Here is a 72,089-nt window from a genome sequence, read left to right as displayed (position 1 = left end):
AGCTGTAGCAATTTTGTTTTTTGTTGTAATTATTTTATATTCTTAGTTAGTGGATGAATATGGGAAATTAGCTCGAGAGTCCAAAAGAGTTAGCAGCTGTACATAGTTATATTTGATTGAATAAATTTTTGTTCAACCAAAAAACAAAGTAGAATGGAATAAAAAAGTACTATCTTCACACCACAACTTTTTGTTTGATTACTTTTCAAAAGTCAGACCAAACTTCTTAACAGAAAATATGATATAAATTTTTATCTCGTTTTCCGAAAATTATGAACTCTTTGCATTGTACTTTTGTGATCTCAATTATTAATCTTTTTAGCAAATTAAATTTATTAAAAATATTTAATATTTTAAAAGAATAAGTTATTTCCTACTACATTATATTTTATATTTACACTTCTTGCACCTATTTTTTTTAGGTAATTAATATTTTTATTAATCACCAATAAGTTTTACAATTCATAGCCTGCTTTATAACTCAGCAGCAATATCTATAAGAAACAATCTCAAACCTACATACTCTGTCTAATGAAACATAAATTGTTGAACTAAACTACTAATTCCCTTGGTAGCTCTCACATTACATATGTAGGCTATTTCTCTAGCTATACTATCAACACTTCTGCTTCTGTTTTGAAATAGTCTCATATTCCTTACAATCCAAACACTATGTGTAACCTCTGCATACAACATTCGGTACAATTGAGCTCTATAAGATCTGCCTTTAGCACTTTGTATCATCCATTATTGATGTTGCACCTGTTTGACTCAAAAAATATCGAAACCTTTTTGAACAAATCAATCAAAGAAGAAGAAGGGGTAAATCTTAGTCAGACATAATTAATTCCAGATCAAAGAGCTAATAGTATGGATCGCATATAGGATAAAAGAGATATAAATAATCTTATTAAAATTCAATATTGTGTCTCCCATCGATCAATGGAGAGATAGCTTTACATATTCTTCTATAGATTACTTCTTTCCTATCAAGAATACAAGAAGAGAGCTTCGGAGAGAGAAAGGAGGAAGCAACCCCCCTTAGTTGAAGGTTTTCCCTTACTATATATAATCAAGTCACCCTTATCCTTTACTTGGGTCGACGCCCTCTTGCCTCCAATATGTCTCGGTCGTAACGGTCAGATTTTGACCAATACATCACCCAGTTATCTCGAACTACATCCTATCTTTGCATCCAGTGTAAGACCTTCTGCCACACTGCCGTAGTAAAGAGGTAGTCCACAAACAGATGGTCTCTAGTTTCATCGTGAAGCTGGCATAGAGAAAATTTTAAATCCACAGTTACCCCCATTTGATCAATCTATCTGCAGTTAAAAGCCTCCCATGCAATTGTAGCCATATTGTGAATATGACTTTAGGTCTAGCTTTGTTTTGAAACATCATACACTTCCATGCATCATACCTTTGAAATAATTCTTGCACCTATTAGTGTATTGTTAATTCAATGTAATATTTGTGAACACCTAATTTTTTACCATATTTGAATTCTTTTCCCACTTATCTCACAAATACCTCACTTTTCACCCATCTTCCCGTTCCCATTTCACACGCGCATTCCCATACCCATATTCTTGTGTCCCCCACGCCTGTTCCCCATCTCACTCTCCTTTGTCCCTACCTCACTCCCCTTTGTTCCCCACTCTTTGTCCCCCATTTGTTCCCCACACCTTGTCCCCCACTTGTCCACCACTCACAACCCTTATCCCCTCCATAACACACACACACACACACGGATGAATACAGAGGAGGAAGGAGCAAGGAAGCCAGGAGACTCTTCCATTTCCATCTCATCTTCGTCGTCCACCTTCTAATATAACAAAATCGCCCCCCCTCCCCTACAAATGAGCTTAAAACCAGAAAAAGACCAGCAAAATTTTTAGTCCGGAAACCATCAAAAACACCTTGAACTAGTCCCATTTTTCACATGAAATAACAACAAAAACTAACATGTTTTGAATCGAGATTGTTGAGGCCACTATTCGAGTTTACCGGAAGTAGATTTTAGCTTCTGTTTTCGTTTTCGGCCCAGTTTGCTGATGTCAAATTTGTTTGTACAAAGTTGTTGAAAGCTTAAGAAAGGTCCATTCTATCCACCCTAGTTTGTTTTAAATACTTTGCTTGCGTGTATCTAGTATGCCGTACGTATTTTGTGAGAATGAAATTTTCTCTTATGGCTGATTGTTTGGTTTATTTGATTGATAAGCTTTTCTTAGTTTAATAAATAAAATTGATAGAACATAATTTTTAAGTGTTAGTTTCTTAAGGAAGAATTCATGTTCACTTTCTTTATTAAAAATTTTGACATGGCAGAATTGGTATGGATTTAAGTTATTAATATTTAGCAAAGTCATGGAAATAATTGGATCGTATCCTACTGTTTGTATGTTTAGGTTACACATATCTTATATTAGTACGTACTAGTTTTGTCTACTTTATTAGTTACTTATTTGATTTTATTATAAGTCCTTGATTGATAGTGATAGCCAGTAGAAGAAATCAAAGGGGCCATAGATTGTGATAAGTAAAATTAGCAAGCTGGCCCATATTAAATAGTGCAGCCTTTTAAGACAAATAATTTAAGTACTAAAATTGCACGCGTTAGTTTATTTTTAGACATATCTCCACAGATTCATTCCAGGCCTTACAATAATCTTAAATTAGTTTTTTTTAGAAAAATAATTCAAGGGCGCTTAAATAATTAAATATCATGGCTATGTATATGGTCTCCGTGGCATAATTGTGATATGTAACAAAATAAATATTCGTAAGCGTGACTTATTTCAAGATAACTTTTCATAATTTTAATCAAGCAATAAAAGCGGACATGAGTAAAAGATAAGAACCAATAAAACACAATTTATCCAAAAATAATATAAGCCAAATGTAGTTAATAAAGCGACCGTGCTAGAACCACGGGACTCGGGGATGCCTTACACCTTCTCCCCGATTAACAGAATTCCTTACCCGAACTTTATTTTTGCAGACCAATAATAATAGAGTCAAACCTTCCTTTGAATAGGGATTCAAATAAAAGGTGACTTGGAACACAGGCAAAATTAATTCCAAGTGGCGACTCTGTAAATAAATAATACATATTTCAAATTTGTCACTTTAATTGGAAAAGTTCTTTAACCTACAATCCATAACAACACATTATCTTTTGGAGGGGTAAAAAAGGGGTGTGACAGCTCTGACGATTCTGCTGGGGACTATTAATAAGAATTCGAGCTTTGTATATTGATTTTTGTTTGGCTTTTATCATGTCTTGGATATTATTGTGTTTGGGAGCATAATGTGCTATTTGTTGCTTATTTGCCGCTTTAATATTTATTTGAATTGTGATATAAATTGTATCCTCTCTCGCACCCCTATGAGTCTTCTGATAGGTAGTTATGTTGTGTTTACCTACCAGCATCACAAAATTTCTTTCTTGAGATAAAGCCAGTTAGCCTACCAGCTTCAGGTGAAGGATTTAATTACACATGTTTAGGCGGGAGAGCCGTTAGCTAGCCAGTGTTGTTCTACTACTGGTGATGTTTGACGCTCCTTGGCTCGGGTTGTCCACCCGGGTAAGCCAGGTCTAGATACCATCTCCTTTAGGATTTAAAAAAACCTAGAAGAACAAGCCACATACCTGATTATCCCTAGTAGGATCGTTTTTGTTTTGCATCATTCGACTTAGCGAAGCTCGACATAGGAGTCGGGTCCGTATAAGACAGATTTCCTCTTTGAGACTAGCATGTCCACTTATGTGCTACTTGCTACATCATTTGGAAGGCTTGTTTGCATTGTTGACTGGCTTTAGAAAATTAGCTTAGCATAATTTGAAAAAAAAAACAGTCTCCTAATTTGGTACAAATATCCCCTTTTTTACTGAAATCTTGCAGTGGTCTGGCGTAAAGATTAATTTTTCTATAAAAAAACAAAAAGAATAAAATAGGTAGTTAGCCGAACTACGCGAATCTGATTCTCACCGGATGTGAGATACATAGGCAAACCTCATCGGTTTCGACCCTTAATTTTAAAAATAAAATAAAAAAATATTTTCTTTTACTTACTTCTTTAGAAAAAATTTTCTTAAAGACCCCAATTTTCAAGAAAATCAAAAAATTTAAAAATATTTTCTTCTTTTTTCTTTTAGAAGTCTTTCTTCCACATAAAAAAAAATTAAAAAAAAATCTTTCGAAAATCACAAAATTAAATAAATGAAAAAAACCAAGAAAAAAAATATACAAAAAAAATGTTGAATTACAAAATCTTTTTTTTCTCTACTTTAGAAGATTTTCTGAAAATCCCAATTTTTTTTTAAAAAAAGGTCTTTCTTTCAACAATTCCAAAACAAAAAAATCAAAATTAAAAAAAAAGCATATATATTTATTTCTTCTTTAGAAGTCTTTCTTTAAATCATTCAAAAACAAAAAAAGTTATTAAAATAAAAAAAAATCCAAAAATTCTTTCTTCTTTGAAGTCTTTCTTTCTACCAAACAAAAAAAACAAAAGTATTTTCCTTGTTTGGAGCTTTCGTAGAGTTATTTGTATACAAGTAAAGAGAAAAAAAAAGAATTAGTTTATTTACTTTATTCGTGATTATCCTGAACTATGTAATGATCTGATTCATGCGGCGTCATGATACGTAGGCAATCCCCATCAGATTCGATCATAGACATAAACACACTGAGTGAAAAATAAACAAAAAAAAAAAAAGAAAAAGAAAAAAAATAGTGACAAAAACAGGAGAGAAGAGAGAGCCATGATAACTTCTAGCTCAAGGGGGTCGCAGGTCATTCAACCAATCATACATGCTTCCTAAGGTCCCACAACACCATTATCCCCATCAAGATGTTGCTCATGCCGTGGCACCGCCTCCCTATGAGGTGTTGAACGCGCAACGTTACACGTAGCCACAACATTATACACAAAACCGAGCTCGACCTCCTAGAAATGTCCATCCTTGCCAAGCTCAATATAATCTCCAACCAGATGTTCCCCAGTACAATTCTCGCCCAAGAGCGCCTTTTAGAAAGAATCAGTTCACCCCTATTGGTGAATTGTAATCAAGCTTGTTCCAAAAGCTAATCAGGCTAGATCTATTGCAGTCAGTGGCCCCGAGCCGGACGAACCCCTAGTCCCCCTCGTACCGAGCTGATGCTAGATGTGAATACCACTCTAGAGCAGTAGGACACAGTACAGAGGACTGTTGGACCCTCAAAAGGGCAGTTGAAGATTTAATTGAAACTGAGAGAATTGTTTTTCAGGATGAATAAGCTCTTGATGTGATGAACAATCCGTTGCCTACCCACAACATCGGGCCAATAGTTGGAATGATTTGTGAAGATAAGGAATTTGATCCAGCACTGAAGGTTGTTGCAGCCATTGCCGAGACAGAAGAAAAGCCAAAAAATGGTCGCCAAACCTGAAAGTTCCCCATCAGACGGGAGTATCGGTAGCCAGTCTTGCTGTCCTTTCTGCATCTGGATTATCTCAGGGTGTGATCCGGATGTTTTACTTTATTGTCTTACTTTCTGACGTAAACCCTTCTATCTTTAAAATTAAAAAAAATCAAATGAAATTAATATTTCATTGTCTAGGAATGTCTCTTTCTTAATCTTGTCACTTTTCTTATTTTCTTTTGAGTTCTAATAATGCAAATTTTAATGACATGACATGCTTGCGGACTTCATGCCCAGATCCTAAAATGATGTCAGACAATTATGAAGCAGAATGTATTAAAGATAAGTCTTGTAATGAAATATACAGAGAATTGGAATAGTAAGCCTAAACAAAGTCCAAATGAAACCGCCCTTACATGATTGGTTTATGACATTGAAGCCATGATACCATCAGGAGCTGAAATTTCCTCTTTTTGGATCTTTGTTGAAACCGAGATCAAGGATCAAGATTGTGTCAAAATCCGGTTAAAATGGTTGACTTTGACTGGCTAAAAAATAGTTAGTTTCGGTTTGCCGCAAGCAGTTGTACCAACAAAGAATGGCTCATGCCTATAACAAGAAGGTGTGTTTCAAAAAATTTGAAGTAGGACAACTCATGCTGAGATGTATCCTCCTGTATCATGAAGAAGCTGAAGAAATGTTTGCTCTAAAATTGGAAAGGGTCCATATATTATAACAAAAGTCTTGCCAAAATGAGCGTTATATTTAGGATACATCGAAGAAAATGTCCTCGATACAACTGCCAATGCGGATGCAAGCAAAAAGTATTATGTTTAACTCCCTATGCAACATTAATATTCTCTAATTGGGATGACGAATGCTTTCATTCTCACTACCCAAACACCATCAACCCTTTTTGCCAACCCTTTGAGCCGGTTACCTTTGTTTGATTACCCTCGTTGGAACCTAAAGGTGTTATTGAAAAAAAAAACACAAAAAACGAAAAAAATGAAATGAAAAATGAAAAAAAAAGAAAAAAAATCAAAACAAGTCAAAGTCGATTGAACTACGTTTGACTTGATTCCAAAAAGGATACGTAGGCAGCCTCTCTCTGGGGTTCAGTCACACCAAAACAAAAATTCACATTCCCCAAAAATGAAAACTAGGGCAGATGTTACAATAGTTCGGCGATGTTTCGCCTGAAAGGTTCCAAAGTTGTAATTTAACCCAAATTCTTTTTACCCAAATCCTTTTCAAGTCCTTCCGATCAATCAGCAAGAATGTTCAAAATTGGAGGATACAATTACTTGGATCTGGTGCAACCAATATGAGAGAAATAAAATGAGAAAGTCTTATTGGTGAAAACCCTCATGGGCATCGTAAGGCGATATTGAGTAAAGAAACTAAAATGAGAGTCTTGTTAGTGAAAACTCGCAAAGGGCACTTTAAGACGCTGGTGAGAAGAGAAATGAGATATGTCAGTTGGTGAAAACCCGCAAAGGGCACCACTGATCGAAAAGAGGATCCTCACAGCCATTGGCATCGATACAGCCCTGGACAAGGTTTATCGATTTTGAGGCAAAAGTTGTGATAAATTTCTGAGAGTCGGACAGTTTACACAGATCAGACATCCAGTCCAAAAGGCATGTCATATTCTTTGAAGTCTGCATGTACTCTAGATAAGTCCTTTCCTTTCCCCGAAAGGATACCTCTTCCCTAAATTCATTATTTATTTCATTGTTTGTTTTTCTTTGAATCCCTTTCGATCTAACGCTGTTTCAAAACTAAGGCATAGAAGGGATATCAAGACTGATTTATAGGGCTCTTGTTTGAAGCAAAGAGAAAGATTGAAAAGGGCACCCAGCCTCGGTAAGGACATCAAGGCCACAAACTGGCCATCACTTTGAAAACTTACAATTTTTCTTTGTTTGAAGCAGGAACAAAGTAGTGCAGAATGGCAATTCCTAAAGGACGAATGTCATCAAAGGTAAGTTTCCTCAAAATCTTCACTTTCCTTTGTTTCTAGCATAAATCACTGTAGTGTATACCTCGCATCTTCACAGCTTAACTCAGGTAGAATCCTTTCGCTTAGGGGGATCCAGCTTATATTTCCGGGTAGAAGTACTCTTCGCTCAAGGTGTTTTACGCAGCTTAACTCAAGTAGAATCCTTTCGCCTAGGGGGATCCAACTCATAGTTTCGGGTAGAACTACTCTTCGCTCAGGTTGTTTTACATAGCTTAACCCAGGTAGAACCTTTTCGCCTACGGGGATCCATCTCATAGTTCCGGGTAGAAGTACTATTCACCCAGGCTTGCCTTTTGTAGTTTAACCCAGGTAGAACTTTATCACCCAGAGAGATTCAACATTTTTGTCAGTAGTACAGGGTGCCAACCCCTGGTTACATTTTTTTTCCAGTAATACATGGCACTAACCCCTAGTTACATTTCCTTTACCAGTATAGGGTACGCCAATCCCTGGCTTTGTTTTCCAACATAAGGTACCTCAATCCTTAGTTGAGACATCATTTAGACAATTAGGGTACACCATTCCCAAAGAATCATATTTTTCTATGGTTCACCAATCCTAACACTATAGTGCTTTTAATAAAGAAATAGTTTAGATTTTTGTTACGAATAACTCACGAAATTTTCCTAGTGAAAACTGGGGCAGAAAATTTCGTTTGTTTGTTTGTTTTAGTGCCTGAACAGGTTTTTACCTTAAGGAACAAGTTTCGAAGCGACCAAAAGAAGAAGTCTCGATTCAAATAAAAGAAAAGAAAAACAAGGAAAAGAAGTGAATCCAAAGTGCAGAAACAGAGAAAAGATGTGGATTGCTCAAGACATAGTGGAAGTCACAAGCTCTACATGTCCCGTCTTGATCCGAAAAGCTGAAGAAGAATAAACCAGTGATTGCAGCTAACGAGCATCAAGATTCAGATCACAGTCTATAGGAAGAATCATCCAAGACTCAAGATCAAGTTTCAGAAGACTCATAGATAGGAATCTTGTAACTCATAGCTGATAGGCTTGTTTAGTTCTTTTTTTATGTAATAACAGGGCCACGGACCGGAGCCTCGACGGAACCTTGCTCAACTCTCGAGCTCATCATTCCATCATTTTTCCTGAACTACACGCGACCTGATTCCCTTATAGCATGAGATATGTAGGTTGTCCAAAACCAGGACTCGATTGCACTCTCTTGTCTCTCTCCTTTTGAAAAATGGTACAACAACAACAACAACGACCCAGTATAATTCCACAAATGGGGTCTGGGGAGGGTAATATGTACGCAAACCTTACCCCTACCCCGAAGGGTTGAGAGGCTGTTTCCAGGAGACCCTCGGCTCCTGGAAAAATGGTATGGCCAAAAATTAGTCATATTGCTCATCTTTTCTTTGCTTGAAAACTCTTCATGCTTCCAAGCAAAAAGGGGCATGCTGTGAACACCTAGTTTTTGACCGTGTTTGAATTCTTTTCCCACTTATCTCACAAATACCTCACTTCTCACCCATCTTCCCGTTCCCATTTCACACGCGCATTCCCATACCCATATTCCTGTGTCCCCCACGCCTGTTCCCTACCCCACTCCCCTTTTCTCCCCACTCTTTGTCCCCCATTTGTTCCCCACACCTTATCCTCCACTTGTCCACCACTCACAACCCCTATCCCCCCCATAAAACACATACACACGGATGAATACAGAGGAGGAAGGAGCAAGGCATCCAGAAGACTCTTCCATTTCCATCTCATCTTCGTCGTCCACCTTCTAATATAACAAAATCGCCCCTCCCCCCCCCACAAATGAGCTTAAAACCAGAAAAAGGCCAGCAAAAATTCCAGTTCGGAAACCATCAAAACACCTTGAACCAGTCCCATTTTTCACATAAAACAATAACAAAAACTAACCCATTTTGAGTCGAGATTGTTGAGGCCACTGTTCGAGTTTACCAGAAGTAGATTTTAGCTTCTGTTTTCGTTTTCGGCCCAGTTTGCCGATGCCAGATTTGTTTGTACAAAGTTGTTGAAAGCTTAAGAAAGGTCCATTCTATCCACCCTGTGAGCACGTGATTTTTGCCTCACGAAAACTACTCCAAAATAAATCAAAAATAAAATAAATTTCTTTTACTGTGCAATTTTTGAATTCGCGTGGTGTTTGTTAAATATTTGTCTTATATCCGTAAATGTTTACTTTGTCATAACAAAATGAAAATTAAAATAAAAATATATGTTTCATGCATATCTAGGATTTAATTATGCATTTAATAATTGATTCAAAATAAAATCACAAAATATGCATTTGTTCTATTTTAAATATTTCACTGTGTAATTAATGTTTGGTCTATGTGTTAAATAATTGTTAAAAGGTTATTAATATCTTTGGAAGGGTAATTTTTGTTTTTATAATTTTAATTAAGATTTTAATGATTAATAATAAAATTAGAAAATAAAAAATACAAGTTGTAAACTGAAAATCGGACCTGGATTAAAATCCAGGCCCAAATACAGTTACCCCCCCACAGCCCAGGTCCGGTCCAATTCAAACGAGTCAAAACGACAGCGTTTGGTCGTAGTTTATCAGGGACCGTTGGATCAAATCCAACCAACGGTCGAGATCTCATCACCCTAACCCATAATCTTTACCCGACCCTTTGACCCGATCCAACCTGACCCCCGAATTTCAACCAAACGACAACGTTTGGTTAAGTGGATTGATCTCAACCGTGCATCTTAATTGATCCGACGGATGAGATCAATCCACCCCACCCCTATATAAGGCCCAAACCCCTACCCCGGCCCCTAACTGAACACCCCCCTCCTCTCTACTGTTCATCATCCCTTCCTAAACCAAACCCCTAACCCTAGCCGCCCTTATTCCCCACCGCCTGAAACCCGGTGGCATCAACGCCGCCGGTCACCACCTTAACACCCCAGAACCCCCTGAACACCCTCTATCCGAATATGTTATCCGCTTGGCTCGAATCTCCCTGAAGGTTCTCGAATCTTCATTTGAAGATTCGAGCCAAACTCAGATCTAAACCAAACAGCCCCTACTTAACACCAAATCACCCCTAGGCTTCCCTCACCCTTGTGTCGTCTTTGTTTCCCTTCGAATCTACCCGGAAATGTTCGAATTTAAAATCGAAGATCTGAAACCCTAAATTTCCAATCTTGGAATCTTTTTCAATACAAATGAAGGATTGAGGTTTAATCGACCTTAGTCAAAGTATTTTCAGTTGAAAATACTTCGACTAAGGTCTGTTTGATTTCAAACAGACAAAAGTCAAGTGGAATTCTAGTCTGAATAAATTTGAAGGATTCAGAGGTATTTTTTCTGTGTATTCTACGTGTATTTTTGTTTGTTTTAATAACCTGTTAATTTTTCATATTTTTTGTTTGATTAATTCTGTCTTTGTCTCATACCCGTATGTCTGATCAAATAAATGAATTGTTTCTGTTGGTTATGTTTGTTCACAATGTGTGTAATCGACTCGATTAAATTCGTCGATTAGTTACATTATGAATTCCCGTTTGTGATAATACTGATTGAAATAATCTGTTTCTATAGACTGTTTGTTGACAATTGTTGAAGATAATCAGTTTGATTAATACTCATCAGATTAAATCATCCTCGATTATATTTCAATAAGTCTGTCAAAAGAATGCTGCGTGTATGTTGAATTTTAAACTAGTTGGTTCCAGGGCATTGTCAGTATATTGACAATGCTCCTGTATTTGTTTGCTTTTTAGTTCAGTTTTGAATTTCAGTTGAAATAATCCTGCATGTTCTGTGTAATGTTAGTGTGTTTTATTTAGGTTCAGTATTCAATTGAGAATCCTCTGTTTAAATTCAATTCTTGTGAATAAATGTGATATACTGTCTCAAATCATAGGATTGGTTATAGCTGTGAGAACAGATTGTAGAATCTGTTCTGATTTTTTCGTATAAAGACAGTAAAAAACAGTAGGTCAGGGGTATTTCTGGGAATGAAACAGTAAAAACAGTGTGTTAATGCTAGCGTATTATAATGAAATGTTAGTGGCTATAGTTTAAGATAATAATGGGGAACAAGGGATAATGGGGCTGCTTAAAATCAGGATAAGATCATTTAAAGTTTTCAAAAGCAGTTTTTAATGGAACTTTCTGATTTTAAAAGAAGAAGGGGGTCCAAGAAGCACTAAAAGGAAATAGGACAGACCTGTATAAGTAGAGGGACTGGAAATTTGAAAAGGGCAGATTTTAAGAGGGAGTTTGAGAGAGAGAAAATCAGTTTTCAGATAGGGATTTTAGAGATCAGTTTTCAGACAGGGATTTTAGAGATCAGTTTTCAGAGAGATTTAAGGAGATTTAGATCAGATTTTGAGAGAGATTTTAAGAAAAAATACACCTAGAGTGAGAAAAAAAGAAAGAGAATCAAGCAGAAAATAAGAAATGAAAATATGAAGAGGAAGAAGAAACAGAAAAGAAACCAAAAGAGAACAGTCACACACACACCCACAATCTGACACAGATACAACAACAGAAACAGAAAAATCAGAAATAGGAATTTGAAACAGAAAAGAAACTGAAATCTGAAATATTATTCTTTCGTTGAATCTGTTCAGATTTATTTGATTCCATTGTTCAGTTAAAATCTGAAGTTTCTTTAAAAATACTGTTACTGTGCATCTGGGTTCCTCGGGTCTTATTATTGCTCAAATCTGTGGAATTACTGATATTCTGCCAGTATTTTGTTACTGCTGCAACTGCTGAAATTTACTTCGTCTACCTTCATTTCCAGGTACTTATCTTTTAAATTCTATGTTGGAAAGAGATTCAGCATGACAAATCAATGAAGCTTGAATTGCAATTCTATTTTTCCATTTATCTAAGTTTGTTATTATAAATTTCAGTTTTGTTTCATTTTGTTTAATATAGTAGTATGCTTGACATGTTAATTATCAGCTGATCATTCTCTTTTAAAATTCATATAAGTGTTGTAATAATATTATCTATTCTAAAATTTCATTAAAGTATAGTTATGATTGAATTGTCAAGATAGGGAATATGACATGAAGTTGGCTATTAATTAAGTTTTACGACATTGTTAGGAGGTATAAAGTATTCTGGGAATATCAAGAAAATGCGTGGTTAGTGTATTTCGATTATTTGGTTGTGGATTAAGGCTAGATGATGATTGGTTGCATTTTATCCATATATGGCGTAATAGTGATTATGGTTAACATCAATAGTCGAAAGTGGCATTAGTATATTCCGCTATGTTTGCAAACGTCAAAATATGACGAATAATGTTGTATGCAATATCATCTTATTAAGTCAATTATGTAGATTTGTTCTCTCTCTTAATAACAAATGGCCTGGGAATTTTACAATGCGAATGTTAGTGTTTAGCAATGATTCACATAAATTGAGAATCAAATCGGTTAGATTATATATATACCTTACGTTCATCCATAAGCAGAATTAACAAAATAATTAGGCCTATTAGATTAAAAGCAAGTATATGAGAATAAGATGAGATGTACAAGCACAAATTGCAACACTTTATATCAATGGTAATTAGAAATAGAATTTGCACTAAATAAATAATGAAAAATTGTTCAAAAATACTTCTTCCCTTCATAAATCATTTTTGTTAGTTTCATATACAATTCATTCTTTGGCATATATATATGTTGTATTTGCTAAAAATCATATTTTTATTCTTTTCTTTGAATTTGAATAGTTGGGATGAATATAATTTATACTCAAAAATTATAATCGATGGGTAACATTTAATAAATTGTGAATTCTTTTAAAAGAATTTAAAGGCATCCCTTAAATGTGAATTTCTCAGGAATTTCATATAAAATGTATAGATATAATAAACAATTCGTGGAAAACCCATAATACCATTAAGAATATTTGGTGTAATTAGGGATACGTTCGCGTAACCTGATTATACTGATAAAAGCAATTCGAATTATGCGTACGCGCAATTTCGAGCGAATATTTAATAAAAGGGATTTCTTCGAGGATGTAAAAATAATTTCATATAACCCGGGATGTGCAGTTCACTGTTTAAATATAAGGGTGGTGACGTTCTTAATTTTATTTTAAATCACGAACATATGAATTTGTAATAAAGGATATAATATGATCAATTATATTGTGTACACGTATGCGTGACATGATCCCCGTAATTACGAAAGGTATATAATACGAATATACGTACGTATAATTCGTTTATATAATTGTAAACAATAAGTAAAAACGGTAGTAAAATCATGCAATAAAAACGTATTTAGTAAAAATCAAGATAATTAAGCCAATAATAAAAACAGTTGAGCGACCGTGCTAGAACCACGGAATTCGGAAATGCCTAACACCTTCTTCCGGATTAACAGAATTCCTTACTCAGGATTTCTGGTTCGCAGAATAATAAACAGAGTCATATTCTCCTCGATTCAGGGATTAAAACCGGTGACTTGGGACGCCTTAAAATTCCCAGGTGGCGACTCTGAAATAATTAAATAAATCCCGTTTCGACTGTCCTTCAATTGGAGAAAACTCCCCCACGCGCCCCGCGGGCGCGGTATAAAGGAGGTGCGACAGCTCTGGCGACTCTGCTGGGGACATAAAACCCAGAATCTCTGGTTCAGGGTTTAAAGAATTCAAGCTTAAAATAATTGTTATAGTTGGCTTTATTTATTATCTGATTTTTTTACATGATATATGCCCAATGTGCTAAATGACACTTTTACCGCTTTAATATTATTTGAATTATGAATATATACAACTGCTACGAAACCCCCTTCTTTCTGAGTCTTCTAAATTTATGGTGCACACGTGCGCGTGGCCCACCTTTCTGTTAAAGTCATACCAAATAAGACGAAGTTGGGACAAGTAACTAGGCCGGGTAGACTTTCGTGCTCCCGGTACGTTGCCCCCGCTTCGGCTCAAACTGTCCGTTTGGGTAAGCCAGGTTTAGAACAATCAACCTCAGGTTTTTCACCTAGAATAACTCAGCCATGTACCGGATCCCTAGTAGGAACGTCTATTTGCATCATGTACATTTGGCCTTGGAGACTCAACACAGGGGTTGGGTCTGTCTAGGACAGGTGAACCCGAAACAAAAAGACCATCCTGATGCATCCTACTTGCTACTTGTGCATTCATTTGCCTCGAACATGCTTGTTGACCAGCTTAAATGAAATCATGGTGAGAACCGAGGAATAAAATGGGTTGTTTTAAAAAATTTCAAAAAATAGTTTTAAATCTTGAAATAAAGGTATTTAATAAATAAAAAATTTTGAAAATGATTTTTTAGTGTATATTTTCAAAATCAGTCTTGACTTTATTAAATTAAATTTCAGATACAAAATGAGCACCACGCAAAACCCCCCATCCACGAATACAGAAGAGTTTCTATTTCAGCTTCAAATGTGGTGGTATGATTTAGGCGAAGATGGTCAAAAATGGGTCGTCAAGCATTTGGGAAATCTCACGGATATTATGAAAGTTAAACCCCGTGATGATCTGATTGCGGCGTTAGTAACTTTTTGGGACCCTGTTCACAATGTCTTTCGTTTCTCTGACTTCGAGCTTACTCCTACATTAGAGGAGATAGCTGGATATGCTGGTTTTGACGGAAGTCTAAGAAATCAAAGCCTGATATTCACAAAGGCTCCTTCTGTACATCGATTCTTCGGTCTTATAAACATCAGCAGTCAAATCAGGAAAAGCAATTTCATCAATGGATGTTGTTCCTTCAACTTTTTGTATTCAAGGTTCGGAAAGTCAGATGGGTTCGAAATTCATGAGAAAGGCCTTACTAACAAGCAAAACAAAGACACTTGGCAGATTCACCGTCGCTTTGCCTTCATGGTGGCTTTTCTAGGAATCATGATCTTCCCAAACAAAGAGCGAACAATTGATATTCGCACCGCGAAAGTTGTGCAAATCCTCACCACCAAAGAAAATCACACCCTTGTCCCCATCATTCTCTCAGACATTTATCGGGCTTTGACTTTATGTAAATCAGGAGCAAAAGTCTTCGAAGGATGCAAAATTTTGTTGCAAATGTGGGTGATTGAACATCTCCAACAACAGCCCAAGATCATACAGTATGGGTCAAACAATGATAATTGCATCGAGAGTTATGAGGAAAGAATAAAAAATTATCAGGCTCCAGAAGGGATAGAAGCATGGGTATCTCATCTAAAGGCTTTAACGGCAAATCAGATTGAATGGACTTTGGGATGGCTCCCGATGAGGGAAGTGATACACATGTCAACCTCAAATAGTTATCTGCTACTATTGGGATTGAGAAGCATCCAGCCGTATGCGCCACTAAGAGTCCTAAGACAACTAGGGAGATATCAAGTAGTTCCTGATGATGAAGATTTGAGTATGCAAGTAATCGAATTACACCCAGAAGCCACTATTTCCCGAGGCTCTACTTCAGCAGATGTGGAATGGATGTCGATACTTGAAAAGTGATACTCAAGTCCCAGACACTACAAAGGGTGAGATAAATCCTGGATATGCAAGGTGGTTTGAAAAACGGTCTCGCGTGGATGATGTACCAGAGCCTGAGCTAAGAAGGCCAACAAAAAGACCCCATGTTCAAAACTTCAATGATAAAATCCAAGAGCGGTTGATCTGGGGAGAAAAGGAAAAAGGGTACAAAGCAACTATCCATGCCCTAAAAGAAAATCTGAGAAGCCTCAGTTTGGAGAAAGATTTGCAAGCACAAGAAGCCGAAGGCGAGAAGAAGAGTCTAGCTTGTGAGAATGAAAATCTTCATGCTCGATTCCAAAAAATGAAAAGAGTTTCTGAGACACCAAAGAGGAGCTGGAAGGATCAAAAAACCATCGCCAATCTTTTTGAAAGAATGCAAGATTATGATTCCATTCTTGCGGAAAACGAAAGGGCGTTGAGCAAAGCAAAAGAAAGGATCCAACAATTAAACGAAGAGGCCAGATCTAATAAGGAACGCCAAGTAAGGCAATCCGAAGAAGACAGGGCACAATTCAAGAAGGAAAAAGACCATTGGATACGATCAGAAGATCAGCTTCGTGCACAACTAGAAGAGGCAAGAAGATGCAACAGAGAACATCAACAAGCAGACATCGACAGGGAAAGAGCGCATGTAAGATTAGAGCAGGCCAGACTCCGAGCTCTATTAGAGTCAGCTCTAGATCGTGAAAACCGTGTCAGAGATATAGCCACCACTCGCCAGCAGCAATTGCAGGACCAAGACCAACGTCTCCAAGATTTCAGGGCACAAATCCACGACCTGACGGTCTACACCTCTCAAAGTTACGTAAACTGCCAAGGAATGGATTATGAAAGGTTTACAGAGCATGCACCAATTTTTGCCCGTCATCTAGCAACGGAGTTGGAAAGGATGTATCGTACGCTGGGAGGTCATACAGGTCAAGCCCCACATTGAGCAAATAATCTATTAATTTACAACACAAGTGGAAAGTGGGGCACGTTGTGAGATGTTAAGAATTGTATCTTTTATTTTGATTTAAGTGTGTGTGTTTCAAGCCATTTTCTTACAAAGTTTTCAAATGTAATGTCTGTTCATCTTTGTATAATGAATAAAAGTGTTTGCCTCATGTCCGAACTACGCAAGGTCTGATTCATGCGGGGGCATGATACGTAGGCAATCTCTATAAGATTCGACCACCACAATAAAAGGAATATAATAAATAAAATAAAAGTGAGTAACAATAAAAATTTCAAGAAAGCTGGGACGACACAAGCAGCCGAGCAAATGCATAATAGAAAGGGATTATTTGTCTAGGAGCATTGCATCTCAACGTGTAATTATATATGTGTTAAACTCTCAAAACTAACAAGTTTGTTCATTTCCAGAATTCAAGCAGTTAGTTTCTCTAAAGAGTATACTGGCATATTATCATTATCACACGAGATCAAAAGGACCAATACCCGAAAGTATGTCTATCCCAGATGTTGACACAGGTATGGAGCTAGAGGAAATGGATGCCGGGAAAATGAAAGAAGAGATGTTTAAACTTAAGCAGCAAATGGCTGAGATGTACCAAGCCTGGTCTACAGGACAGTTACCCCCGTCTTACCCAACTAACCCTGCTCCATCAATGACCCAAACTCAGGATAATATTACCACTGAATTATCCCCAAATTTCCCCATTTACCAGCACTACCGAGGCACCACCTCTCAGACACCGCAGTCTCCACCTCCGAAACCAGTTCCATATTTTCCTCCACCTATGACTCCTGTTTTCGTAGCACCTCCCCCTGCTACATTCCACAAATCTCCTAGTGAGCCTACATTCCAGGCCCAGGACAACCAATATTACCCCCCGGAGCCCACCCTCAAAGCCTCCGAAATTCATTCAACCACTCCTCGTTTTGATCTCCCAACCGAAATTGACAAGCCAGCCAAAAATGCTGAACAAGAAGAGATGTTCAGGAAGGTCAAGAGTCTAGAACAATCGTTCAGAGACATGCGAGGATTAGGTGGGCAAGTCAGTGTAGCATACAAAGATTTGTGCTTATTCCCCAATGTACAATTACCAGTTGGCTTCAAGATGCCCAAATTTGACCTATACAACGGGCACGGCGACCCAGTAGCCCACTTAAGGGGTTTCTGTAGCAAGATGCGAGGAGCTGGGGGAAAGGATGAATTATTGATGGCTTACTTCAGTCAAAGTTTAAGCGGATCAGCTTTGGAGTGGTATACACGCCAGGACCATGGGAGATGGTACACCTGGGATGACCTGGCACAGGCATTCGCATACCATTTCCAATACAATCTGGAAATCATCCCAGATCGACTATCTTTGACAAAATTTGAGAAGAAACACAATGAAAGTTTCAGAGAGTATGGCTTCCGGTGGAGAGAACAGGCAGCAAGAGTGGATCCTCCTATGAAGGAGAGTGAAATGGTAGACTACTTCCTCCAAGCCTTGGAACCAACTTACTATGCCCATTTGGTTTCAGCGGTAGGGAAATCATTCAACGAGGTAGTGAAGATGGGAGGTATGGTGGAAGAAGGCCTCAAGACAAATAAAATTATGAGCTATTCAGCAATTAAGGCAGACTACTCAAGCTATTCAAGGTGGGGTAGGAGGAATCGGAAGAAAGAAGAGGGAAGAGGCAGCTGTAGTTGATTCAGGAATTTGGTCAGGACCCAAAGGTTCACCGCCTTACTATAATCAACAACGACCTCGCCAATCAACTTACCACCACGATTCATCCCAACACTACTATCACCCTTCGGAGCCTCATTTTTCCATTAACCATGCTCAAGCATACAATCAGCCACCTGTTCACGCCAATTGGCGTGCTCCTGCCATACCAAGTACTTACCCACGAGCCTATCCCGGACCAGGTTTCAGGCCTAGGCCAGCATACAGGGGAGAAAGGGAACAGAAAAAGAAAACTTACACTCCATTGGGAGAGTCTTACACTAGTCTATTCCACAGGCTGAGACAGCTAGACATGCTAAGACCAATACAATCCAAGCTACCCAATCCTCCTCCAAAGAGTCTGGATTACACCATTAGCTGTGAGTATTGCTTCGGTGCACCAGGCCATGATACGGAGAAATGCTGGCATTTGAAAAATGCAATACAAGAGCTGATTGATACTAATAAAATCGAGGTTCAAACCCCCGAAGCTCCCAATATCAATAGAAATCCAATGCCAGCCCATCAAGAGGCCAATATGATAGAAATCATACAAGCTGATGGGGAGACAAAGAAGCCGTCACAAACTGTCATGATGATCAAGTCTCATGAAGCCAAGCCAGATAAGCAGTTAACAGAGGAGAAGCCGGTACCTAAGCAGAACAGAAATGGTGATGAACCATCTATGATAGTCGAGGAGGGATCATCGAGCAAAGTTGCCACAAAACAAGAAAGGCCGAAAGTGATAGTACCAGGGGTTGCTAACAAACCCATTGTATTCGTGGAAGGAGCCCGTACAGATCGGGTTATTATCACACCTGTAACCCAGCTGCCAGTCATCAACAACAAAGCCATCCCATGGAACTATGAACGAGTGACTGTAATGTACAAGGGAAAAGAAGTCAAGGAAGAAGTCTGTGAGGTGCAAGGCTTGACTCGTTCGGGAAGATGTTTTACTCCCAAAGAGTTAAGAAAAACTAAAAATAATCCAACACCAACAAAGAAAGCTGTGACGGAAGAAGAAGCGGAAGAGTTTTTAAGAAAAATGAAGCTCCATGATTATTCTGTTGTGGATCAACTAAAAAAGACGCCCGCTTAAATTTCATTATTGTCATTACTGATCCATTCAGAGGAGCACCGTCTGGCTTTGATGAAAATCCTGAATGAGGCTCATGTTCCTGAAAAAATCTCTGTAAATCATTTGGGAAGAATAGCCAACAGAATCTTTGAGGCAAACAGAATTACATTTTCTGATGATGAATTGCCTGTGGAAGGTACCGAGCACAACAGAGCTCTTTACCTCACCGTGAAATGTGAAAACTCCGTAGTAACCCGAGTATTGGTTGACAACGGGTCAAGTGCAAACATTTTCCCTCTCTCCACTTTAAGCAAATTAAAAATTAAAGAGGAGGGGATCAAGAAGAATAGTATCTACGTACGGGGGTTTGACGGTGGAAGCAGAGATTCATTTGGCGACATAGTGTTGGAACTGACAATAGGGCCAGTTGAATTCACAATGGAGTTTCAAGTACTGGACATAACTGTTTCTTATAATTTGTTGTTGGGTCGACCATGGATCCATGCTGCTAAAGCAGTCCCGTCAACACTACACCAGGCGGTCAAGTTTGAATGGGATCATCAAGAAATAGTTGTGCATGGAGAAGAAAGTTTAAATGCTCACAGCAGGGTCATTGTACCGGTCGAGGGAACAGAAAATGACCAGGGACCATGGGTATACCAAGTGTCCGACACAGTGTCGGTAGAGAAAATTCCAGAGGGAAGTACCTTCCGAATCCAAAAATATCCTCTACATCAGTCATGGTAGCCTATGAAATGTTAAAAAATGGTTTTATACCCGGCAAAGGTCTAGGCTCATCGTTGCAAGGAATTACACAACCAGTATCTCTCCCCGAGAACTGGGGAACATTCGGTTTGGGGTTCATACCCACTGTCAACGACGTAAAAAAGGCCAGAAAGCTGAAACAAAAGGCATGGGTTCTGCCAAAACCAGTCCCACATCTATCAAAGTCTTTTGTCAAGACCGGTGCTAAAAATCGCCCGATAACAACAATTCCTAAATCCCGGGTCAATCCTGAGGAGGAATTAATTGAAAGATTCGAGAAATTGTTTAATGATGTGAATATGTTGGAAAGCGGAGAAGGGTGTAGCAACGCAGAAGTTCAATTCGTTGGGCCAGAAACAAAGCTTAATAATTGGAAAGCCACTCCTCTCCCCATTCGAAAGGAGTCTTGGTAGTTTATTTTGATTTTCTTTCAGTTTGTTTGGGTTACCTCAGGGTTGTAATCCCAATGCTTATCTTACAGTTTGTTTGAAGTGTGCAAACCTTGTTATCTTTCATCATCCAATAAAATACAGTTTCCTTTTTCATTATCATTCCTGATAGTTTTCTTTTCCTTTTCTTCTTTTTCTGTACAGTTCTTTTTACGCTGGCTCTAGTGATATGGCATGCATGAGGAATCCTCAGCCCAGTCTTAAAAATCAATCTGGTTCCGAAGTAATAATTCAAGAAATATATTGTGATTATGAATCAGAATATGATGAAGATGAGGTTTTTGAAGAGATTAGTAAAGAGTTAATTCACTTTGAGGAAAAAATCAAACCTAACTTGAGTGATACCGAGGACATCAATATAGGGGGACACGAGTAATATCCGGGAAACTAAAATAAGTGTCCATCTCGAACCAAAGATCCGAGAAGAGTTAATTAAAGCACTCATAGAATTCAAAGATGTTTTTGCATGGTCATATGACGACATGCCGGGCCTGAGCACTGATTTAGTGGTTCACAAATTGCCCACCGATCCAACGGTGCCTCCTGTCAAGCAGAGGCTGAGAAAATTCAAGCCTGATATGAGTGTGAGAATTAAGGAAGAAATCACCAAACAGTTGGAAGCAAAGGTCATTCGAGTCACTCGATATCCTGTTTGGTTAGCTAATATCGTTCCTGTGCCAAAGAAAGACGGCAAAATTAGAGTATGCGTCGACTACCGCAATCTCAACAAAGCCAGTCCGAAGGATAATTTCCCATTACCCAATATCCATATTTTGATCGATAATTGTGCCAAGCATGATATAGGATCTTTCGTGGATTGTTATGCTGGGTATCATCAAATTCTAATGGATGAAGAAGATGCAGAAAAGACGGCATTCATCACACCATGGGGAACTTATTGCTACCGGGTAATGCCATTCGGTTTGAAGAATGCCGGAGCAACCTACATGAGAGCAATGACCACAGTGTTTCATGATATGATACACAAGAAGATTGAGGTATACGTGGATGATGTAATCATAAAATCAAAGCATCAATTTGACCACGTTGGGGACTTAAGGAAATTCTTCTTAAGACTTCGCAGGTACAACCTCAAGCTTAACCCTGCCAAATGCGCATTTGGAGTTCCATCTGGAAAGTTACTGGGATTCATAGTCAGTCGGCGAGGAATCGAGCTAGACCCATCAAAAATCAAAGTCATACAAGAATTGCCACCTCCAAGGAACAAAACTGAAGTAATGAGTCTGTTGGGAAGGTTAAATTACATCAGCAGGTTTATTGCTCAGCTTACGTCAACCTGTGAGCCTATTTTCAAATTGTTGAAAAAGGATGTTGCGGTCGAATGGACCGATGAGTGTCAAGAGGCGTTTGATAAGATAAAAGGATACCTGTCAAACCCACCCGTATTGGTCCCGCCAGAGCCAGGAAGACCTTTGATTCTTTACTTGACGGTCTTGGAAAATTAATTTGGTTGTGTATTGGGGCAACATGACCTCACTGGCAGAAAAGAACAGGCCATCTACTACCTTAGCAAGAAATTCACAGCTTATGAGGTTAAGTATACTCATCTGGAGAAAACATGCTGCGCCCTGACTTGGGTAGCTCAAAAATTGAAACACTATTTGTCGTCCTACACCACTTACCTCATTTCGCGTCTGGATTCGTTGAAATATATTTTTCAAAAGCCTATGCCAACGGGAAGACTTGCAAAGTGGCAGATATTGCTCACAGAATTTGACATCATCTATGTGACTCGAACTGCAATAAAAGCCCAAGCATTGGCTGATCATTTAGCTGAAAACCCGGTCGACGAGGAGTACGAGCCGTTGAAAACCTATTTTCCTGATGAAGAAATAATGCATATCGACGAGATGGAGCAAATTGAAAAACCTGGTTGGAAACTTTTCTTCGATGGGGCTGCTAACATGAAAGGAGTCGGAATAGGAGCTGTAATCATTTCTGAAACAGGGCATCACTATCCTGTTACGGCACAACTACGATTTTATTGCACCAATAATATGGCTGAATATGAAGCTTGTATTATGGGGTTAAGGCTAGCCGCAGACATGGGTATCCAAGAAATCTTAGTCATGGGAGATTCGGATCTTCTGGTACATCAAATTCAAGGAGAATGGGAAACCCGAGACTTAAAGCTCATACCATACCGACAATGTCTACATGATCTTTGTCAGCGGTTTCAATCAGTGGAGTTTCGGCATATTCCAAGGATCCATAATGAGGTCGCCGATGCATTGGCTACTTTGGCATCAATGTTGCACCATCCAGACAAAGCTTATGTGGATCCACTACATATTCGAGTCCACGATCAGCACGCTTATTGCAATATGGTTGAAGAAGAATTTGATGGTGAACCATGGTTCCACGACATCAAGGAGTATATCAGGATGGGGATATATCCCGCACAAGCCACAGGAGATCAAAAAAGGACCATTAGGCGATTGGCAAATGGATTTTTATTAAGCGGAGGAGTTTTGTATAAAAGAACCCCAGATCTTGGATTATTAAGATGCATAGATGCCAGACAAGCTACGGTTGTCATGTCTGAAGTACATTCGGGAGTTTGCGGACCCCACATGAGCGGATATGTGCTGGCAAAGAAAATCCTCCGAGCTGGTTATTATTGGCTTACCATGGAGCGAGATTGTATCATTTTTGTGCGCAAGTGTCATCAATGCCAGATACACGGAGATTTGATTCATTCTCCACCATCCGAGTTGCACACAATGACGGCACCATGGCCCTTCGTTGCCTGGGGAATGGATGTGATAGGCCCAGTTGAGCCGGCAGCATCCAACGGGCACAGGTTCATTCTGGTAGCCATTGATTATTTTACCAAATGGGTTGAGGCCAAGACATTCAAATCAGTGACCAAGAAAGCTGTGGTCGATTTTGTCCACTCAAATATCATATGTCGATTCGGAATCCCAAAGGTGATCATCACAGATAACGGTGCTAATCTTAACAGCAACTTAATGAAGGAAGTATGTCAACAGTTTAAGATTACACATCGCAACTCTACCCCATATCGGCCCAAGGCGAATGGAGCAGTCGAGGCAGCCAACAAAAACATAAAGAAGATACTTCGGAAAATGGTAGAAGGTTCAAGACAATGGCACGAAAAACTACCATTTGCGTTATTGGGATATCGCACTACTGTTCGCACTTCAGTAGGAGCAACTCCTTATTTGTTGGTATATGGCACTGAAGCAGTAATTCCTGCAGAAGTTGAGATTCCTTCCCTTCGGATCATCGCCGAAGCAAAGATTGATGATGATGAATGGGTCAAAACCCGTCTGGAACAGTTAAACTTGATTGATGAAAAACGATTGGCCGCAGTATGTCATGGTCAATTATATCAAAGAAGAATAGAAAGAGCATACAACAAAAAGGTGCGTCCACGGAAGTTTGAAGTGGGTCAGCATGTGCTGAAACGTATTCTTCCACATCAGGTTGAGGCAAAAGGCAAATTTGCCCCGAATTGGCAAGGACCATTCATTGTGACCAGAGTATTATCGAATGGTGCACTATGTTTAACAGATATTGAAGGCAAATGCATAGATATGGCGATCAATTCTGACGCGGTAAAAATATATTATGCATAACTTTTGAATGTTTGTATTTTACATTACTTCAAAGATTGGAATGACAAAGGCAATTTATTCTGCTATCCAAACACTATACCCTTTGCTTCCCCTTTTGAGCCATATTTGTTTCTTTCCTACCCTCTCTTGGAATCAATGAAAATCAAATATGAAATAACAATAATAAAAAAATGAATAAGTGTATATATATATATATAAAAATAAAAAAAAATAAAAAAAAATCACTATCATTTAGTGAACTACGTTTGACCTGATTCCTCAAAGAAGGATACGTAGGCGCCTCACGGCTCGGTCATAGGGTGCACAACATACATAATGTGCACAAAAAGAAATATCAAGCGACCCCAATCAAGAAACTGGAGCAAGAACTGTATTGGAAATAAGAAAAAGATTCCAAGAGTTGTAATTTTAAACACATACCAAAACTGTTTAGCTTTTGATACCTTTCCATTTCCAACCACACACGAAAAAGACCTTTCGATCAATCTTAGAAAAATGCTGAGTCAAGCAAATGAAGATGATTCATAACACTCTGGTACAAACAAGAAAAGAAAGTAAAATGAGAGAGTCTTATAGGTGAAAACCCACACAGGCACCATAAGATGACGAAAGTTGAGAGAAAGTAAAATGAGAGAGTCTTATTGGTGAAAACCTTCGCAGGCACCATAAGACGAAAAGGAATAAGGAAGGTTTGTCGGTGAAAACTCTTTGAGATATTACAAGTCAAACATATCTGTAAAATGAGAAATGAAGTTGGGTTATGGAAATTTTGGGGAAAACAAAATGAGACAATTAAAAGGAGATTAATTAAAAGACTGGGTTGATTAATCCAAAATGCATACCCTGATCATTGGTGCCAGTGACTCCAATCAGATAAGTTTTTATTCCTTCTCCAACAGTCATCCAAATTTGGATTTTTCTTTTCATTCTATAATTGTCGAAATCAGCGTGTTTCGTCACTAATAATCTTACTTTTCTAAAGCTTTGAGATAAGTTTTATTCCAAACAAATAAGAAGGAATGTCAGGGTATACTACCAAGATTCAAGATCACATGATGCAAAATACGGCCATGAAAGGCGGGAGATAAAAATAAAAAGATATGGGAGGAAGAAAAGTGAAATCAAAGGTGGATCAGCAATGTCAGGAGAGACATATGATTACGATTAAAAGGGTTCGAAGTAAAAACAACAGTTGGTGATCCTATAGTCAAGGATCAATTACAAAGACAAAAAAGTCTTTTCAACCATTCCAAGGCAATAAAACAAGACGAAGAGAAGACCCACCATCGGCGAGAATGCCCAGTTAACCATCCTGCTTTAAAACTAACAAAGTTTTCTTTGATTTTAAAACAGGGGCAAAAACAACATTTGTGTCAGGAAAAACCCGATGAAAAGAATTAGAGAAGGAATCAGGCGTCCACCTGGAGAATGAGGACAAAGAATTGAAGAAATCAGGCGTCCACCTGGAGAATGAGGACAAAGAATTAAAGAAATCAGGCGTCCACCTGGAGAATGAGGATGAGAAAAGAAGAAGTCAGGCGTCCACCTGGAGAATGAGGATGAGAATCGAAGAAATCAGGCGTCCACCTGGAGAATGAGGATGAGGAGTTAAGAAGAAATCAGGCGTCCACCTGGAGAATGAGGACAAAGAATTGAAGAAGTCAAGCATCCACCTGGAGAATGAGGATGAGAAAAGAAGAAGTCAGGCGTCCACCTGGAGAATGAGGATGAGAATTAAAGAAGTCAGGCGTCCACCTGGAGAATGAGGATGAGAATTAAAGAAGTCAGGCATCCACCTGGAGAATGAGGATGAGAATTAAAGAAGTCAGGCGTCCACCTGGAGAATGAGGATGAGAATTAAAGAAGAAATCATGCGTCCACCTGGAGAATGAGGACAAAGAATTGAAGAAATCAGGCGTCCACCTGGAGAACGAGGATGAGAATTAAAGAAGGAATCAGGCGTCCACCTGGAGAACGAGGATGAGAATTAAAGAAGTCAGGCGTCCACCTGGAGAATGAGGATGAGAATTAAAGAAGTCAGGCGTCCACCTGGAGAATGAGGACAAAGAATTGAAGAAGTCAGGCGTCCACCTGGAGAATGAGGATGAGAAAAGAAGAAGTCAGGCGTCCACCTGGAGAATGAGGATGAGAATTAAAGAAGTCAGGCGTCCACCTGGAGAATGAGGATGAGAATTAAAGAAGTCAGGCGTCCACCTGGAGAATGAGGATGAGAATTAAAGAAATCAGGCGTCCACCTGGAGAATGAGGATGAAGAAATTAAGAAGAAGTCAGGCGTCCACCTGGAGAATGAGGACAAAGAATTGAAGAAATCAGGCGTCCACCTGGAGAACGAGGATGAGAATTAAAGAAGGAATCAGGCGTCCACCTGGAGAACGAGGATGAGAATTAAAGAAGGAATCAGGCGTCCACCTGGAGAACGAGGATGAGAATTAAAGAAGTCAGGCGTCCACCTGGAGAATGAGGATGAGAATTAAAGAAGTCAGGCGTCCACCTGGAGAATGAGGATGAGAATTAAAGAAGTCAGGCGTCCACCTGGAGAATGAGGATGAGAAAAGAAGAAGTCAGGCGTCCACCTGGAGAACGAGGATGAAGAATTAAAGAAGGAATCAGGCGTCCACCTGGAGAACGAGGATAAGAATTGAAGAAATCAGGCGTTCACCTGGAGAATGAGGACAAAGAATTGAAGAAGTCAGGCATCCACCTGGAGAATGAGGACAAAGAAAAGAAGCAGTCAGGCGCCCACCTGGAGAACAAGGGAATACAATTGAAGTGTTGAAATCAAAAACCCGCTCATATGAGAAAGGAGCACATTTAGAGTCAATAAAGCAGAGGAGTCCAACAAAGTCCCCAGCAGGAAACAACAAGAATCCCAAACAGATAAAGAAAATACGGGACACAATGAAAAGGAATACGGAATAAGCCAAATGCCCAAGAGTCACCAAGATATCAAGACAACAAGAAACGCAAGGGCATGATCTAGATAAGATTTTATAATTCATGTACCATAGTCTAGTTTAGCTTTTTGTATTACCTTTGAAGTAAGGTGTAATAAGGAGGTCAACAAGCAGTAAAAACAGCACGAAGCAGCAGTAACATCACAGTCCCATAGTAGTCCCAGCTACAAAAAACTTCCCGAACTACATTGACCTGATTCCTTTATAGCCAAGGATATGTAGGAAACCTTTGAAGCAGAGGTTCGGTCAAATCTTTCAAAAAATGCTTACCACGGAGTATTTGAACGGGCAAAAATCGCTCGTATCCGCTCACTTTATCTTTGCACGAAAACTCTTCGAGTTTCCGCACAAAGAGGGGCAGCTGTGAGCACGTGATTTTTACCTCACGAAAACTACTCCAAAATAAATCAAAAATAAAATAAATTTCTTTTACTGTGCAATTTTTGAATTCGCGTGGTGTTTGTTAAATATTTGTCTTATATCCGTAAATGTTTACTTTGTCATAACAAAATGAAAATTAAAATAAAAATATATGTTTCATGCATATCTAGGATTTAATTATGCATTTAATAATTGATTCAAAATAAAATCACAAAATATGCATTTGTTCTATTTTAAATATTTCACTATGTAATTAATGTTTGGTCTATGTGTTAAATAATTGTTAAAAGGTGATTAATATCTTTGGAAGGGTAATTTTTGTTTTTATAATTTTAATTAAGATTTTAATGATTAATAATAAAATTAGAAAATAAAAAATACAAGTTGTAAAATGAAAATCGGACCTGGATTAAAATCCAGGCCCAAATCAAGTTACCCCCCCCCCACAGCCCAGGTCCGGTCCAATTCAAACGAGTCAAGACGACAGCGTTTGGTCGTAGTTTATCAGGGACCGTTGGATCAAATCCAACCAACGGTCGAGATCTCATCACCCTAACCCATAATCTTTACCCGACCCTTTGACCCGATCCAACCTGACCCCGAATTTCAACCAAACGACAACGTTTGGTTAAGTGGATTGATCTCAACCGTGCATCTTAATTGATCCGACGGATGAGATCAATCCACCCCACCCCTATATAAGGCCCAAACCCCTACCCCGGCCCCTAACTGAACACCCCCCTCCTCTCTACTGTTCATCATCCCTTCCTAAACCAAACCCCTAACCCTAGCCGCCCTTATTCCCCACCGCCTGAAACCCGGTGGCATCAACGCCGCCGGTCACCACCTTAACACCCCAGAACCCCCTGAACACCCTCTATCCGAATATGTTATCCGCTTGGCTCGAATCTCCCTGAAGGTTCTCGAATCTTCATTTGAAGATTCGAGCCAAACTCAGATCTAAACCAAACAGCCCCTAGTTAACACCAAATCACCCCTAGGCTTCCCTCACCCTTGTGTCGTCTTTGTTTCCCTTCGAATCTACCCGGAAATGTTCGAATTTAAAATTCAAGATCTGAAACCCTAAATTTCCAATCTTGGAATATTTTTCAATACAAATGAAGGATTGGGGTTTAATCGACCTTAGTCAAAGTATTTTCAGTTGAAAATACTTCGACTAAGGTCTGTTTGATTTCAAACAGACAAAAGTCAAGTGGAATTCTAGTCTGAATAAATTTGAAGGATTCAGAGGTATTTTTTCTGTGTATTCTACGTGTATTTTTGTTTGTTTTAATAACCTGTTAATTTTTCATATTTTTTGTTTGATTAATTCTGTCATTTTTGTCTCATACCCGTATGTCTGATCAAATAAATGAATTGTTTCTGTTGGTTATGTTTGTTCACAATGTGTGTAATCGACTCGATTAAATTCGTCGATTAGTTACATTATGAATTCCCGTTTGTGATAATACTGATTGAAATAATCTGTTTCTATAGACTGTTTGTTGACAATTGTTGAAGATAATCAGTTTGATTAATACTCATCAGATTAAATCATCCTCGATTATATTTCAATAAGTCTGTCAACAGAATGCTGCGTGTATGTTGAATTTTAAACCAGTTGGTTCCAGGGCATTGTCAGTATATTGACAATGCTCCTGTATTTGTTTGCTTTTTAGTTCAGTTTTGAATTTCAGTTGAAATAATCCTGCATGTTCTGTGTAATGTTAGTGTGTTTTATTTAGGTTCAGTATTCAATTGAGAATCCTCTGTTTAAATTCAATTCTTGTGAATAAATATGATATACTGTCTCAAATCATAGGATTGGTTATAGCTGTGAGAACAGATTGTAGAATCTGTTCTGATTTTTTCGTATAAAGACAGTAAAAAACAGTAGGTCAGGGGTATTTCTGGGAATGAAACAGTAAAAACAGTGTGTTAATGCTAGTGTATTATAATGAAATGTTAGTGGCTATAGTTTAAGATAATAATGGGGAACAAGGGATAATGGGGCTGCTTAAAATCAGGATAAGATCATTTAAAGTATTCAAAAGCAGTTTTTAATGGAACTTTCTGATTTTAAAAGAAGAAGGGGGTCCAAGAAGCACTAAAAGGAAATAGGACAGACCTGTATAAGTACAGGGACTGGAAATTTGAAAAGGGCAGATTTTAAGAGGGAGTTTGAGAGAGAGAAAATCAGTTTTCAGACAGGGATTTTAGAGATCAGTTTTCAGAGAGATTTAAGGAGATTTAGATCAGATTTTGAGAGAGATTTTAAGAAAAAATACACCTAGAGTGAGAAAAAAAGAAAGAGAATCAAGCAGAAAATCAGAAATGAAAATCTGAAGAGGAAGAAGAAACAGAAAAGAAACCAAAAGAGAATAGTCACACACACACCTACAATCTGACACAGATACAACAGCAGAAACAGAAAAATCAAAAATAGGAATTTGAAACAGAAAAGAAACTGAAATCTGAAATATTATTCTTTCGTTGAATCTGTTCGGATTTATTTGATTCCATTGTTCAGTTAAAATCTGAAGTTTCTTTAAAAATACTGTTACTGTGCATCTGGGTTCCTCGGGTCTTATTATTGCTCAAATCTGTGGAATTACTGATATTCTGCCAGTATTTTGTTACTGCTGCAACTGCTGAAATTTACTTCTTCTACCTTCATTTCCAGGTACTTATCTTTTAAATTCTATGTTGGAAAGAGATTCAGCATGACAAATCAATGAAGCTTGAATTGCAATTCTATTTTTCCATTTATCTAAGTTTGTTATTATAAATTTCAGTTTTGTTTCATGTTGTTTAATATAGTAGTATGCTTGACATGTTAATTATCAGCTGATCATTCTCTTTTAAAATTCATATAAGTGTTGTAATAATATTATCTATTCCAGAATTTCATTAAAGTATAGTTATGATTGAATTGTCAAGATAGGGAATATGGCATGAAGTTGGCTATTAATTAAGTTTTACGACATTGTTAGGAGGTATAAAGTATTCTGGGAATATCAAGAAAATGCGTGGTTAGTGTATTTCGATTATTTGGTTGTGGATTAAGGCTAGATGATGATTGGTTGCATTTTATCCATATATGGCGTAATAGTGATTATGGTTAACATCAATAGTCGAAAGTGGCATTAGTATATTCCGCTATGTTTGCGAACGTCAAAATATGACGAATAATGTTGTATGCAATATCATCTTATTAAGTCAACTATGTAGATTTGTTCTCTCTCTTAATAACAAATGGCCTGGGAATTTTACAATGCGAATGTTAGTGTTTAGCAATGATTCACATAAATTGAGAATCAAATCGGTTAGATTATATATATACCTTACGTTCATCCATAAGCAGAATTAACAAAATAATTAGGCCTATTAGATTAAAAGCAAGTATATGAGAATAAGATGAGATGTACAAGCACAAATTGCAACACTTTATATCAATGGTAATTAGAAATAGAATTTGCACTAAATAAATAATGAAAAATTGTTCAAAAATACTTCTTCCCTTCATAAATCATTTTTGTTAGTTTCATATACAATTCATTCTTTGGCATATATATATGTTGTATTTGCTAAAAATCATATTTTTATTCTTTTCTTTGAATTTGAATAGTTGGGATGAATATAATTTATACTCGAAAATTATAATCGATGGGCAACATTTAATAAATTGTGAATTCTTTTAAAAGAATTTAAAGGCATCCCTTAAATGTGAATTTCTCAGGAATTTCATATAAAATGTATAGATATAATAAACAATTCGTGGAAAACCCATAATACCATTAAGAATATTTGGTGTAATTAGGGATACGTTCGTGTAACCTGATTATACTGATAAAAGCAATTCGAATTATGCGTACGCGCAATTTCGAGCGAATATTTAATAAAAGGGATTTCTTCGAGGATGTAAAAATAATTTCATATAACCCGGGATGTGTCACTGTTTAAATATAAGGGTGGTGACGTTCTTAATTTTATTTTAAATCACGAACATATGAATTTGTAATAAAGGATATAATATGATCAATTATATTGTGTACACGTATGCGTGACATGATCCCCGTAATTACGAAAGGTATATAATACGAATATACGTACGTATAATTCGTTTATATAATTGTAAACAATAAGTAAAAACGGTAGTAAAATCATGCAATAAAAACGTATTTAGTAAAAATCAAGATAATTAAGCCAATAATAAAAACAGTTGAGCGACCGTGCTAGAACCACGGAATTCTGAAATGCCTAACACCTTCTTCTGGATTAACAGAATTCCTTACTCAGGATTTCTGGTTCTCAGAATAATAAACAGAGTCATATTCTCCTCGATTCAGGGATTAAAACCGGTGACTTGGGACGCCTTAAAATTCCCAGGTGGCGACTCTGAAATAATTAAATAAATCCCGTTTCGATTGTCCTTCAATTGGAGAAAACTCCCCCACGCGCCCCGCGGGCGCGGTAAAAAGGAGGTGCGACACACCCTAGTTTGTTTTAAATACTTTGCTTGCGTGTATCTAGTATGCCGTACGTATTTTGTGAGAATGAAATTTTCTCTTATGGCTGATTGTTTGGTTTATTTGATTGATAAACTTTTCTTAGTTTAATAAATAAAATTGATAGAACATAATATTTAAATGTTAGTTTCTTAAGGAAGAATTTATGTTCACTTTCTTTATTAAAAACTTTGACATGGCAGAATTGATATGGATTTAAGTTATTAATATTTAGCAAAGTCTTGGAAATAATTGGATCGTATCCTACTGTTTGTATGTTTAGGTTACTCATATCTTATATTAGTACGTTTTCTAGTTTTGTCTACTTTATTAGTTAATTATTTAATTTTATTATAAGTCCTTGATTGATAGTGATAACAGTAGAAGAAATCAAAGGGGCCATAGATTGTGATAAGTAAAATTAGCAAGCTGGCCCATACTAAATAGTGTAGCCTTTTAAGACAAATAATTTAAGTACTAAAACTGCACGCGTTAGTTTATTTTTAGACATATCTCCACATATTCATTCCAGGCCTTACAATAATCTTAAATTACTTTTTTTTTAGAAAAATAATTCAAGTGCGCTTAAATAATTAAATATCATGGCTATGTATATGGTCTCCGTGGTATAATTGTGATATGTAACAAAATAAATATTCGTAAGCGTGACTTATTTCAAGATAACTTTTCATAATTTTAATCAAGCAATAAAAGCGGACATGGGTAAAAGATAAGAACCAATAAAACACAATTTATCCAAAAATAATATAAGCCAAATGTAGTCAATAAAGCGACCGTGTTAGAACCACGAGACTCAGGGATGCCTTACACCTTCTCCGCGGTCAACAAAATTCCTTACCCGAACTTTGTTTTTTGCAGACCAATAATAATAGAGTCAAACCAAATAAAAAGTGACTTGGAACACCAACAAAAATTAATTCCATGTGACGACTCTGTAAATAAATAATTCTTATTTCAAATTTGTCACTTTAGTTGGAAAAGATCTTTAACCCACAATCTATAACAACACATTATCTTTCGGAGGGGTAAAAAAAGGGTGCGACAATATTAATCGAGTGAGACGTTTATAAAGAGATAAATGTAACCAAATATTCGTATGATTAGAACTATTTCAAAGGTATAAAAAAAACTTAAAAAGATAGTAATATAAACAATATAGACTAAGTGGTTTTTATTGAAAATAGTGAAATATAACTCTTAAATTGAGTTTGAATGAGATTAATTTTGACTTTCGAAAATAAAGGAAAAATAATTAATGAATACAGAGTAGAAAATAGAACAACGTCAGAAACTATAGCGAAACCACTCGACCAAGTGGGAAAAGCCAAAGGAATGGACCAAATACTCTGCCTAATAAGTATTGCTATTGAATCAGACAAACAGCTTTATAAAAAGACAAAGACAAGCTTAGGACACAGTACCAATCACATGGACAAACTTGTCATTTTCTTCGGCCCACCCAAATGCCCATTCATTACCTTCCTTTGTCGTCTTCGATAATCATCTCTATAGCCCCATAGCATGTGCTCCCCTTTAATCCACCATTAACCACCCCCCTACCCCTTTTCAACCCCACCCACCCCTACTAGCAACCCCCGAATCGAGGGAATAAAAGTCCTCCTCCTTTATCCTTTGATTTCCTCATTCAGATCTATCAAATGAAGCGGCAATTCGACGGCGGAGAAACCGATTGTGCTAATTTCGCCGCCGGCGAAGGGGAGTTGAAGAAGAAGATGAAACAAGTTATAGAGTCGGAGGAAGACAAAAGGTTGCCGATGAAGCGGCAATTCGATGCCGGAGAAACTAACTGCACAGCCTTCGCCGGAGACGGTGACTTCAAGAAGAAGATGAAGATGGAGGAGATTATAGAGTCGGAGGCGGTGTTGTTGGATGAGAATCTGCTGTACGAAGTGCTGAAACACGTGGACGGGCGCACGTTAGCTACGGCAGCGTGCGTTAGCAAGCAGTGGAACCAGACGGCACTAGATGAGCGGCTCTGGGAGCTGATCTGCACAAAGCACAACCGGAACCAACAACAGCAGCTCCGCGCCGTCGTCCTCGCTCTCGGCGGTTTCCGACGGCTCTACTCGCTTTACCTCTGGCCACTCTCAAAGCCGTCGCCGCCTCCATCGTCGTCTTCTTCGACTCCAACTTCCGCCTGGCCTTGCCTTCCTCCGCCGCCTACTCGGCCGTTGAAATACGCCGCTACGAACACTCGATGGGGAAAAGATGAAGTCAATCTCTCGCTATCGCTGTTATCGATTCGGTATTATGAGAAGATGAACTTCAAAGCTAATAAATCAACTTAATTGATAATTCAATTTCAAAATTTAACATTTTATTGTCCTAATTTTTCAGCTTATGGTTTGCTTTTATTGTGTTGCATCATTTATGCTTAGATCTATTAGATCTATTGATTTGGATCTATAACTCTTATGTATCATATGTAAGCTTTTGATATTCCAAGCAGTTAAATGTAAACTGAGCTCTGGTTAATTCAAGTCACTGATACTAATTACTATGTGCTTACCATTAATTAATCTTTGATCGTAAAGTTCGTTGTTTGGATGTGAGGAAAAAGGAAAAGAGGAGGATTAGTATGAAAATTTGTGGGCAGAAGCAAACAGATAAGAACAAAGAGGTGTCCATCCTTTCTGGCTTTAATTATGGCTTTGGGGGAAACATTGGAAAATGACGAAAGTGGGGCGTCACGTTTGAGATGATGTGTGTTGGCTCTTGGCTCTTGGGATGTACTAATGCGCATTAGTAAATTCACATGGATTTGGCTTGAGATCATATTGGAATAGGTATCATTCGGCACTTTGCCAGTTGATTTTTGGTGGGTTTTGCTGGAACCTGGAACACTGGTTTTTGGGCCTTCTGTATTTGGATCCCAAAAATTAAATAATATTTATAGCTATTTTTAAAATTTTAAACTAAAAATTTTAACTTCAGGACAATTCAAGTTATTGAAAAAATGAACTGAAAAATTAAAATTCAGGACGCACTGACTAATTCCTAAATAACATCCGTTTAGAATGACTACCTAATGTCATTTCTTGAATTACCTAGTCCAGAATAAGGTGATTACTTGATGTCATTCCACTTCATAATCGTGCTAGTGGGTAAAAAAAAAAAGCCCAATGTATATGATAAAAATCAGAGGACTCGATCTTATGATCATTAGGGCGCCTCGAAGAGATCATCCCCGGAAGGTTTGAAGTTTAGCTCAGAGTTATCCCCTAAGGGTTCATAATGATCGACCTCGAGACAATGCAAAGTAACGGTTATGATGTACTAGCGGGAAGTTTCCAAGGCACATGATTAAAGGTGACCTAGCTTATTAGGTGTCACACCTCCTTTTTCTACCCCCGGAAGGGATATAAGGGAATTTTTACTAATTTAAGTGACAATCGAAACGAGATTATTTTATTTAAAATTCAGAGTCGTCACTTGGGATAATTTATGGTGTCCCAAGTTACCGATTTTAAATCCCGAATCAAGGAAAGATTGACTCTGTTTTACAGTCCACGAAACACAGAAATTCAGGTAAAGAATTCTGTTAACCCGGGAGAAGGTGTTAGGCATTCCCGGGTTCCGTGGTTTTAGCACGGTCGCTCAACTATTATTATTAGCCTATTTATCTGATTTTGAAACATTTTTGAAACCTATGTGCATTTTATTCCTTTTAATCTGCTTTTAATAATCCAATTGTTATATAACTAATCATTTGATTACACGTTGCGAATCATGTCACGGAAACCGTACCCACGATCTACAACATGTTTATTTTATTAACAAAATTAAATTGTGACTAGGTCACATAAATATACCCTCAGATTTTAAAATTGTGTATCACAACTACGTCACGGAACCGTACCCATAGCTATGACACTTTATTTAATTAACGCGCCTAAAGCAAACTACGAGAATTCAAGGCGTTTTTCTACATTAGTTAAGATATTTATATGAGAGGCCATAGATTACGTGATTGGATGGCACACCTCGACTTATTTACGAAAATTTGTACTCAACTAAAGTGAACTATGGATTTACTAGCTTAATCTATTTAAAGCTCAATTCTAAAAATTACTAGTTGTAACTTGTAAGTAGCCATTGAACAATATATTAAACATTTAATTGTTTGAAAAGAGATGGGCCAGCGACAGACCCAAATTGTTATAAAAAAACATCTTTCAGGAAAGGATAGAAACTGGGCTCGAAATTGAGCCCAGAAGAGATGACAAAGAGCAGGAGGTCCAACGACTTTGACTAGGCCAATAAAAGGCCCAACTTCGTACAACATGCCTTTGGTACCAGAAATTAGGCAGAAAGCTCAATAAACCAATTGATCACATTCAGAAAAAACAAAATAAACGTTGTAGGGGTATTCATGGTTCGGTTTGGATCGATTTTTCCTTAAAAAGAAACCAAATCAAGTAAGTCGGGTTTTCAAATATTAGAACCAAACCAAACCAATTAAGTCGGTTTTTTATCGATTTGGTTTATGTCGGTTTTTCGATTTTTTTGATTATTTGTCGGTTTTTCTTAAATATAAGACATACACTACCAAACACACATTCCGGTGACCACATTTTCAACGTAACACTATCAAATCAATTGCCCTTTGAGAAATCTATTATTTACCAAGATATATTGATGATAATTGAATCAAATAGTGATGAATAATTTAAGGACTCAATTAAAAATATATTATTTTTAACATGAAATAGATTCTTACACTTAACAAAAGAAAACTACCAATTAAACTAGAATGTAAAGGTAAAGAATTGTACTAAAAGTGCAAACGATTAATATTTACTATCAAAATTTTAAAACTTTGTATGTATGTATATATATATATATATATATATATATGCGTGTGTGTGTGTGTGTGTAATAATAAATTTAAAATAGCTACGCCTATATTCGGTTTGGTTCGGATTTTTTTAATTGAAACCAAAACCAAACCAAGTTTGATCGGTTTTTAAATTTCAAAACCAAAACCAAACCAAACCAAAAAGTATTGTTTTTTTGGTCGGTTTGGTTCAGGTTTTCGGATTTTTATGAACACTCTTAAAACGCTGGTATTATTTGGACCCTGAAGTCGAACCCAGCACATGAGAAGAAGGTCCAGAACCCACCGAGGTGATTCCTGACCAGGCCACCCATTTAGGCCCACATTTGGCCCAATTACTACTAAAGCCAACTGACCTTAATTAAATTACTCGATGACAATCACATAAATCATGGAAATGAAATACTGACTAATTAATGACCAAAATTAATTAAATTAAGTTGTACAAATAGGATAATTATAAATAAATTTACAAAAAATCTAATAATAACCCAGCAGTCCTAAGGTCTAACTAACTATCATTGAAAGCTTCTCAAAACATTCCCATCTTCTGCGAAGGCATAATGAATCCAACCTATATAACTTGGTAATTCAAAAGAAACAACACTTGTATTTGCACAGATAGCTACAGAGCTATCTTGAAAATCTGCATCCAACATGTCATAGTTGAAAATACAAGAACAAATAGTCAGGACTATTATGGCCTTTCATGACTTTCAAAACATGAGGAAAGGACCTACTGATAACTTCTTTCAATTGCTATTTCAAAGAACTGAAACTCGAATCTACATTGACAAGCATCAATAGCCAACATCCATTCAAGACATCACAGTTAAGTCACACGGCATGTTGGCAAGCTTGAATCAAACTTTACTACCATATGAATTGCTACAAAAACTTCAGCTTAAGAATTACACAACCAGAAAAGAAAACCATCTTATGAACCAGATTCCTGCATCACTTTACTATGAAGAAAACATAATGGAACTCACATATACTCCAGAGAAAGAAAGAAAAAGAAAACAAAGGAACAGAATGACACTCAAAGATGTTCAGTCACCTATTGACCTTCAAACCATCCACATAATCTTAACATTCCAACAATTGTTCAGATTAACAAAGATGAAACCATAATAGATTTAGACTTAACACATGCTGAAATTATGATAAAGCATTGCAAGAATGTAGCATAAACAATCTAATTTTATTTATAGCTCAAATAGAGACTAACAAGATTGATAAGTGCACCTACTTGCAGAGAGAGATAGCAACGGGGAAACAAAGAGCAACCTGGACTTCAAAATTACAGCTTAAACCAGCAGAATGAACAATAATAATAAAATAGTGATTCTTCTTTCTCTTCAAAGCCATAAACCCAGAATTTTGTAGCTGAAGATTTGAGCTTTAAAGAAACCTTGAACCCTTTTCTCTTTTAGTTTTTTTGGAGTTTTTAAGACTAGGATTTCAGAAAAAACCTTTCTACTGAAAATGAGAGTGAAAAAATGGAAGACCTCTTAAAATTGCATCCTAATTCGTCTGTAAAGGAGTATAGAAAAGTTCCATTTATAGTTACTGAACTTTCCATGTGCCTCACAGAAGAATTATTCCCTCAAATAAACCTAAAACATCTTTTCTACCAGAATTGGGACAACTGGCAGGTTTTGATTGGTTTCAACATATGTGCTGGCCAAAATTGAGCCAGCTGCCCCAAATTCTAGAAGCTTCTTACATTAGCCTTATCTGAAAATCCTATTTCATACCCTTCCCATGACCCCTTAAGTTTTTTATTTGTTCAATTAACCACTCATAACTTTCATTTGTTTATAAATTAAAACCAACATAACAAAACCAAAATTGACACAAAATCAAAGACTGAAGAGACCAAAATATTTATGCAATTTAAACTTTAAACTAACCCTAACCATAAATAATTTTAACATGAATCAGTTCTGGATTGAGGCGGAAACAAAAATCGATAAGAAACTACTACCAAAACGGCTCTCACCAAAAGACTGTTAAAACTTATTAATGGAACTATTGAGATGAAGACTAAACAGATTCTAACAGGCACAAACATAATATACTGAGATTAACCTCAACTAAAACATGCGAAATAAGCAAAGAGAACAATTATGGAAAGGGAATTTACCCAGAAAGCAGAAGGGAACCATAGAAATGAATTGGTCCAGCAGCAGGTTCAGATAGATTCCGGAGGGCCTGTCCGAATTCGACGTTCTCGTAATGACTCAAAACTATCGTCAATCGATTGCTCTTGTTGAGAGCAATCTATTAATGTAAGATTTAAGTTAGAACGAGTCAGAATTTGAACAAAAATCAGAGAAGGAAAGGGAAATTAGGGTTTGCATTTTTTTCGTTTTCAGATCTGAAATTGGGTGGATTTTGCTGGGGTTTAGGAAAAAATACTGATGGTTTTAGAAAAAGGGGGGAGGGGGGGAAGGTAAGGATTGCATGGTTAAATTTTGTGGTAGTTTGGAGCACCAGAATCGCCATGAGGCGATTTCTGGTGGGTTGTCAATGTTGGAGGCGGCGAGGGGAATTTTAGGGCGGCTGATCTCTAGGGTTTGGTTAGAGAGGTGAGAATGAAAGGGGTTCTGGGGGGGGGGGGGGTCCAAGTTCAGACACTTTTATAGTAGGTGAGTGTTGAGTTCCTATCCGTTCGATCAAAAGAGATCAATAGATGGGATTTGAGGGCTTGGAACGGTGTCGTTTGGGCAAAGGCTGGGGATGGACCGGGTGAAAGGGAAATTGGGACAGGCTGGACCGATTATACGTATAACAAATAGCCCAATTCAAATTAGGCCCCTTTTCCTTTTCCAATTCTTTTCTTATTTCCTTGTTTTTATTTTATTTTCTTTAATTTAATTAAAAACCTAAATTAAATTCCTAAATTAATTTAAATTATAAAATTAATCCAATTATCTAACTATAATATTTATAAAAAATTAGTTGATCCTAAATTAAAAGAGAAAAAATAATATTCCAAAATTAAAAGCTAAGAATGTAAAAATGAGCCATTTTTGTGATTTTTATTTTTAATAAAGCAATGAATTAATTATCTAATCCTAAAAACATGAAATTAAAATCTAAATACAATGCATGATATTTTTGGTATTTTTCATGATTTTAATAAAAGTAAAAATGCACAGAAATGCAAACAATTAACCAAAAAAAATCCTTCAAAAATCCTATAATATTGCAAACAATTGGGAAAAATCCATTTCTTCAATTTATAAGAGTATTCCACTTAGGAAGAAAATCACGTGCTCACAGCTGCCCCTCTTTGCTCGGAAACACGAAGAGTTTTCGGGCAAAGATAAAGTAAGCGGATACGAGCGATTTTTGCCCGTTTGAATACTCCGTGAGAAGCATTTTTTGAAAGATCTGACTGAACCTTGCTTCCGAGGTTGCCTACATATCCTTGGCTATAAAAGAATTAGGTTAATGTAGTTCGGGAAGTTTCGGTAGCTGGGACTATCGGGAAGCTGTAATTTCACTGTTGTTGTTGCTGCTACTGCTTGCTGAACTTCTTATTACACTGAGGCAAAATAAAAAGAAGCTAGGATAAACTATGATCTATGAATTACAAGAATCCTATCTACCATCTTCAACTTAGTCTTGTTGATTCTACAGTTCTGTTGTGCATCTTGAACTGTTGACATGTACTCTCAGGCGAATTTCTGTTGTTGCTAACACGAATTGAATTCTGAAATGTGTTACCTTGTTCTCCAGGTGGGCGCCTGATTGCCAAAAACTTGAACTGTTTTTCCTTGTTCTCCAGGTGGGCACCTAATTACCAAAACTTGATCTGTATTCCCTTGTTCTCTAGGTGAGCGCCTGATTGCCAAAACTCGAACTGTATTCCCTTGTTCTCTAGATGGGCGCCTGATTGCCAAAACTCAAACTGTATTCCCTTGTTCTCCAGGTAGGCGCCTGATTGCCAAAACTTGAACTGTATTCCCTTGTTCTCCAGGTGGGAGCCTGATTGCTAAAACTAGAACTGTATTCCCTTGTTCTCCAGGTGTATTCCCTTGTTCTCCAGGTGGGCGCCTAATTTCCAAAACTTGAACTGTAGTCCCTTATTCTCCAGGTGGGCGCCTGATTGCCAAAACTTGAATTATATTCCCTTATTCTCCAGGTGGGTGCCTGATTGCCAAAACTTGAATTGTATTCCCTCGTTCTCGAGGTGGGCGCCTGATTGCCAAAACTTGAATTGTACTCCCTTGTTCTCCAGGTGGGTGCCTGATTACAAAAGCTTGAATTGTATTCCCTTGTTCTCCAGGTGGGTGCCTGATTGCCAAAACTTGAATTGTATTCCTTTGTTCTCCAGATGGGCGCCTGATTGCCAAAACTTGAATTGTATTCCCTTGTTCTCCAGGTGGGTGCCTGATTTCCAAACTTGAATTGTATTCCCTTGTTCTCCAGGTAGGTGCCTGATTTCCAAAAATTGAATTGTATTCTCTTGTTCTCCAGGTGGACGCCTGATTGCCAAAAACTTGAACTATGTTCTCTTGTTCTCCAGGTGGGCGCCTGATTACAACAAAACAGACAAACAAAGACTTTTCTGCCCAGTTTGGTATCTGGGCACATCTATGAGTGTTAATCGAATCATGTTACCCCAAAATCTCTAAGAATTTTAAAGCTAGATCCCATTATCCAGGAGGGTCCTGAAAATTTAAAATTAAATCTCATCTTAAGAGTGAAAGCTTTAAAGCCAACTTATATTTCCTAAAGGTAGAGCTTATGCTAAGTCTTGTTATCTTTGAAGGTCTTGGAATTCAACTAAGTCCCATTATCCAGGAGGGTACTGAAAACTTTCAAAATTAAATCCCATTATCCAAGAGGGCCCTGAAAATTTACGGCCGAACCTATCTGGCACATGCTTTCCTCACGGAGGGTTCCTCCGGAACAAACAAAATTTTCTGCCCCTGTTTCAATCAAAGCAAATCTTATCAGTTTAAAAATGTGGTGGTTAGTTTGCAGCATTCTTGTTGAAGGCGGCCTTTCCACTGCCATGCTTTGTTCCGATTAGCTGCCTCCGACTGGCAAAGAATTGTTTGACCTTCTAACTGACCCTCAACCACAAGACCCTGAATGACCCGAGTGTTCTGCACTCAACTCGCTGTTTTACATTTCTGTCCTTTCAATATGAACCTCTGCATCTTCCACAAAATTCACAAACCATTCGAGTACTTGAACTTTCACTAGCACCTTATTTTCCATTTTGCATCGTGCTATTTCTGGTATGGTTTGGCCGCACTTTGCTTTGTGCAATTTGGAAGTTGGTAGTAAGCTTTGAAATCCTTTCTTACTTTCTTAAACAAGGCTGACATTGGGAAATCCTTAGAGAAATAAACCCAAAAGAAATGAAATGCAATGACTTTGAGAGTTAGGAATAAAGAAGAAAATCCGAAACAAGATGATTGCTTGAGGGAGAAAAGGAAAAGAGACTTATCTTAGTGAGGTAGTTGGCACCAATGATCATGACATGCATTTCGGATTAGTCGGCCCAGCTTGTTCTACCAATCACCTTTCCATTATCATACTTTATGACCCGTGATTTCCATATTCCAATCTCTTTGCAAAGTCACCAACCTTGTTCGGCTTGCGGCGCCCTGAAGGGTTTTCACCAACAAACCTCTCTCATTTGTTCATATCTCAACTCACTGTTGCCTTACGGTACCTGTGAAGGTTTTCACTAATAATACTCTCTTATTTTGATTTATCTCATCTTTCCATCACCCTACGGTGCCCGCGAGGGTTTTCACCAATAGGACTCTCTCATTTGCTCATTTTCCTTGTGCAGAACGGAGTGTTGCCCCTGATGCGAATCGTACCTCTATATCGCTTGACTTGACATTCTTAAATATTGATCGGAAGGTCTTTCTTTGGACTGTAATGTGGGCTTTTGGATAAGGTTAGAAAGAAAGGATATCATAAAGACTCAAAACAACTTGAATGGGTTCAAAATTACAACTTTTGGAATCAGATATTTTACAAAACCACAACTTCTGCCTCAGTTTCTTTGCCTGGGGACTTTTGAATTTTTATTTTGATGGGACCAAACCGTGAGGCTACCTACGTATCCTTAAAAGTAATCAGGTCGGACGTAGTTCATGATATATGAATTGCTTTGTTTTTGTTACTTTTCTTTTTTTTTTCTTTTCTTTTTCTTTACTCTTTTCCATTTTTCTCTTTCTCTTTTTCTCTTCTCTTTTCCTCTTTTTTTTTTTTTTAATTTATATTTTCTGTATCTGTATTTCTAAACTCTAGTTCTAATTCCAAATGAGGTGTATGAAAGAAAATAAATAAGGCTCAAAAGGGGTAACAAAGGATAAAGTGTTTAGATAGTAGAATAAAATGCCTTTGTCGTTCTAATCTTCAAAACATGCTAAGTACAAACAACACAATTAGACAAACCAAAGAAATTATACATAATATCTTTTGACTACATCAGAATTGATAGCCATATCTACACATTTGCCTTATATATCTATCAAATACAAAGCACCATTGGACAACACTCTTGCTACAATGAACGACCACTACCAATTTGGGGCAAACTTGCCTTTCGCTTCAGCCTGATGTGGAAGGATGCGTTTCAATACTTGCTGACCCACTTCAAATTTTCGGGGACACACCTTCTTGTTGTATGCTCTTGCCATTCTCTTTTGATACAACTGGCCTTGACACACTGCTACTAGTCTTTTCTCGTCAATAAGACTTAATTGCTCCAAACGGGTTTTGACCCACTCATTGTCATCAATTTCGGCTTCAGCAACAATCCGAAGGGATGGAATTTCAACTTCCGCAGGTATCACTGCTTCAGTACCATATACCAACAAATAAGGAGTTGCACTTACTGAAGTGCGACAGTAGTGCGATAACCCAGCAAAGCAAAGGGCAACTTTTCATGCCATTGCCTGGAACCTTGCACTATTTTCTGAAGTATCTTCTTTATGTTGTTGACCGCCTTAATAGCTCCATTTGCCTTGCGGCGATACAGAGTGGAATTTCGATGCGTAATCTTGAACTGTTGGCATACTTCTTTCATCAAATGACTGTTAAGATTAGCACCATTATCCGTGATGATTACCTTTGGGATTTCGAACCGACAAATGATATTTGAATGAACAAAATCGATCACTACCTTCTTAGTCAAAAATTTGAAAGTCATAGCTTTGACCCATTTAGTGAAATAATCGATGGCCACCAGAATGAACCTGTGCTCATTTGATGCTGCTGGCTCAATTGGTCCAATGACATCCATGCCCAAGCAACAAAAGGCCATGGTGCGAACATTGTATGCAACTTAGATGGTGTAGAATGAATCAAGTCTCCGTGTACCTGGCATTGATGACACTTGCTCACTAAGCTGATGCAATCTCATTCCATGGTGACCAATAATACCCTTCTCGAAGAATTTTCTTTGCCAGAACATACCCGCTCATATGTGGCCCGCAAACTCTAGAATGTACTTCGGTCATGATAGTCGTGGCTTGCTTAGCATCTATGCACCTCAATAGCCCAAGATCTGGAGTTCTTTTGTACAAAATTCCCCCACTCAAGAAAAATCCACTAGCCAAACATCGAATTGTTCTCTTTTGATCACCCGTGGCTTGTACCGAATATACCCCTATCCTGATGTATTCCCTGATATCATGGAACCACGGTTCACCATCAAGTTCTTCCTCAACCACATTACAGTAGGCATGCTGATCACGAACTTAAATATACAGAGGGTCGACATAAGCTTTGTCCGGATGGTGCAACATTGATGCCAAGGTAGCCAAAGTATCGGCAACCTCATTATAGATCCTTGGAATATGCCTGAATTCTATTGATCGAAACCGTTGACAAAGATCATGCAAACATTGCCGATACGGTATGAGCTTTAAATCCCGAGTCTCCCATTCTCCTTGAATCTAGTGCACCAAAAGATCTGAGTCTCCCAAGACCAAGACTTCCTGAGATCCCATATCTACCACTAACCTCAATCCCAAAATGCATGCCTCATACTCAGCCATGTTGTTGGTACAATAGAAACGAAGCTGGGCTGTAACAGGGTTGTGATGCCCTATTTCAGAAATGAGCACAACCCCTATTCCGACACCTTTCATATTAGCGGCTCCATCAAAGAAAAGTTTCCTACCTGGTTTTTTAGCCTTCTCCACCTCGTCAATATGCATCACCTCTTCATCGGGAAAATAAGTTCTCAATGGTTCATACTTTTCATCGACCGGGTTATCGGCCAAATGATAGGCCAATGCTTGGGTTTTTATCACGGTCCAAGTCACATAGATGATGTCAACTCTGTGAGCAAAATATGCCACTTCGCAAGTCTTCCTACGGGCATAGGCTTCTGAAAGATATACTTTAGAGGGTCCAGATGAGAAATGAGGTAAGTAGTGTAGGATGACAGATAATGTTTCAACTTTTGTGCCACCCAAGTCAGGGCGCAACATGTCCTTTCAAGGGGAGTATACTTAACCTCATAGGATGTGAACTTTTTGCTAAGATAGTATATGGCTTGCTCTTTCCTACCAGTGATGTCATGTTGACCCAACACACAATCGAACGAATTATCCAGGACGGTGAAATAAAGAATTAAAGGCCTTTCGAGTTTTGGTGGGACCAACACAAGTGGGTTTGACAAGTACCCCTTGATCTTATCAAATGCCTCCTAGCACTCATCTGTCCATTTGACCGCAACATCCTTTTTCAGTAACTTAAAGATGGGCTCACAAGTTGTCATCAGTTGAGTAATAAACCTGCTGATGTAGTTCAATTGCCCGAGCAGACTCATCGCCTCAATCTTATTCCTTGGCGATGGTAGCTCCTGGATGGCCTAGATTTTTGACGGATCCAACTCGATGCCTCGCTGACTGACTATGAATCCCAACAGTTTTCCAGATGGAACACCAAATGCATACTTGGAAGGGTTAAGCTTAAGATTGTATCTGCGGAGTCTGTGGAAAAACTTCCTCAAATCTCCGACATGGTCAGCCTGTTGCTTTGACTTTATGATCACATCATCTACATAAACCTCAATCTCCTTGTGTATCATGTCATGGAACACAGTAGTCATTGACCTCATGTAAGTTTCCCTAGCATTTTTCAAACCAAATGGTATTACCCGGTAGCAATAAGTTTCCCATGATGTGATGAATGCTATCTTTTCTGCATCCTCCTCATCCATCAAGATTTGGTGGTACCCCGCATAACAGTCCACAAAAGATCCGATCTCATGCTTGGTACAGTTGTCCATCAAGATGTGTATGTTTGGCAAGGGAAAATTATCATTGGGACTTGCTTTGTTGAGATCGCAGTAATCAACGCATACCCTGGTCTTGCCATCCTTCTTTGGCACTAACACAACATTAGCTAACCAGGTGAGGTATCGTGTGACTCGAATGACCTTTGCATCCAGCTGTTTTGTGATTTCTTCCTTGACTTCACACTCATGTCAGTTTTAAACTTCCTTAACTTCTGCTTGACGGGAGGGAATGCCGAGTCAGTGGGAAATTTGTGAACAACCAAGTCATTACTTAGACCCGGCATGTCGTCATATGACCATGCAAACATGTCTTTATATTCAAACAGTGCTTTGATTATTTCCTCCCTAATTTACGGTTCTAAGTGCACACTTATCTTAGTTTCCCTGATATTTAAGTTGATTGCTTCAGTTTCATTCAAATTAGGCTTGAGTTTCTCTTCAAAGTGACTTAGTTCTTTACTAATTTCCTCAAATGTTTCCTCTTCATCATATTCTATTTCATCATCACACTCTATTTCTTGGATTGCTATTTCAGAGTTAGATTGGCTTTTAAGACTTGGACGAAAATTCCTCATACATGTCATGTCATTAAAACTAGCATAAAAAGAACTGTATAAAGAAAGAAAAGAAAATGACACTATCAGGAGTAATGGAAAAGGGAAACTACATTTCATTGAAATTAAAGGATAGAAGGGTTTTGTACATCAAAACAAATAAAAAATAAAATATGAATTACAACCCTGGAATAATCCAAATAAACTGAAAGGAAAACAAAGCAAACTATCAAAACTCCGTCCGGGTAGGGAGAGGAGTGTCATCCCAGTTGTTAAGCTTCACTTTTGGGCCAATAAACTCCACATCCACTTTGCTGGAACCTTTCCCAATTTCTACCATGTTCGCCTCATCAAACAAACTCTAGAACCTTTTAACCAATTCCTCATCAAAATCAACCATAGGCTTTAGAACTGTTGTTACTAGACGCTTCACGACCCCTGCCTTGATGAAAGACATGGAGAGACGTGGGATTGGCTTCGGGAGCGACCATGCATTTTTTTAAAACTTTCTAGCCTTCTTCACATCATCCCCTGTAGGCTTCAACCCCAAACCAAATGTACCTAGATTTTCACGCAAAGACACTGGCTACACGATACCTTGCAGAGATGCACCCAGACCCTTGCCCGGCACAAAACTATTTTTCAACATTTCAGTTGCTACCATGATGATTGCAGAAGATAGCTTTGGACTTGGAATGTATTCTCCTTCCGTAATCTTTTCAACCGATACTGTTTTGGAAACTTGATAGACCCACGACCCCTTATCTTCTTCAGCTTCAATAAACGGGGCAGATGTATCATTGAAAGCACATAAGTTCTCATCGCCATGCACGAAGATTTCTTGTCTATCCTATTCGAACTTCACCATCTTGTGTAAAGAAGATGGAACCGCCTTGGCAACATGTATCCAAGGCCTACCCAACAGTAAAGTGTAAGAAACAGCCACATCCAGTACTTGGAACTCCATGGTGAATTCGACTGGTCCTATTGTCAACTCGAGCATGATGTCACCAACAAAGTCTTTTCCCCCTCCGTCAAAACCTCGGACACATATGATGTTCTTGTGAACCGTCTCATCATCAACTTTTAACTTGTTCAGAGTAGAGAGAGGGCAGATGTTTGCACTGGAACCATTGTCGACTAACACCTTTGTAACCATAGAATTTTCGCATTTCACTGTGAGATAGAGGGATCGATTATGTTCTGTACCCTCTAGAGGCAAATCATAATCTGAGAATGTGATCCTGTTAGACTCAAATATCTTATTATTATTCTTCTCCAAATGGTTCACTATGATTTTGTCGGGGACATGAGCTTCATTTAGAATCTTCATCAGGGCCCGTCGGTGCTCATCTGAATAGATCAACAATGATTATAGGGAAATATGAGCAGGAGTCTTTCTCAACTGTTCTACGATGGAGTAATCCTGTACCTTTATTTTTCTCAAAAACTCTTCTGCCTTTTCTTTAGTGACCGGTTTCTTCACTAGAACTAGATTGTCTCTGAGTGTTTTAACTTTCCTTAACTTATCCGGAGCAAAGCATCTCCCCAAACGAGTTAATCTCTGGGCCTCGTTAACTTCCTCTTTCACTTCCTTCCCCTTATAGGCCACTATCACTTGCTCATAGTTCCATAGGACAGTCTTGGTGTTAGCTACCGACAGCTGGGTCATTGGTTTGATAATGATAGGATCCGTGCGAGCACCCTCCACAATTATGACTGGCTTTCTTGCTACCCCCGGCATGATCACCTTTGGATTTTCTTGCTTTGCTACATCATCATTTGGGGACCTCTTTTCAACTACCACAACTGGCTTATTATTTGGCATGCTCAACTTATCCACCGATCCTTCAGCTATCGAAGAGGTTGCCTTTGTGACAACTGGGTCCTTGACTGACTTACTTTCACTAGACTGGATCATCATGACAGATTGTGAAGGCTTCTTGGGCTTCCCATCCCTGTGCATTATCTCAATCATGTGCATTTCAGCATGGGCCGACAATGGGTTCTGGTTGATGTTGGGTGCTTCTGGGCTCTGGACCACAATCTGGTTCGTATCAATAAGCTCTTGGATGGCGTTCTTCAAATGCCAACACTTTTCTGTGTCGTACCTCGGAGTATCGGAACAGTATACACATCTGAGAGAATAATACAGGTTCTTTAAAGGGGGGTTTGGTAGTTTTGACTCAATTGGCCTCAGAACATCCAATTGCCCCAACCTTTGAAATAGGCTGGTATAAGATTCCCCAAGCGGAGTGAAAGTTTTCTTTTGCTGCAACCTTTCATTGTTGAATTCTGGCTTGGCCCGAAAGTTTGGACCAACAGGGTTTCGATATGTTTATGGAGGTGGGTAAGGTTTTGTGGAGCTGGTGCATGCCATCCCGGGTGAGGAGGGGGTTGAGCATATGATTGTGCGCGATGGACATGATAATAGGATGGCCTAATTGAATACTGAGGCTATGATGGTGGGAAGTAGTGTTGGGGTGGATTATATAGAGGGGGTATAGGTTTGAAGCTGGGGTCGAGGTTGGGTGTAGTGGGTAGGAGAATCCCCCGAGTCGTGCCACGATCCTGAAATGACCATAGCGACATCCTCTTTTTTCTTTTTCCCAAGCACGCCTCTGGTGCCATTCTGGATTGCCTGCGTAGTTGCTTTGATGGTAGAGTAGCTCATGATCTTGCTTGATTTGAGCCCTTCCTCTACCATTCCTCCCATTTTCACGACTTCATTTAAAGACTTAGCTATGTCCGATATTAGAGGGCCAAAGTAAGTAGGCTCCAAAGCCTGAAGAAAGTATTATACCATTTCGTCCTCCTCCATTGGAGGGTTAACCCGTGCTGACTGTTCTCTCCAGCGAAAACCATGTTCCCTGAAACTTTCACTAGGCTTCTTCTCTATCTTAGTCAAAGACAAATGATCTGGAACAATCTCTATGTTGTATTGGAAATGACGAGCGAAAGCTTGGGCCAAATCATACCAGGTATACCATCTGTTGTGATCGTGACAAGTGTACCACTCCAATAACGCGCCAATCAAACTCTAGCTAAAGTATGCCATTAACAACTCATCTTTCCCACCAGCTCCTCTCATTTTACTGTAGTATCCCCTTAAGTAGGCCACGGGATCTCCGTGTCCGTCATACAAGTCAAATTTTGGCATTTTGAACCCAATAGGTAGCTGTACTTCAGGGAACAAACACAGATCTTTGTAGACTACACTCACTTGACCTCCCAACCCTTGTATGTTTCTGAGCTACTATTCTAGGCTTCTCACCTTCCTAAACATCTCCTCCTGTTCCCGGTTCTTAGGTTGTTTCTCAGTCTCAATAGGAAGGTAGAAATGAGGAGTGTAGGATTAATGATCTGGGGCCTTGAAGGTAGGTTCTAGTGGATAATACTGATTATCTTGGGTTTGGAATAACGGCTCACTGTAAGATCGGTGGAGTGTAGCTGGTAGAGGTGCTACGAAAATAGGGGTAGTTGGTGGAGAGGGTATGGGGTTGTTTTGGCTGGTGGAGCTTGTATGGTTTGGGAAGTGGTGCCATGATAGTGGTGGTAAGGGGTGAAGTTTGGTGCATGTTGAGGGGATAAATCAACAGTGGGAGGTTCTTGGGATTGAGCTAGTGGTGGGACGAAAGCAGGGTTGGTGGGGTATGATGGTGGGGGATGCCCTTTCATCCATGCCTGGTACATTTCGGCCATCTAGTGTTTCAACTTATGTAACTCCTCTTTTATACCAACCTCAAACTCCTCCACCCTTCTCGGTGGATCAATAATACTTGCGTCCAATTCTTGGCCAGCCGTGATCAACTTGTTTTTAGACCTAGTGTTATATGGGTAGGTTGTCAGAATGCCAAACAAATTAACCACCTTCCTGTTCTCAATAACAACAACTAATTGTTAGTGTTTAAGATTTAATAGATATGCAACTACACATTTGGGATGCAATGCACTTAAACAGTTAAAACTTTTATTGTGTATTTGAACGGCTACATGTTTCATCCCGGCTTTTAACTAACTCTTCTCATTTTTGCGCTTTCTCTTCTCTCTCTTTTTCTTTTCACTCCAACTCCTATTTGATCACTATTGGCCTTTCCCATTTGTTTTTGTTGCTTCCCTTTTATTTTGCACTCGCCTTTCTCTCTTGTTTTGCCGTTATTTCTTTCCACTCAATTTTTCTTTTATTTGCTCTCCTCTTGTTCCTTTTCATTTTATGGTTATGATCGAATCCTATGGGGATTGCCTACGTATCATGACGCCGGATGAATCAGGTCATTACATAGTTCAGGAGGATAAATGCAAAATAAAAGAAAAATACATTTTTTTACCTTTTTTTTTCAAATTTTCACAAAATAAACTAAAAACAAAACATCCTGGTTACAACGGCTTCCCCTATAGATTTAAACATAAAAACTAACAGACTCGAAAGGTGAACTAATAAACTCCAAACGAAAATGAAAATACAGACTCGAAAATGGACTAACAAACTCCAAAATAAACTAAAAATACAGACTCGAACAATAAAAATCAGGAATACATAAGTGCCTCAACTGCTGCTCCAGGGGCCCACGGGACATCAGTCGATCTCGTCGCGGGCCTATGCACCATATCTTCTTGGAGGCAAAATAGGTCGTCCATGATCTGCCGGACAAAAATCATAACTGAAGCGAAGAACATGGACCTGGTCATGTCTTCGTATTCGTTGCATTTCATCACAATGTAGTCCGCAATCCTCCTAACCCTCTCCCTAATAATACCTTTCTCTTGTAAAAACCGTCCAATCTGCTGAGATCTGGCCTCCAAAACCTTTTCGGTCGTATGATTTTGCTCTTGAAGCTGCTTCATGTCTTTTTCTAGCTGCGACATCAGGGCGTAGCAATGTTCTCTTTCTGCTTTGAAGTTTCTTGCATGCTTGGTCATTTTGTTCTCAAGAACAGTGATCTTTTTCTTCAACCCCATGATTCCATTGTCATATTTTTCTTTTAACTGTTGGACGAAACATGTCCGTTCCTCTGTATTTCTTGCCAACTTTGTTCGGGCCTTTGCTAGTTCTCCCTCGGTCTTTTTCAGATCAAAACCATATTCACCCACTTTCCGCCTAAGGTTGTCTATAAGCTTCTCATCCTTTGCACTCCTGGCGGGGTTCTCAGCTGCTATTTTCATCTCCTGGATTTGGGCTCGCAGGGCGTCATTTTCTTTGGCTAACCTTTTCTTTTCACCCTCATCCGCACCGGGTTGTAAGCCATTCTCGAATTGAAGACCCCTGACTTGCTTTTCCAACTTGCCTATTGTGGCTCTGTACTCATTTTCCTTGGTCAAACAGGACCACTGTTCCTGCGACGCTTCAACAAATTCCTAAATGTGAGGTCTTTTGGTTGGCCTTTCAGGTTCGTCCCTTGCAGTATTCTTCTTTCTATACCAAGTAAGATAAGCATGTAATACCTCGCCTCTTGACAAGTCACGCACTCGGGTGTTTGCTATCAAATACTGGCACTCGTTCTAAATGTGACGAACCGTTTCTTCATGAAATTGGCCGTCAGAGCCGACCTCGACTGCATAAACACTAAGATCTTCATCTGGATGCACCACCTAGCATCTTTCCAACTATCTCATCACCCGGTATGGAGCATAAGGCTGAATGCCTCGAAGGCTCATTAGGAGGAAGTAAGGACTGATGACAGGCATATACACAATTTCTTCAATAGGAAGTCAACCTAGTGTCCACTCTATTTTCCCCTAGTTATGGAGCAAAGGCGGGATACCCAATCTCCAAACCCTTCTGGCAAATTGAACCTTGAGATCCTTGTGTCGAACTCTTCAATGCAGCTTTTCCCCGTAGATCCATAATTCATATATCGAGTACGTTGACATAGATGCTCAATCATCCACATTTGTAGTAGTAAATTTCACCCTTCGAAAAAATCTACCCCAGCTTTACAAGCCGTGAGAGCTCGGTATATCTCAGACACTATCATAGGGGCGAGGGTGCTCTTAGCATTGGTAATCAAAACATTGATGACTCCAGCTACCCTCAGATCAATATTCCCATCCTTCCGGGGAAACACCAAGAGACCTAAGAAAGCTACCATGAAAGCGTATGCTCATCCCATTTCGATCGGTTCCCTTTGCAACAAATTCCACTGTCCGGGTTGTCAAATCCTTCTACATGCCCGTACCTATGGTATATGAAGCGTAAAGTGGAAAAACCAACCGCCAAATCTGCATACTGGATCCCCCTACTTATTTTTAGTAAATCCAGAAACTTGTGAGGGGTAACGGCCCTTGGAGTGACCAGGTACATATGCCTTAGACCTTCAGTACTTCCCACATAACCCCCTATCTCTTCCAAGGTGGGTGTGAGCTCATAATATGAGAAATGTAGGACGTTGTGAGCTGGGTCCCAAAATGTTACCAGTGCCCTTATTGTGTCTCCTCTAGGCCTGATCTTCAGCAATCTGGTGAGCCCCCCCCCCCAAATAAAGGTTGACCACATCTCGTCCTTCTTTACCCAAATCTTTCCACCACATGTATAGATCCAACGAAATCTTGGAAATGATCTTCATTGGTAAATTTTGACTCGTGCTCATTCTGCACATTTAGATTAAGGCGATTGATTTAAAGACAAAGTGAATCTTATTTGAAAACTAACAAAAGGCTTCCTTTTTTTTGCAAAAAATAAAATAAATCAGGGATACTTTTGCGAATACGGCCTTACATTACTTCGGAATGGAAGTTGTTAGGGCTGTGTTTGCTAAATGGCCAAAATTGACAAAGAAATCGTCGGTGGCTATTTTTGCAAAGTAGCCTTCCGGCATCCCGCTGGGACATTCGGCTATTTAGACAAAACGACATCACCCACTTATTTACGACAAGAATGACGACACTTCGTATATTTTTCAAGATTTTCAAAAAGCAGGGATGGACCCGATGAGGGTTGCCTACGTATCCCACGTCCGGTGAGAATCAAACCCACGTAGTCCGGCTAGTTTTGACACGAAGAGGAAAAACATAAACCATTTTGGACTAACTCTCTTCTTTCTCAATAACCCTTTTTTTCCTTTTTTTTCAAGAAATCTTTTTCCTTTTTTTTTTCTATAAAAAATTCGGCACGGTTTCAGGATATTTTGGGCACTATTTTTAGAAATGGGTGAAATCCTCTCTCATACCTCAAACTTGGTTTGTTTTCCTACTTAACCCAGAAGCCGGTCAACATGCAAGCCAAAACAAATGAATGCACAGGTAGCACGTAAAAAATGCATCAGGTTGGTCTTTTATTTTCGGGTACACCTGTCCTAGACGGACCCAACCCCTGTGTTGCGAATCATGTCACGGGAACCGTACACACGATCTACAACATGTTTATTTTATTAACAAAATTAAATTGTGGTCGGGACACATAAATGTACCCCCAGATTTTAAAATTGTGTATCACAACTACGTCACGAGAACCGTACCCGTAGCTATGACACTTTATTTAATTAACGCACCTAAAGCAAACTACGAGAATTCAAGGCGTTTTTCTACATTAGTTAAGATATTTATATGAGGGCCATAGACTACGTGATTGGATGGCACACCTAGACTTATTTACGAAAATTTGTACTCAACTAAAGTGAACTATGGATTTACCAGCTTAATCTATTTAAAGCTCAATTCTAAAAATTACTAGTTGTAACTTGTAAGTAGGCATTGAACAATATACTAAGAATTTAATTGTTTGAAAAGAGATGGGCCAGCGACAGACCCAAATTGGTATAAAAAAACATCTTTCAGGAAATGATAGAAACTGGGCTCGAAATTGAGCCCAGAAGAGATGACAAGGAGCAGACGGTCCAACGACTTTGACTAGGCCAATAACAGGCCCAACTTCGTACAACATGCCTTTGGTACCAGAAATTAGGCAGAAAGCTCAATAAACCAATTAATCACATTTAGAAAAAAACAAAATAAACGCTGTCTTTATTTGGACCCTGAAGTCGAACCCAGCACATGAGGAGAAGGTCTAGAACCCACCGGGATGATTCCTGACAAGGCCACCCATTTAGGCCCACATTTGGCCCAATTACTACTAAAGCCAACTGACCTTCATGAAATTACTCGATGACAATCACATAAATCATGGAAATGAAATACTGACTAATTAATGACCAAAATTAATTAAATTAAGTTGTAAAAATAGGATAATTACAAATAAATAAAAATTCTAATAATAACTCAGAGGTCCTAAGGTCTAACTAGCTATCATTGAAAGCTTCTCAAAACATTCCCATCTTCTGCGAAGGCATAATGACTCCAGCCTATGTGACTTGGTAATTCAAAAGAAATAGCACTTGTATTTGCACAGATAGCTACAGAGCTATCTTGCAAATCTTCATCCAACATGTCACAGTTGAAAATACAAGAACAAACTAACAGGACTATTATGGTCTTTCATGACTTTCAAGACATGAGGAAAGGACCTACTGATAACTTCTTTCAATTGTTATTTCAAAGAACTGAAACTCGAATCTACATTGACAAGCATCAATAGCCAACAATCATTCAAGACATCACAATTAAGTCACACGTCATGTTGGCAAGATTGAATCAAACTTTACTACCATATGAATTGCTACAAAAACTTCAGCTTAAGAATTACACAACCAGAAACGAAAACCATCTTATGAACCAGATTCCTGCATCACATCACCATGAAGTAAATAGTATGGAACTCACACATACTCCAGAAAAGAAAGAAAGAAAAAGAAAACAAAGGAACAGAACGACACTCAAAGATGTTCAGTCACCTATTGACCTTCAGCAAACCATCCACATAATCTTAACATTCCAACAATTGTCTAGATTAACAAAGATGAAACCATAACAGATTCATACTTAACACATGCTAAAATTATGATAAAGCATTGCAAGAATGTAGTATAAACAATCTAATTTCATTTATATCTCAAATAAAGACTAACAAGATTGATAAGTGCACCTACTTGCAGAGAGAGATAGAAACAGGGAAACAAAGAGCAACCTGGACTTCAAAATTACAGCTTCAACCAGCAGAATGAACAACAACAATAAAACAGTGATTCTTCTTTCACTCCAAAGCTATAAACCCAGAATTTTGTAGCAGAAGATTTGAACTTAAAAGAAACCTTGAACCCTTTTCTCTTTTAGTTTTTTTGGAGCTTTTAAGATTAGGATTTTCGAAAAAAACTTTCTTCTGAAAATGAGAGTGAAAAAAATGGAAGACCTCTGAAAATTGCATCCTAATCCATCTGTAAAGAGTGAAGAAAGGTTCCATTTATAGTTACTGAACCTGCCATGTGCCTCACCGAAGAATTATTCCCTCAAACAAACCTAAAAGCATTTTCTCTACCAGAATTGGGATAGCTAGCAGCTTTTGATTGGTTTCAGCATTTGTGCTGGTCAAAATTGAGCCAGCTGCCCCAAATTCTAGAAGCTTCTTACATTAGCCTTATCTGAAAATCCTATTTCATACCTTTCCCATGACCCCTTAAGTTTTTTATTTGTTCAATTAACCCCTCATAACTTCCATTTGTTTATAAATCAGAACCAACAAAGCAAAACCAAAATTGACACAAATCAAAGACTGAAGAGACCAAAACATTTATGCAATTTAAACTTTAAACTAACCCTAACCATAAATAATTTTAACATGAATCAGTTCTGGAATGAGGCGGAAATAAAAATCGACAAGAAACTACTACCAAAATGGCTCTCACCAAAAGACTGTTAAAACTTATTAATGAAACTATTGAGATGAAGACTAAACAGATTCTAACAGGCACAAACATAATATACTGAGATTAACCTAAACTAAAACATGCGAACTAAGCAAAGAGAACAATTATGGAAAGGGAATTTACCCAGAAAGCAGAAGGGAACCATAGAAATAAATTGGTCCAACAGCAAGTTCGGATAGATTCTGGTGGGCCTATCCGAATCTGACATTCTCGTAATGACTCAAAACTATCGTCACTTGATTGTTCATGTTGAGAGCAATCTATTAACGTAAGATTTAAGTTAGAACGAGTCAAAATTTGAACAAAAATCAGAGAAGGAAAGGGAAATTAGGGTTTGCATTTTTTTTCGTTTTCAGATCCGAAATTGGGTGGATTTTGCTGGGGTTTAGGGAAAAATACTGATGGTTTTGGAAAGAAAGAGGGGGGGGGGAGTGAGGATTGCATGGTTAAATTTTGGGGTGGTTTGGAGCACCGGAACCGCCGTGAGGCGATTTCCGATGGGTTGTCAATGGCGGAGGCGGCAGGGGGAATTTTAGGGCGGCTGATCTCTAGGGTTTGGTTAGAGAGGTGAGAATCAAATGGGTTCTGGGGAGGAGGGGGGGAGGTCCGAGTTCGGACACTTTTATAGTAGGTGAGTGTTGAGTTCCCATCCATTCGATCAAAGGATATCAATGGATGGGATTTGAGGGCTTGGAACGGTGTTGTTTAGGGCTGGGCATAATTTGGTAAATACCGAATTACCATACTCAAACCAAATTTTTTTGTATTTGGTATACGGTATTTTGGTATTTGGTATGGTATTTGGTTTAAGTTTTTAAAAAAAATTGGTATTAGGTATGGTATTTGGTATTTCAAGATAAAATACCGAAATCCAATACTGTACCGAAATATATATTATATTATACAAAACACATATTATCAATTATAACATAAAAATAAAAAATATAAAAATTTACTTTCCTTTATTCTCAAAGTTCATTAATTAACTCTAAACAAGTAACAAGACATTTCTAATGATCAAATATTCTTTTATGTACAATTTTCTCTATTTGGGTCGATATTTGCTAGTTTTGGACAAAATTTTTGGCAACAAACATTTTTAGTTTTGTATTTTTGAGTACTTTAATTAAGAATATTAGAGTGTATGGCTCTATGCACTAGTTAGTATTCAAACCAAATAAACCGAAGTTACCAAACCGAATAAACCGAAATCGAAAGGAGAAAAATCGAACCATACTAAATTTAATTAGGTACGATATTGGTATAGGATTTTAAGAAACCAAATATCGAACCGAAATGTCTAAATACCGTACTGTACCGACCGACGAACACCCCTAGTGTCGTTTGGGCAAGGGCTGGGGCTGGACCGACTGAAAGGAAAATTGGGGCTGGACCGGGTGAAAGGAAAATTGGGCCTGGCTGGACCGATTATGGATTTAACAAATAGCCCAATTCAAATTAGGCCCCTTTTCCTTTTCCAATTTTTTCTTATTTCCTTGTTTTTTTTTAATTTAATTAAAAATCTAAATTAAATTCCTAAATTAATTTAAATTATAAAATTAATCCAATTATCTAACTATAATATTTATAAAAATTAGTTGATCCTAAATTAAAAGAGAAAAATTAATAATCCAAAATTAAAAGCTAAGAATGTAAAAATGAGTCATTTTTTGTGATTTTCATTTTTAATAAAGCAATGAATTAATTAATTAATCTTAAAAATATGAAAATAAAATCTAAATGCAATGCATGGTATTTTTGGTATTTTTCATGATTTTAATAAAAGTAAAAATGCACAGAAAAACAATTAACAAAAAAAAAATCCCACAAAAATCCTATAATATTGCAAACAATTGGGAAAAATTCATTTCTTCAATTTGTAGGAGTATTTCACTTAGGGAAAAAATCACGTGCTCACACTAGGCTAGTTCAAGCCCGTACAATGGCATTGAATGACTGTGCCAACCTCATGTCTGTTAATAAATGCACTTTGTACTAATCAATTCGGGCTTAGTCCGAGGAACGGTAAAGGGCTCTAGGGGATATCATACTAATCAATTAGGAACCGAGTGAATACCTACGCCCGTGCCCGGTATTCGGACCGATCGGTGGAGCCATGTGCTCAAGTTCTTCACAAACGTAAATAAAGGGAAATTCAGCACAAATTGGAGACAAATTGAAGAAGCATTTTGTATTAATAAACGATGATTACAAAAACCCACATAGGGCCCTTATACATGATTAAAAAAGCCCACAGAGGGTCCTTACAAAGAAACCAAAAGATAACGACTAAAAGTCTAATCTACTCTCGAGCATGCATCTCCGGGAGACGTTTCTGCGAGAACCGATCCCTCGGGGACCCATCTCAACCTTCCAAATGATGTCTTCAAGAACCCCTTCCGAGGCGGAAAAGGACGAAGAAACAGAAAATGATAAAAAAGCAGAAAAAGATGAAGAAGTGGCTGGGTAAAAAATTTGGCGTGTATGGGTCTCGTCAGCACTACTATTGTGAAGCCACTTCTTGAGATGTTGCATCGATGCAGGATGCAACAGTTAGTATATGGCACCACCTCACTCCACGGAAAGCAAAAGGAGTGAAGCACCGCACCAGGCAGTTAAGAGAGTTGAGCAGAAGTTCATAGTCCGCATATCCTTTAATGCGAATATAATTTGAGATTTCTCTCTCATTATTTCGGGCCAACAACAACAACAAACCAGTGCAATCCCACTCAGTAGGAGAAAGCTCTGGGAAAGCACCATGGCGTAACTGATGAGAACACTGCCGTGTCATCTTATGGCCACGGGCTTCAAACATGGGAAATAGCATTGGATGAGGACGAAGAGAAGAAAGGAGTAAAAGGATGTTGAATAACGATGAATGAAGTTTTGGTTCAAGAAAGCTTCCATTTATAGAAAAGGTGGCAGCGTAACTGACGACGAAATCAATGTCTTTGGAAAACGTATCGACAAGTGCAATTAATGCCTGTTGGGAGACGGATCAGCGACGATATTATCACCCTGAGAAAGTATACCGGCACTACATTAAATGTTCCTAAGAAAGACGTATTGATGGGACGTCTCAGTTATCGCAAAAGCTGATGTCATAAGCATGACATCATCACAAGAGGCTCGAGGAGATCGGTGTCAAAAGTGTTTCTTATCATTTTAATCTAAGAAACGCGGGGACTATTTGTATATGGTAAAAATCAGAGGGCTCAATTTTATGGTCATTAGGGCATCTCGTAGAGACCACCCCCGGAAGGCTCGAAGTTTAGCTCAGAATTCGCCCCTAAGGGTTCATAGTGATTGACCTCGAGGCAATGTAAAGCAACGGTTATGATGCACTAGCGGGAAGTTCCCAAGGCACATGATTAAAGCTAACCTAGCCTACTAGGCTAGTTCAAGCCCGTACAATGGCATTGAATGACTGTGCCAACCTCATGTCTTTTAATAAATACACTTTGTACTATGTTATGATTCCCTTCATCTATAAAGGGTACCCTTGTCATTTTATAAAGTCACAATATACTATATACTACATCCAATACAAGAACACTCTCTGCTCTCTAACTTAAACATACTATCTTGATTCTACTACTTACATTTATTGCTTATATTCATTGTGTTCTATTTATTATTCTTCATTTATTACTCATTATTGGCCATAAAAAACCTCCATCAAAGCTCGCAAAACTGTTAGCCCTTCATTGACCATTCATAGCTCAGTATCGAGCTCGACCTTGAGGCCCCTTATAGTCAGGCTCAAGGCTCCAATTCTCAGCCACTCGGTTTGCTTAAACATATTATTCTCAAGTTCTTATCTCATTTTTCTAGTCTCACGCTTAGCATCTATTGCCTAACAACTAGCATAAAAATAGATCACGTATATTTAGAACCACAAAATCAAATCTAGTTGTAATTACCATTTTCAAGGTAAACAGTTTGGCGCCCATCGTGGGGCTAAAAATAATAGTGATTGTTTTCTTGTTGGTTTACTACATAACGCAAGTTATCTTTCACACTTTGTCTTGTCCAAAATCTTTGATTTCAGGTCAAAATGTCTAACTGAGTAAACGTACATGAAAACAACGGTCTTGAGGACCATGGAGAAAATGGTGTAGCTGTTCCAGGTGTTGGTGTACCACCACGAAACCCTGAGGATGCACAAGAACCAATTCCCGTGGATGTGGTCTCACACAACGCTCAACACGTCGAGATAAGATCCCACACCAACAGGAGTATACATCAAGAAAACCAATAGGATGCCAAAGAACCCCGACTCAGGAAGAACAAAGGGTTAGCCTTCATGTCATCTTCGAGATGTTACATGCACAACATATGGCGATTGCTCAGTTGCAAAGCCACCAGAAAACTCCCAACATGCTAGCACCAGAAATAGCTAGGGTAGAGACGGAAACAAGCGAGAAAAAGGTAGAAGCCAACGACAAGAAGGTAGAGACCTACAATTCTAGGGTCGATCAAATTCCGGGTGTACCCCCAATCCTGAAGGGTGTAGATTCGAAGAAGTTCGTACAAAAGCCGTTCCCACATGAAGCGGCTCCAAAACCCATTTCGAAGTAGTTTAGAATGCCCGACCTTTCGAAGTACAACGAAACCTCGAACCCCAATGAGCACGTCACTGCTTACACTTGTGCAGTGAAGAAAGGACGACAAGATCGAATCCATCCTACTAAAGAAGTTCAGAGAGACTCTTTCAAAAGGGGCGATGATGTAGTATCAGAACCTAGCCCCAAACTCAATAGACTCGTTTTCCATGCTGGCAGATTCCTTCATAAAGGCGTATGCTGGTGCCATCAAGGTAGCTATAAGGAAATCCGACGTGTTTAAAATCAAGAAAAGGGAGAATGAGATGCTACGAGAGTTCGTATCTCGCTTTCAAACGGAACGAATGGAGCTACCACCAGTCTCCGATGACTTAGCAGTGCAAGCCTTCACTCAAGGCTTGAACGAGCGAAGCTCGGTAGCTTCGAAGCAGCTGAAGCTGAACTTAGTTGAATATCCCGCCATAACTTGGTTAGATGTTCACAACCGATACAAATCAAAAATCAGGGTCGAGGATGACCAACTAGGATCCCCTCAGGCTCGGTATACCCTAGCAGGCTTCTAGCAAAGGAGCCAAAGCCAAACAAAGAAAGTTATCAACCATACACTGAAGATATAAGCAACGCCCCAAGGTGCAACATACCCCAAAATGACCGAAGGATGGATCGAGGTTAGAATCCTTGGGGGCTTGTGAGCAGATCCATATTCGATAGGCACACAGGGCCGACAGAGGCACCCCGCTTGTTAGAATACAACTTCAATGTCGATATTTCAGACATCGTATTTTCCATCGATAAATTCAGAGACACCAGATGGCCAAGGCCTATACAATCAGATCCTTCACAAAGGAATGCACGGTCACAGGACCAAGGATTGTTGACAGCACCAGGAAGAAGTAGCCCGACTACTCAGCAAAAGACACCTCCAAGAATTCCTCAACGACCGAGCCAAAATCAGTTCCGGGAAAGAGAGGCGACCAAGAAGAGTGAAACAGATGAGCCACAATCTGTCATCCACATGATCTTTGGAGGTATCAATGCTCCAAAGGAACCCATGGTCAGGAGAACAAAAATATCCATCACCTGGGAAAAGCAAACTCAAGGTTAGATACCCGAGGATGCCCTCACATTCAGCGACGAAGACATCGAGGCTCTATCTCAGTCCCATAACAACACATTGGTAATTTCTTTTCTTGTAAATACATTTCAAATTAAGCGTGTGCTTGTGGATCCAGGTAGCTTGGCCAATATCATCAGGTCGAGGGTGGTGGAGCAGCACGGACTGCTCGACCAGATCGTGCCCGCCTCTCGAGTCCTTAACGGATTCAACATGGAGAGCGAAATAACGAAAGAAAAAATCACCCTCCCGGTTAACTTGGCCGGCATAACCTAAAATGTCAAGTTTCATGTCATCGAGAGAGATATGAGATACAACGCCTTGCTCGGAAGGCCATGGATACACTGCATAAGGGTGTTACCATCCACCCTCCATCAAATGATGATATTTCCGATGAAGGACGGAATAAAAACCGTCTACGGAGAACAACATGTGGCAAAAGAGATGTTTGCGGTGCACAATGTGGCATCGGCGCCAATACCTCCGCCATCAAAGGAGCCAAAGGATGAGCAAACAATAAAATAACAATAGCGGGCTATATTCTAGGTTACACCCGACTAAACAAAGCAAAGAACTGTATCGCGCCCTCAGAACAAGTGATTAAAACATATCGAGGCCCGAAGCGCTGTCAACACTAAGGTATGATCATCTCCCCTTTTTTAGTTACATTTTACACTAACCTGAGTGCAGGATTCTGATCAAAATGGCCGAAGCGCTTTCCAACTTGAAGGCCATAGGTTCCAAAAGCGTACGTTGCACTCTTTTCCTTTGACCGGGTTTTATCCCAAGAAGGGTTTTACTGGCAAGGTTTTTAACGAGGCAACATCCATATTCTACCTAAGGAAGACTCGACAAGTATTCAAGGCATCTCTTCAATCAACCTCGAATACTGGGGGGGCATCCCCCCGGAAGGTCACCTCCTCGAAGAAGACAAGATGTGTTAAATGGGGTCTCGATAGGAAAATGATGTTACTGGGCCAAACAGTTAAACGAACCATGTCCGTATAGAATAACCGAGCCCTTGACAGCAAAAACGTGTATACTTGTACCAAGTAATCAAAGAATACTTTCCCCTCCGTCAAAGCATTTTGCGTTTCAAAGAAGTTCGGTATTTTTTACAAAAATGGCTCCAGAGCCAAAAAACGTCCCGAACACTCGGGGACTGGCGTAAAAAACTTGAAACCATATGACCCCCGGGTCGGAAGCTTCAAACTCGTAAGCCCTCAATGAGGCAACGTCAAGTCTACAAAAACGGCTCCAGAGCCAAGAAAACTTTCAATGTCTCGGGGACTGCTGGCAATTGCCATCCCATTGACTTATCAAAACCTGAGGCCATAAGACCCCATATGGGCAACCTCGACCTAGTAAGACCTTTATAAGGCAACATCAAAAACTGTAAGATCTCAAGCAAGGCATGAATCATACTTGTACCAATTAACCAAAACTGTAAGACCTCAAGCAAGGCATGAACCATACTTGTGCCAAGTAACCAAAATTGTAAGACCTCAAGTAAGGCATGTTAAAATTATAAGACCTTACAAAAAGGCATTATCCCGACCTTAAAGTTAAGGCTATATATTCGAACTTGTAAGACACCTAAAAAGGCATATCCTCGATATAGACGCCAAAACTACTTCATTCGAGAACTAAAAGACTACGGCCAAACATAAATGACTACGGTCATAAGGCTTCAGCCAAACTCATGTGACTCGGGGACGCCCGACTATCGCTATAAAATCACAGGCCTTTAATTACTTCGAAAAGAACCGGTTAAACAGGCTACCCTCAACATAGGCAAAAGAGCTTCGATCATGTCAGCTCCAAACTATAGGCTTTGAAACACTCAGCCACCGAGCAAAACCTCCCGAGGTGCTCGTTCATCACCATATAACGACTCACAATCGAGGTTTTTATCGAACCGTCGAAGAGTCAGGCAAACACAATTTCAAAAGGTCCTTAACGAGGGAAAAATAAAGCCTATAATAGAGGTCTTACCGACCCAATACGTAAGAACCACTGTCGCCAACCCATATAAAGGGTCGTACCGACCCAATGCATAAGAGCCACTACCGCCAGCCCATATAAAGGGTCATACCGACCCAATACGTAAGAGTCACTGCCTCCAACCCATATAAAGGGTCGTACCGACCCAATGCGTAAGAGTCACTGCTGCCAGCCCATATAAAGGGTCGTACCGACCCAATGCGTAAGAGCCACTATCACCAGTTCATATGAGAGGTCGCACCAACCTAACGTGTAAGAGCCTAAGGGCCAGTTTTAAATTCAAAAACTTAAGGTTCAATGAGCTCGAGTCGAAACTCGACTCGGAGACTGAACCCAAAACAGTTAACTGAATATGCCTAAGAGCAAAAGCATAAGAGCTTAAACGCCGGCTTATACTAAAAGGTCATACCGACCAAACACGTAAGAGCCTACGAGCCATCCCAACAAACCTTAGGGCCGAATTACAAACCTAAAGGTTTCTTATATATATACATGTATGAAACAATGCGAGGCTACATTTACAAAGTTCTCTAAGAACACTATACAAAGAATCAAATAGCAAAAAGCCTAGTCTATTTTTCCCGCGGGAACTGCGGTCCCATCTGCCTCTTCTCCACTATCCTCGGCATCAGACAAGAGGAATTTGGCGTCATATTCATCCACCCTGGTCTGCGCTATCTCTTCCGAGAGATCGAAGCCCCTAGCGTGGATCTGGTTTCCCTTCGAGATTTGCACCGGGCATATTCATTGCTTTTGCTCTCTCGATAGGAAGCACCTCTCAACTTTGCTCGAACCTCAGCGACATCTTTTAAATAGACGACCACTTTCTTATCGGCCTTAGCCTGGTTTTCTTCAGCTTCAGTCCGGGCATCCACGACCTCGGCCTTCATCTGCAAAAGGTCGAACTCGAGCATTGCAACCCTATTCGTCTGAACCGAGCTATTTTCACGAGCTTTCCGAAGCTGCATCTCGAGTGCAGAAACCTTGGCCAGAGCATTCTTCTTGGCCGGAACATGGACATCTATCTGAGCCCTTAGCTCGTTACACTCATGCTTGGCCTGGCCGACCTCGCCCCAAAGGCATTCCAAATCCTCTATCTTGCTCCGCAACTGAGGTATCAAAATATTAATCTCTGATGATAGAAAAAGGAGCATGCACTCCCTTACAACAAATGTTACCTGTTTCTCGAGGTGACTCTCGTAGTTCAGGCTTCGATTCGCATCGTACCGAAGGTGCCTCAATTCTTTTCCCCTTTCATCACAAAGGAGCCTGAGGGATTTCTCCTTGTCCAAGGTTTTCCTTAACCGGGCTTCACAACAAAGCAGCTCCGACTTGAGCTTGTCAAAGGCCTATGAAAAAGAAGCTCGATAAGAAGACAAAAACGTAAAATCAAGAGATTAACGGAGTCGACCAAAGCTTACCATAGAACAAAGTTGTTGAACCTCCTCAAAGGTCGAGCGCGCACTTGCTGGACTGGTCTCACCAGCCCCAGTTGAACCAATCTTGGTGGGGGCACGGTCGCTCGAGACCTCTCTTGATTTAGGCGGCCCCTGGTCTCAAACACCCCTCGAAGTACCTTTGACAGGGGGTGAAGGCGGCTCGGAACACCTGTATCCCTTGAAGTACCTTCGGCGGGAAATAAAGACAGCGGCATGAGAGGAACCACTTTTCCAAGGCTAGAAGCCTCAGATGCCGCAGGATCATCAGATACGTCTTTCTTGCGCCTTCGAGCAGGGCTTTCCTCGTTATGAGCACTCTCATTCTTCAAGGACCCCTTCCACTTGTTGTCGGTCCTCGACCCCAAAGCTGATGGTTCTTCCTCCTCCCCGAGGGGGCACTGCCTCATCTCAGAAAAATCTCCAATGCCTGCAGTGACAGAGTTAGTACACATAAAAGAAAGTACCTTTCAAAGGAATCAAGCCACACATCAACCATGATGTTTTGCCTCCCATCTACTCTTGGCCAGATCTCACCACTTACACTCATCGTAAGTCGAAAAAGCTGCCAGTTTCCGAGACCAATCCGCAAGGTCGGGAACCTCGTATGGCATCCATGGGATTGCGGCAAAAAGAAAAGGAAAGGAAAGCATCTTCACAAAGTCCGCCTTCACCATGGGCAAAAATAATAAGAACACAAGTGTACCACTTACATGTGAAATTCCATTTCTCAGGAAACGAAAGGAATTCTGCGGGGATAATATCGATAGTCCGCAATCGGATGAAACGACTCATCCACCCTCGGTCCTCATCTTCTTCATTGCTAACAACAAGGGCCGAGTGGATCGACATCTCTTAGTAATCAGGCCTCAACGATGCAAGGGCCGGTACATGCTTAGAAAATGACTGAGGGTGAACTCGAACCCGGCTTTATCTGCAAAATACCTTACTATCAGCACTATCTTCCAATATGACGGGTGAACCTGTGCCAGGGTAACCCGACATCTCCTACAAAATTCAATCACGACTCTGTCGAGGGGGCCCAACATAAAGGGGTACGTATACATGTTCAAAAACCCCTTGACATGAGCCATGATGCTCTTTTCCGGGGAAAGCACTTCCGGTACCACTTTTTCTCCCCATCCGCAGTTCTTTATAACTACCTCGAGGTGCTCCTCCTCTATTGAGAAAATAAACCTCGACGTATGCTCCCGATGACCCTGAACATTGGGAGGTCTCTCTAATACAAAGTCTCTCCTTCTAACAAAGCACCTCGAAGGCAGCTCACCAGGTACCGGCGGTGTACCACCAACCGAGCGTAAAGTAGATGCGGAACTCTCCTCTCCTTGGTGAACGGGTTTTGACGTAGCAACCATGAAAGATAAAGGCTTGGGTGAAAACTTTTGAAATGGTAAGAGAACTAGCATAGAAAAGAGCTCTATAAAACGGATAACAGATCAAAATAGCGAAATCCTCAGAAAAGAAGGAAATAAACTCATATATAGGGCAAGCGACGACTGCCCGCTTACCCTGCAAGGCCAATTAATTCCATCTAGGCCACTATCACTTTCGAGGAGACGTACCGGTGGGGTCACCTCGATCATTTCGTACGATAAATACTGACGTACAGCATGCGAAGGATCAAAACCCCCCACATCAACCAAACCTTGAGATGGTGCCCGATCTAGTGGATTTTTGTTAAAATGAAAATAGGCTCTAAGGAGCCATCAATTTCATTCTAAACCTCAAGATGGTGCCCAATCTCGAGGATCTCTGTCAAAATAAGAGTAGGCTCTAAGGAGTCATAAAAATCATTCTAAGCCTCGAGATGGTGCCCGATCTCGAGGATCTCTGTCAAAACGAAAAATAATCTCTAAGGAGCTATCCGTACAAGCCTAACCCCGAGTTGGTACCCTATCTCGAGGGTTTCTACTATTACGAGCGCAGATCATTCACCCGATTCTTTGGCCCTACAGCCTTAGAACTGTTTTCGCCTTCAGATCAAGTTAAAACGCCCTCTCGATTACTTTAGTCCAGGGGCTACCCGAGTCCAGGCATATCCTCATCTAGGTTCTTTCAATAACTCCTTAGGGCTATCTTCACTCTAAGTTCAAATCAAATTTTTTAGGCCGCCCAAGCTCGAGCTAACTCCCACTCGGGGACTGTCTGTGAAAATCTTAGGGCTATCTTTATTCTCAGGCATTTGAGTGATTTCCCCCTCGAAAGCTATCAACAGGGCCTAAAAGGCTAAGTTTCGTTCTAAAATTTAAAGCCCTATTCCCACTCAATCCGAATTCGGGGGTCCCGACGGCCTAATCTTGCATCAGTTCAATTCGGGCTCAGTCCGAGGAACGGTAAAGGCCTCCAGGGGATATCATACTAATCAATCAGGAACCGAGCGAATACCTATGCTCGGGCCCGGTATTTGGACCGATCGGTGGAGTCATGTGCTCAGGTTCTTCACAAATATAAATAAAGGGAAATTCAGCAAAAATCAGAGACAAATTGAAGAAACATTTTGTATAAATAAACGATGATCACAAAAACCCGTATAGGGTCCTTACACATGATTACAAATGCCCACGGAGGTTCCTTACAAAGAAAATAAAAAATAACGGCTAAAAGTCTAATCTACTCTCAAGGATGCATCTTAGGGAGCCATTTCTGCAAGAACCGTTCCCTCGGGGACCCATCTCGACCTTCCAAATGATGTCTTCAAGAACCCCTTCTGAGGCGGAAAAGGACAAAGAAGCAGAAAACGATAAAGAAGGAGAAAAATATGAAGAAGTGGCTGCGTGAAAAATTTGGCGATTATGGGTCTCGTCAGCACTACTATTGTGAAGCCACTTCTTGAGATGTTGCACCGGTGCGGGATGCAACAGTTAGTATATGGCACCACCTCACTCCACGAAAAACAAAAGGAGTGAAGCGCCGCACCAGGCAGTTAAGAGAGATGAGCAGAAGTTCATAGTCCCCATATCCTTTAATGCAAAGATAATTTGAGATTTTTCTCTCATTATTTCGGGCCAACAACAACAACAAACCAGTGCAATCCCACTCAGTAGGAGAAAGCTCTGGGAAAGGGCCATGGCGTAACTGATGAGAACACTGCCATGTGATCTTATGGCCACGGGCTTCAAACATGGGAAATAGCGTTGGATGGGTACGAAGAGAAGAAAGGAGTAAAAGGCTGTTGAAGAACGAAGTTTTGGTTCAAGAAAGCTTCCATATATAGAAAAGGTGGCAGTGTAACCGACGACGCAATCAATGTCTTTGGAAAACGTATCAACAAGCGCAATCAATGTCTATTGGGAGCCGCATCGGCAACGATATTATCGCCCTGAGAAAGTAAACCTGCGCTACATTAAATGTTCCGAGGAAAGACGTATCGATGGGACGTCTCAGTTATCGCAAAAGCTGACGTTATAAGCATGACATCATCACAAGAGGCTCGAGGAGATCGGTGTCAAAATCATTTCTTATCATTTTAATGTAAGAAATGCGGGGACTATCTGTATACAGTAAAAATTAGAGGGCTCGACTTTATGATCATTAGGGCGCCTCGTAGAGACCACCCCCGGAAGGCTCGAAGTTTAGCTCAGAGTTCGCCTCTAAAGGTTCATAGTGATCGACCTCGAGGCAATGTAAAGCAACGGTTATGATGCACTAGCGGAAAGTTCCCAAGGCACATGATTAAAGCTGACCTAGCCTACCAGGCTAGTTCAAGCCCGTACAATGGCATTGAATGACTGTGCCAACCTCATGTCTTTTAATAAATGCACTTTGTACTATGTTATAATTCCCCTCATCTATAAAGGGGACCCTTGTCATTTTGTAAAGTCACAATATACTACACACTACATCCAATACAAGAACACTATCCGCTCTCTAACTTAAACATACTATCTTGATTCTATTACTTACATTTATTGCTTATATTCATTGTGTTCTATTTATTGCTCATTATTGGCCTTAAAAAGCCTCCATCAAAGCTCTCAAAACTGTTAGCCCTTCATAGCTAAGTATCGAGCTCGACCTCGAGGCCCCATATAGTCAGACTCAAGGCTCCGATTCTCAGCCATTCGATTTGCTTAAACATATTATTCTCAAGTTCTTATCTCATTTTTTAGTCTCACACTTAGCATCTATTGCCTAACAACTAGCATAAAAACAGATCACGTATTTTTTGAACCACAAAATCAAATCTAATTGTAATTACCAGTTTCAAAGTAAACACCCAACAAGCCATTTGTCCTACACGTAATTCACCGGTTTTACAAGAACTGTCATTTGTTAAAGTGGAGCAGAATGCACTTTAGGCCTTTAGCCATGGAGCGAAATTAATAATTTACACAGCATGTAAGCAGTAATGTCCACCATAAGATAAAATTATGTAAATACTATTTTTCGAAATGGTTGAAGCAGCGTGGCTGGATAGAGGTAAAGGTTACGCTTTTTTTAAGAAGTTGATTCATGTATTGCAAAATTGTCTTTGATTGGTTGTAGCAACCTTCTTGATTAATCTCTGTACCGAACTTTATCCATCGATACTACATTTTGGGTTGTAGAGAAAATCTTGGAGTAATTGTTTTTACTTTTTAATCAGAAAGTATGGTAATGTTTATAGCTTAGCCTAGTCAATACAGAGGATTGAGGTCAAATCAGTCTGAACGATAATCGCTCTTCCCATCTAATCTGTTCAAGCATTCATGGCATGCAGAAAATTAAAAAATGTCACAAAATTCAAGCATTTGACAATCCAATAATTCACTGGATTTTCCAGAAGTCGGAAAATCAAACTTGGGTTTCTGATCATATAATTCATCTGTTTAAACATCAGAGCCTGTTTTGCAGATAATGATGTCAGGCAAAAGAGTGTATACATTTGATTTTACCCTTAGTTGTTCTATTCAATGCTTTAACAGAAGGCCTAGCATACACATGCTTTTGAATCATTTTGTTGCTTGTTTGCTTGATCAACAGAGGCTTGCTCCACCTTGCTTAGCTTAACTTGATGAATGATTCTTCTAGCCCAATCTGCAAAATAGGTTTCGTTGTGTCCAACCATCCCATCTTTATGAAAATGGAAGCACTGCAGATGATCTTGTGGAGATGGACACTCCTCGCCTATTGAATCCCACCATGCACCTTGATGTTTCATCCCTGATTGATTCGCCATCCAGTGGTGAGCATATTGGCCTGGGCCAGCATTCTCTAACCAACCCTTTGGGAAGAATTCCATTACACTGCTCTCCCGGTCCATGAAGAGCATATTAGTTAATTGTGCTCCATGTGGAGATGCAACAATGTCAGTGTTGGTCAGCACTTTAACCTAATAAAGGACATTGGCATTATTTCAGATGCTACTGAGGTTTCTATGCAGGGTATTATGAATCTTGTCGATGAATGTTTCTAGGTAAGCTTTAGTTGTATATTTTGTTCTGTAAAGTACTATTACTTCATCTGGAGCAATTGCTGAATACTGATAATAGAAAGGGAAAAATGTGTACCTGGCCGCAGAAAGATAAATCTTCTGACTGCACTACATGCAGAATGCAGCCTTCGACCCTTGCACATTCCTTTGCAAATATACCAGTCACAGCAGTTGCATTCTTGAATGAGCGAGAAGCTCTTCTCATCAGCAGTGTAAGTCTTATAATTGGAAATCCTCTTTCATTTAGCTCTCTACCTTTTCCTGCAGGATTAAGTCCACAGTAACTCCTAGCTTTGCAGCGGAGCAGGTCAAACACCTTCAGCTTAGTGTCCTGCCTCATTTGGCCTAGATCATGCCTCGTGACAATGGCTTTCTCAAAACAGTAAGGTACATCTCCTCTATCAAATCCTTCCACCTTGACCTCACCAAAATTCGCTTGCATAAGTTGTTGAATCCATGATCCCATTCTTAATCTCAGTTCTCCCCAATGGAATAGCACCCATCTTGATGGCTTCAAACATTCATTTTTCATTGACCATCTCACTAGAGGGGCCATTGCAGATAATCCATGCCACAGATTTTGGTGGTCGTAATATGTGTCTGATACAAAAGTTAAGCCTTCCAGTAGAATAGCAGAGTCTGGAAGACCTTCTCGCCATGCCAACGCATATGAATTCTTTGTGCCATCCCTAATATCCC

General features: G+C 39.2%; 3 protein-coding genes across 4 annotated transcripts in view; 1 reads left to right on the top strand and 2 right to left on the bottom strand.

The window, feature by feature from the left end:
* The first annotated feature begins 33,862 nt into the window (after nucleotides 1-33,862).
* LOC104242823 (F-box protein GID2) lies at nucleotides 33,863-34,876 on the top strand. Its single transcript, XM_009797922.2, has one exon. It carries the CDS (start codon nucleotides 34,034-34,036, stop codon nucleotides 34,682-34,684), a length of 651 nt encoding a protein of 216 aa, XP_009796224.1. The 5' UTR covers nucleotides 33,863-34,033; the 3' UTR covers nucleotides 34,685-34,876.
* Nucleotides 34,877-39,378: 4,502 nt separating this feature from the next.
* LOC138890375 (uncharacterized) lies at nucleotides 39,379-44,542 on the bottom strand. Its single transcript, XM_070173757.1, has 3 exons — nucleotides 44,182-44,542; nucleotides 43,893-44,023; nucleotides 39,379-39,519 (listed from the first exon to the last, which is right to left on the bottom strand). The coding sequence occupies exons 1-3, from the start codon at nucleotides 44,540-44,542 to the stop codon at nucleotides 39,379-39,381; spliced, it is 633 nt and encodes a 210-aa protein (XP_070029858.1).
* A 26,146-nt stretch (nucleotides 44,543-70,688) lies between these two features.
* Nucleotides 70,689-72,089, bottom strand: part of LOC104242822 (uncharacterized) — a 2,526-nt gene continuing 1,125 nt past the window's right edge. For both annotated transcript variants that reach the window (XM_070172306.1, XM_009797921.2), the window contains exons 2-3: nucleotides 71,467-72,089; nucleotides 70,689-71,288 (exon numbers count right to left, since the gene is read on the bottom strand). The exon at nucleotides 71,467-72,089 is cut by the window's right edge and continues 425 nt beyond it. In XM_070172306.1, the coding sequence (XP_070028407.1) occupies nucleotides 70,887-71,288; nucleotides 71,467-72,089 (1,025 nt within the window). In that variant the 3' untranslated portion in view covers nucleotides 70,689-70,886. The remainder of the gene's footprint in view (nucleotides 71,289-71,466) is intronic.

Source organism: Nicotiana sylvestris, chromosome 4 (genome assembly GCF_000393655.2).
Source record: "Nicotiana sylvestris chromosome 4, ASM39365v2, whole genome shotgun sequence".
Lineage (NCBI taxonomy): Eukaryota > Viridiplantae > Streptophyta > Magnoliopsida > Solanales > Solanaceae > Nicotiana > Nicotiana sylvestris.
This window is presented reverse-complemented; position numbering and strand designations above follow the sequence as displayed.

What these genes read in the sequence shown, in the direction of transcription:
- LOC104242823 (XM_009797922.2), top strand. Translation starts at nt 34,034, where the DNA reads ATGAAGCGGCAATTCGACGGCGGAGAAACCGATTGTGCTAATTTCGCC.
- LOC138890375 (XM_070173757.1), bottom strand. Translation starts at nt 44,542, where the DNA reads ATGGCCTTTTGTTGCTTGGGCATGGATGTCATTGGACCAATTGAGCCA. An exon ending in ACTTCAGAAAATAGTGCAAG is followed by an intron (nt 44,024 to 44,181) that starts GTTCCAGGCAAT and finishes TTGTTGCTGAAG; the next exon opens with CCGAAATTGATGACAATGAG. An exon ending in CAAGAGCATACAACAAGAAG is followed by an intron (nt 39,520 to 43,892) that starts GTGTGTCCCCGA and finishes TTACATTAATAG; the next exon opens with ATTGCTCTCAACAAGAGCAA.